This window comes from Moschus berezovskii, chromosome 8 (assembly GCF_049115385.1).
Source record: "Moschus berezovskii isolate FMDL1 chromosome 8, NW_MosBer_1.0, whole genome shotgun sequence".
NCBI classification, from domain to species: domain Eukaryota; kingdom Metazoa; phylum Chordata; class Mammalia; order Artiodactyla; family Moschidae; genus Moschus; species Moschus berezovskii.
In genome coordinates, this window is record NC_142467.1 from 105165833 (window position 1) to 105235395 (window position 69563).

Genomic DNA, 69563 nt, shown 5'->3' on the forward strand with positions numbered 1-69563 from the left:
TTCACTTAGTATAATCATCTTTAGGTCTACCCTTGGCATTATTTTATTCTTTCTCATGGCTGAGTAGTGTTCTAATATTCTAGTCAGAGACACTTTGGAGCAGAACAAGATTACCTCCTTTAAGCATCATCCATTCCATTTGTTTTTGTTTTTTTTTTTCAGTTTTTATCTTTTTTTTTTTAATTGGAGGCTAATTACTTTACATTGTTGTATTGGTTTTGCCATACATTGACATGAATCTGCCCCGGGCGTACATGTGTTCCCCATCCTGAACCCCCCTCTCACCTCCCTCCCCATCCCATCCCTCTGGTTCATCCCAGTGCACCAGCCCCGAGCATCCTGTATCATGCATCAAACCTGGACTGGCGATTTGTTTCACATAAGATAATATACATGTTTCAGTGCCATTCTCCCAGGTTTTTTTTTTTGTTTGTTTGTTTGTTTGTTTTAGAATGACTCCCTCATCATCATCTAATACAAGGTTTCTGTGGTGCTGGAGAACACTCTTGAGAGTCCCTTGGACTGCAAGGATATCAAACCAGTCAATCCTAAAGAAAATCAACCCTGAACATTCATTGGAAGGACTGATATGGAAGCTGAAGCTCCAATACTTTAGCCACCTGATACATAGAGCCAACTCATTGAAAAAGATTCTGATGCTGGGAAAGCTCGAAGGCAAGAGGAGAAGCAGATGACAGATGTTGGGATGGTTGAGTGACATCACTAACTCAATGGATGTGAGTTTGAGCAAACTCCTGAAGATAGTGAAGGCAGGGAAGCCTGGCGTGCTGCAGTCCATGAGGTTGCCAAGAATCGGACACAACTTGGCAACTGAACAATAGCAAAGGTTTCTACACTTGTCAAAACCAATGACACAGCTCTCTATCTGCATATTCACTTGCTCATAAAGTCACACGTGAACCCGAGATCACTTTTGAAGATGATGCACTGCACTGTCACCTTCTGCGATTTTTGGCTCTGACCGCAGCACACGACCGGCTTCCCTGGTGGCTCAGACAGTAAAGAATCCCCCTGCAATTTAGGAGACTAGGGTTCGATCCCTGGGTCGGTAAGATCCCCTAGAGAAGGGAATGGCTGCCCACTCCAATATTCTTGCCAGGGGAATTCCGTGGACAGAGAGGAGCCTGGCAGGAGACCGTGCATGGGATCACAGAGTCAGACACGACCAAGCAACTAACACACACACAAAAGCAATACATGATAGCGGATGCCCACAAAGACTAACCTACCTGAGTTTTTCTTTTTAATGGTAGATTTCAAGAAAAAAACGGAGAAGGAAATGGCAACCCACTCCAGTATTCTTGCCTGGAGAATCCCATGGACAGAGGAGCCTGGTGGGCTGCTGTCCATGGAGTTGCACAGAGTTGGACACGACTGAAGCGACTCAGCATGCATGCACACATAAAGAAAAAAAATATCAAAGAGGACTTGACTGGTGGTCCAGTGATTGAGAATCTGCCTGTCAATGCAGGGTATACAAGTTCAATCTCTGGTCCAGGAAGATCCCACATGCTGCAGAGCAACTAAGCCCATGTGCCACAACTACTGCGCCTGTGCTCTGAGGCCTGTGCTCCACAACAAGAGAAGCCACGGCAATGAGAAACTCGTGAGCTCAGTCATTCAATCACGTCCAACTCTTTGTGACCCTCTGACTGCGACCTGTGACCCTCTGACCCTCTTTGTGACCCTCTGGACTGTAGCCCGCCATTCTCCTCTGCCCATGAAATTTTCCAGGCAAGAACAGTGGAGAGGGTTGCCATTTCCTGCTCCAGAGAAGCCCATGCACCACAGCACAGAGTAGCTCCCCTTTTGTCAGGGAGAGAAAGCCTACACACAGGAGTAAAGAACCAGTGCAGCCAATAAATTAATAAATAAAATTTTTAAAAATCTTTTAAATATCAAAGAAATGATAGTACCTTTGGTAGACAGACATGGCCTTAGCAGCCACTTCTGAGGACCCCTCCCTTCAATCCCTCATAGTTCACTTTCAGACACTTCCCATCACATGCCAACAACTTCTGATACAGAGTGTTCTTGTCCTCGTGTAGGGCTGACCAGAAACACTAGGGTGTTAATGTCCAGACAGTAGCCATCAGTCACTGAGGGTCAAGCATTGGTGGGCGGGGCTTCCCTGGTGGCCCAGGGGTAAAGAATCTGCCTGGTAATGCAGGAGACCCAGGTTGAATCCCTGGTCCAGGAAGATCCCACATGCCGCAGAGCAACAAAGCCCTTAACGCCACAACTACTGAGCCTGTGCTCTGCAACAAGAGAAGCCACTGCGCCGAGACGCCCGTGTACCATGAGGAAGACCAGCCCCTGCTAGTTTCTCTAGCCAAAACTAGAGAAAGCCCCAGGCACAGCAATCAAGACCCAGCATAGCCAAAAATAAATTTTAAAAATTAAATAACTTAAAAAAAAGAAGTGTTGGCAAATACTCCCAGTCTCCTGACCCTTCCTCTGGATGACTCTCAGACGTCTTTAGAGCAGATGTCAGAAGTGGTTCAGAAGATCCTAAGTGGAACCAATCCCTGGGTGCCCACAGACTAGCCACTCGTGAATATGCCTCCTCTCCCTATCTTCTTTCCCCACCCCCTCACCAGGCTTCCAGAGACTGTTGCTGGCCAAAATCTTGGCCTTCTCTGCCCACGGAAGCCAAATAAAAGAATAGGGAGACAAGTGTTTGGGGGAAATAGAAAGGTGGCTTTAATCCTCAGCCGGCAGAGAGGGAAACACAGTAGGCTCATGCCTCAAGAATCGTGCCCTCCCCTATCCCTGAGGCCTCTAGGGGCTTATATAAGGCAAGGGCTTGCCGTAGGAGTCGGTGAAGAGGAAAAAAGGTGATAGGACCTTGATTGCTTCCTCTTGCGTTGTTTCAAACACTGTCATTAACTGGCATCAGTAACCCAGTAACTGAGTCTGGCAGTCCAGGGCCTCTGCACCTTCTTTCTGATATGTAACTATAAGGGGAAGGGTGTTGCAAGGGCAAACACCAGATAGGGGATGTACTTAGCACAGAGTCAAAGGAAAACAATGTGAATTGTAGCTCCTGTAGAGTTGGGGGATGGAGAAGCAAACTTGGTTACAGATATGCAGTTAGGAGCAGTTAAAGCAAAGTAAACTAGGAATGTTCAGGGCTGCTCACTGTCCTGTTAATCTTCTTGGTTCTCAGGAAAGGGAAAGAGAAAAACTCATTCCTCTCTTTTTCCTTTTCACTACAACAGAACCACCTCCCACACATCCTGACTTTGGGTCTCCTTTGGGAGAAACCCAGAGTAAGGCATGGACAAAAGGGTAGAGGTGACGTGGGAATGACAGAAGCTTGTAAACTCTGAAACAGCACTTGGAAAACACTTGGTGCCTGGTGCATAATATTCAACTGACACTATTAGTTGCTTTGTTGTTGTCCATTTTTAAAATTGTGGTAAAATACACCAAACGTAAGATTTGCCATCTTCATCTTTTGTAAGTGTGCCGTTAAGGAGCACTAAGCACCTTCACGTTATTGTGCAGCCATCACCACCAACCATCTCCAGAACTCTTCTCATCTTGCAAAACTGGGACTGTCTCCATCAAAAACTTGCTCCTCATTTCCACCCCTTAGTTCCTGGCACCCACCATTCTACTTTCTTCCGTCTCTGTGAATTTGACTATCTAGGAACCTCATGGGCTTCCAACATGGCGCAGTGGTAAAGAATCCACCTGCCAGTGCAGGAGGTGCAAGAGACTTGAGTTTGATCCCTTGGTAGGGAATATCACCTGGAGTAGAAAATGGCAACCCACTCCAGTATTCTTACCTAGAAAATTCTAGGACAGAGAAGCCTGGTGAGCTACAGTCCATGAGGTCACAAAGAGTCAGACACGACTGACTGAGCACACACACACACAGAGGGACCTTTTATAAGATGAATCGGGGATTTCCCTGGAGCTCCAATGGCTAAGACTGTTTCCACTGCAGGAACCCAGGTTGAATCCTTGGTCAGAGAACTAAGATCCCTCACGAATCATACCACACTTCTTTTTTTGACTGGCTTATTTCACCTTAGCATAATGCCCTCAAGTGTCATTCACATTGCAGCACGTGTCAGAATTCCCTTCCCTTTGTAAGGCTGAATGATATTCCATTGTGTGGATGAACCACATTTTGTTCATCCATTCATTCATCAGTGGTCACTAGGGTTGTTTCCATCACTTAGGTCTTGTGCATCACGCTGCCATGAAGGTGGGTGTACAATTCTATTGTTACTTTTTATCACTTACCCATTAACTCATTCATTCATCCAAAGTCCCAAGACTTCCAATATGCCCGTGTTCAAACTGAGAGTATTCTAAGTATTCCGTATAATTGGGGAGTAAAACAGACTAACCAAAAAAAAAACAGACTCCCTAAGACAAAAGAAGGCAGCTTTTCAGTGGTAAAGAATCCGCCTGCTGATGCAGGAGACACGGGTTCGATCCCCAATCTGGGAAGATCCCACATACCTCAGAGCAACGAAGTCAGTACGCTACAGCTATTGAGCCTGTGCCCTAGGGCCTGGGAACCACAACTGCTGAAACCTGCGTGCCTGAAGTCCGTGCTCCACAAGAGAAGCCACCAGCAGGAGACGCCTGAGCATCGCAACGAAGAATAGCGCCTGCTCGTGGCTCCTAGAGAAAAGCCGACACCAAGGCGAAGACCCAGCACGGCCAAAAATAAGTAAATAACTTTTCAAAAAGAAGGCAGATTTTCCAGATGCCCCAATGTCGGTCCTTCCTAAAAGGAGGGATTCTCAACAAGCAGGAGGATTTAGCCCACCATGGCTCAGACAGTAAAGAATCTGCCTCCAATGCAGGAGACAGGGGTTCGATCCCTGTGTCAGGAAGATCCCCTGAAGAAGGGAGTGGCTACCCACTCCAGTATTCTCGCCTGGGGAATCCCATGGACAGAGAGGAGCCTGGCAGGCTACAGTCCAAGGGGTCCCAAAGAGTTGGACACAACCGAAGCAATTTAGCACGCATGCAACAGGCACACACAAGGAACGTAGCCAATGCATGAAAACATTTTGTGTTGTTAGGCCTGGGGGTGAGGGGCTAATGGCGCCCAGTGGGTGGAGGCCAGGGATGCTACTCAACATCCCACAATGCACAGAACAGATGTATACTATAAAGAATTCCAGTCCAAAATGTCAATAGCACCAACGTTAAGAAACCAACCTTAAAGGATGACATGTTTTAACTCTTTACCACCCCATTCTGCATCAGGTCAGAAAGACAGCAGCAGAGGTACCTAGATAGGCTAAATCCGGGATCCCAGGTGAGACATCTTGGTGTCAGGTAACACCATAGAGACAGAGTAAATAGGTATCTAGAAATCTGAAGGGTCTGAGACTTTACTTATAAGCTCACAATTTTTTTGTTTTAGTTTTTGAGATTTGATAATTTATACAGTACCATATGGGCTTCCCTGGTGAAAGCGAAGTCGCTCAGTCATGTCCAACTCTTTGCAACCCCATGGACTGTAGCCTACCAGGCTCCTCTGTCCATGGGATTTTCCAGGCAAGAATACTGGAGTGGGTTGCCGTTTCCTTCTCCTGGTGACTCAGTGGTAAAGAACCCATCCGCCAATGTAGGAGACTCAAGTTCGATCCCTGGGTCAGGAAGATCCCCTGGAGGAGGAAATAGCAACCCACTCAAGTATTCTTCCCCAGGGAAATCCCATGGACAGAGGAACCTGCAGGCTACAGTCCATGAGATTGCAAAAGAGTTCGAGCTTCCAGACCCAGGGACCAAACCCGCTCCTCCTACATCTCCTGCATTGCAGGTGGATTCTTTCACTGCTGAGCCGCCAGGGAAGCCCCATATAACTGTATACCTCAATATATATGTATGTATAAAAATATATATGTATGTATCTTCCTAATCTTGATTATATGTGTCTTTTAAAATTGCTCACTTATTGAATCTTATTTTGAATTATATTGTAAATATTATGAATATATTTCCTTTAACTTTATTGATTATTTAATCTTTATTTTCCTTTTTTTTCCCCCAAAGAGCTTAAGCTTTTTTTTTTAAACCTGACAGTTTCATGGATGTTGACAGAAGACACAAGACTCCAGGGCCAGAGACCAAGGACTTTATTTCTCACAGCACAGCAGGAGGCATGAACTTCATGTTTTTGCTTTTTCCTCCAAGTCCCCAATAGGGACAGTCCAGGTGCACGTTGGGTTTTCACCACGGTTGAGTAACTCTGAGTTTAGAAACTTCTGTCTTTTCTGTGGACTATGAACAAACCTGTCCTACCTTTATGTCAGAAGGAAGCATTAACCTTATTATACTGACAGCAAACAAACCTGCTCTCTGCTCCAGAGCAAGAAATCCTATCTTCCAGGGATGTTTGCTCTACAAACATCCTTGAAAAGATAGCCAGAAGGAAAGCCATCCTCATCCTCGCTGTATAGAAATACGTGGGACTTTGCTGTGCAGAAGCTTTTAATTTTAATTAGGTTCCATTTATTTATTTTTGCTTTTATTTCCAATATTCTGAGAGGTGGGTCATGGAGAATCCTGCTGTGATTTATGTCGGAGAGTGTTTTGCCTGTGTTCTCCTCTAGGAGTTTTATAGTTTCTGGTCTTACATTTAGATCTTTAATCCATTCTGTGTTTATTTTTGTGTATGGTGTTTGGGAGTGTTCTAGTTTCATTCTTTTACAAGTGGTTGACCAGTTTTCCCAGAACCACTTGTTAAAAAGATTGTCTTTTTTCCATTGAATATTCTTGCCTCCTTTGTCAAAGATAAAGTGTCCATAGGTGTGTGGATTTATCTCTGGGCTTTCTATTTTGTTCCATTGATCTATATTTCTGTCTTTATGCCAGTACCATACTGTCCTGATGACTGTGGCTTTGTAGTAGAGCCTGAAGTCCGGCAGGTTGATTCCCCCAGTTCCATTCTTCTTTCTCAAGATTGCTTTGGCTATTCGAGGTTTTTTGTATTTCCATACAAATTGTGAGATTATTTGTTCTAGCTCTCTGAAAAATACCGTTGATAGCTTGATAGGGATTGCACTGAATCTATAGATTGCTTTGGGTAGTATACTGATTTTCACAATATTGACTCTTCCAATCCACGAACACGGTATATTTCCCCATCTATTAGTGTCCTCTTTGATTTCTTTCACCAGTGTTTTATAGTTTTATATATATAGGTCTTTTGTTTCTTTAGGTAGATTTATTCCTAAGTATTTTATTTTTTTGTTGCAACAGTGACTGGAATTGTTTCCTTAATTTCTTTATTTTCTCATTATTAGTGTATAGGAGGAGAAGGCAATGGCAAGCCACTCCAGTACTCTTGCCTAGAAAATCCCATGGATGGAGGAGCCTGGTGGGCTGCAGTCCATGGGGTCGCTAGGAGTCGGACACGACTGAGGGACTTCACTTTCACTTTTCACTTTCACACATTGGAGAAGGAAATGGCAACCCACTCCAGTGTTCTTGCCTGGAGAATCCCAGAGATGGCGGAGCCTGGTGGGCTTCCGTCTATGGAGTCACACAGAGTCGGACACGACTGAAGTGACTTAGCAGCAGCAGCAGTGTATAGGAATGCAAGGGATTTATGTGTGTTGATTTTATATCCTACAACGTTACTATATTCATTGATTAGCTCTAGTAATTTTCTGGTGGAGTCTTTAGGGTTTTCTGTGTAGAGGATCATGTCATCTGCAAACAGTGAGAGTTTTACTTCTTCTTTTCCAATTTGGATTCCTTTTATGTCTTTTTCTGCTCTGATTGCTGTGGCCAAAACTTCCAAAACTATGTTGAATAGTAGTGGTGAGAGTGGGCACCCTTGTCTTGTTCCCGCTGGTGCACTGGGATGACCCAGAGGGATGATATGGGGAGGGAGGTGGGAGGGGGGTTCAAGATGGGGAACACATGTACACCCAGTGTGGATTCATGTCAATGTATGGCAAAACCAATACAATATTGTAAAGTAATTAGCCTCCAATTAAAATTTAAAAAAAAATACCTGGGACTCACAGAGGATCCTCTCTCGATAGCGGTAGCTCTGACACCCAGTGGTCAGTGGTTGTCATCTGTGAAAGTAATTTGGGCTGGACGCCAAGCACATGAGGTGGCTCTTCAGTATAGGTGTTCAGCATGGAAACTCTGCAGTCAGACAAGCCTAAGTTCAAATCTTGATTCTGCCGCTTTTCAGCTGTATGACCTTGAGCAACTTTCCTGACCTCTCTGTGCTCCAGTTTCTCCTGCTGTAAAAACGGGACAAATAACAGCCCCTATCTTATAGGTTTGTTGTGAAAATTAATATGTGAGCTTATATATGGGAGGCACTTAGGGCAGGCAGATTGAGGGCCATGTCAGTGTTCGCTGTAATTATGAGTCATTATTATGACGATGCCTTAAAGCTTGTGGTCATGCCTGTTTTTCAGCATTTGTGGGCAAGCTCTGTAACCCACACAGTTCCCTTAGAGTCAGTCTCCAAGAATTTGGGAAGGACACAGAGCCCTTTGCTCCCTCCTCCCCACACTGGCTCCTCCCCCATTGATTCTTAATGAACAAGAGAGCAGGGCTGAAGCAGTAGTGGGTTGAGAGTCCAGGGAAATCAGACAGACTCAAATTCAGATCCTGACTTTGGGATGTGAAAGCTGAGCAGCTTCTCTGCTGAGGGGACTCCAAGTACACATAGCACAAGGTTCTCAGTGAAGGGTGAACAAGTCCTCCATCTCCACCCACCCCACCCCCATGCCGCACACGACTCACTCAGCACATTCTCTGGGTCATCTTTCAGTTCAGTCCAGTTCTTTAGCCAGTGTTATTTCAATCATTATCATTGTCATGTTATTATTTAACGAGCAAGACTCCATCGGATGCAATCTAAGAACATCTTTGCTCTTTTCCTTCAGTATTCCATAAATTCAGTCTAGCCCCTCAGTCTCTCTGTGTGTCTCAAATTCCAGCAGAGATCTTGGGAGGAGTAGGGGCAACCCCTTTACCGTCGTCCTTCACACCTCATCTCAATTGCCACCTCCTCAGGGAAGCCTTCGCTGATTTCCACCCAAAACTAATCACGGTATCAAAAAGACACATGTATCTCAATGCTCCTCGTAGCACTTCTTACAGTAGCCAGGACATGGAAACAACCTAAATGTCCAAAGACAGATAAGATGTGGTACATATATATACAATGGAACATCACTCATCATGAAAAGGAATGAAATCGGGTCATTTGTAGAAGATGAAGATGGACCTAGTGCCTGTCAAACAGACTGAAGTAAGTCAGAGAGAGAAAAATAAACATTGCATAGTAACAGATCATTGTGGAATCTAGAAAAATGGCACAGATGAATCTATTTCCAGGGCAGGAGCAGAGACACAGACATAGAGGACAGATAGGCGGACAGAGTGGGAGGAGAGAGTGGGGTGAATTGGGAGATTAGAACCGACATATATACACTACCATGTGTAAAACAGATAGTTAGTGGGAACCTGCTGTAACCATAGGAAGCTCAGTCTGGTGCCCTGTGATGACTTAGATTGGTGAGATGGCGGCGGGGGGCCAGGTTCGAGAGAGCGGGGATGTATGTACACATATAGCAGATTCACTTCATTGTACAGCAGAAGCTAGCAAAACATTGTAAAGCAGTCATCCTCCAGTTTTAAACAAAAAAGAAGGAAAAAAACTAATCAGGTTCCTACACCAAGGCCTTCCTTCTCCCAGCACTTATGCAGGGGCAGAGAAGCAAGGGAAGGGTCTTCCTGCAGGCGCTGAAGCTGGAGATGGCCCACACAAAGGCCAGATAGAAGGCTGGCATATCAGCAGCCCCAGGGGCTGCCTTCAACTGACAAGGACGGGAATTGGTGGATAAATGCCCCAGCTCCTTCCCCTGTCGGGTCCTCAAACTCCAAAAGGCATGCTCTCTGCTGCCTTCTAGAGGTCCCTTGTGGGACTGTGCCCCAGGCTCAAGAGTAGTAACTGGCTTCCCCATAAAGGAGACTTTATTAGCCTCCTTCCTTTCTGTCTGCTTTCCCACCCCTTGCCTGTGTGTCTTTGCATATTCTCCCAAATAAAGTAATTGCTCTTGAATTTTTGTCTCAGGATCTGCTTCTGGGGAATCCCAACCTAAAACAGCAGTTGAGTCATGTCCTTGTCTACAAAGCCTGCACAGTGCCTGCATGCAGTAGGTGCTCAATAAGTGACCCTGAGTCTCAGGGATGTGAGGTCGCCAGGTGGCAGCATAGAGCGCTGCCTCCACCCCGGTCCTCAGGACCCCCAGTTGGAGAGTGACGTTCAAGAAGGGAGCTCACTCCTTCTAAGCCGTAAATGTTAGGTTTCATCCACCTCATGCCCCAGGCCACACAGTCTGGAGAGCTGGGCCATGGCCCCCAGGGGCCAGGAACCCCAGGTGACCCTTCCAGCCCTGCCCAGGACTTCTGGGTGTCCCCGGGGCAGATACACAGGAAGCACGTAAGTCCAGTCCTAAGGCTGCAGGGCAGGGGGCAGGGCTGGGCTCTAACACCATTCCTGACCTCCTTGTTCCCTCCTTGGCATCGGATGCCACCTGCAGGAGCTCCCTGAACAAGTGGCTGTTCCAGGAACAAGGGTCTACCCTACAAGGCCATGGAGCGAGCCAGCGTCTCCTGGGGGAAGGATCCCTTTTAGGAGTCGGTGGTGTCAGGACTGAGCCTCACCACCTGCTGTGAGGCTGGGTCCCAGGATCTCCAGGGGGACATCAGGGGTGTAGAGAGCTGACCGCAGATGACCCGCCCTGAGACAGTCATAGGATGGGATTTGGGGGGTTTGGAGATACGGTGGGAGGGTAGGGTCTTAGGACTTCAGAGTCAGCGGGGTCCAGTGACTCGCAAGCTCGGGGACCCTACTTGGGTCACTCTGGGGCTCAGTTTCCTTTTCTTTAAAATGGGAATAAAAACAGTCCTCTACTTCTTAGGGTTCAGGAAGGCTGACATGTACACACTCCTGTATTTGAAATGGATAACCAGTCGGGACCAGCTGTGTGGCAAGGGGAACTCTGCCCAATATTATGTAACAACCTAAGTGGGGAAAGATTTTTTTTTTTAATTTAATTATTTATTTATGGTTGTGCTGGCTGTTTGTCGCTGAGGGCTTTCTCTTGTTGCAGCGAGCAGGGGCTACTCTCCAGTTTCAGGGCACAGGCTCCGTGTGGTGGCTTCTTCCATTGCACAGCACAGGCTCTAGGCATGTGGGCTCAGTAGCTGCAGCTTATGGGCTTAGTTGCCCCCACAGCATGTGGGATCTTCCCAGACCAAGGACTGAACCTGTGTCTCCTGCACTGGCAGGTGGATGCTTAACCACTGGACCATCAGGGAAGTCCAGAGGAAAGAATTTGCTAAAGAACCGACACATGTATATGTATAACTGAATCACTTTGTGGTACAGCTGAAACTAACACAACACTGCGAATCAACTCCAACATAAAATAAAAAGCCAAAAAAAAATTCTACAATTCTTAAAAATAATCAGTTCCCTAACTCTTAGGGTTCAGGGAGGTTTCAGTGAGACACTGAGTCCAGTGCTGAGCATGGTATCCCACTCGAGGTGTGCAATTAATGAACAGCATTCCATGATTTACCTAGTGTCCATTAATCATCACTGAATTCTTCAAGATGCAATTATGATGCTATGCTTTTATCACAAGAGGAAGCAGTCTGCACAGCCAGGACATAGGGCTGGGAGAGGCGGATGAGATAAGGGAGGCAGATGGAGAAGAGAGTTGGGGAGGGGTCTGGGTTGAGCATCTCATCTTCTGAACATGGGGAGAAACGTATCTTTGGAGCATGAGAAAGGTTCTAGAATATTCTGTATGCTACCATTTTGGCCTTTGTGCCAGTGGGGTTGAAGGGAGGATGCAGGGGAGATGGTCTCACCATGATCTCACCATGACAAAGAAAAGGAAGCTGGCTTAAGGGGCAGTGAAGGAATCAGGAGGTGGCAGAGAAGTGCTGGGGACTCTAGATCTTAGCCTGACCCCCACACTCCCCAGTAGTGCTGCCTACTGCCCAATGCCTTTATTTCACTCCCTCTGCAGAAACACAGAAGCCTCACTACCTCCACTCCATCCCATATAGAAGTCTTGATGCTGGGCTGTGGGTCCAGAGCTCTGTCTAGAGTACAGGAGGGCTTCCTGGAGGAGGGGGCCATCTGATCTGGGCTTTGCAGGATGAATAGAAGTTTCCTAGTTAGAGATGTGTGTGTGAATGTATGAGTGAGTGCATGACTGTACAGAGGGAATTGTTCATTCGAATTAATAAGGACATTCTGATCTTCCAGGGGTGCATTCAGAAGGCCACAGACAAGACTCAGGCACAGAACTGCACCAAAGCTGCTCACAGCCCAAAACAGATAATCAAATAATAACAGTAATAGGAATGCCCTGCTTGGGAAGCAGTGGAAGAGCTGAGTTGAGTGGGAGGACAGCTAGGGGTGGGAGTGGGCAGGAGTCTTGAGCGAGAAGCTGAGGAGGTAAGCCACTTCCTGTTCCTACCAGTGCTGGAGGGCCGTGGCCAGATTCTGAGCAGGGAAGGGAGAGGGCGAGAGTTAAGGAAGGTGTTCAGAGTCTGGTCTGGGCCTGCCTTGGCCTCCCAGAGATGCCTAGAGAAAGACAGCCTGGGTCCATCTAGCCCCGGTGAGCCACCACAGGGGCAGGTGAGATGACAGAGAGAGACAGAGATATAGAGGAAGAGACAGAGAGGGAGGGAGAGACGAAGAGATACAGAGAAAGTCCAAAGGGGGAGAGACCCAAAGAGATGGGGAGACAGGGAGAGGAAAGGGGAGAAAGACACAAAGAGACAGAGAGACGAGAGACACACAGGCAAGAGAGACGGAGAAATGCAGAGGGCCACAAGAGGCAGCCAGCCAGAGGGAGTCAGATGGTAAAGACGAGCAGGCGCGCTGGTCAGACAGAGGCAGGAGCTCTCCAGGGAGGCCCCCAGGGCTGGCAGAAGACGGGGTGCGGCCCTGACCCCCAGGACCTGGAGGGACCCGGAAGGAGGTGGGAGAAGGGAGGACAGGAGCCTCCCCGGCCCACCCCACTCCTACTCTCACCCACCCACCAGCCTTCTTCAGCCCACCCAACCACAGAGGGGGAAACCGAGGCCGGTCCGCAGGCCAGCCTCATCCTCCTGGGCCAGTGCTGTGCCCACTTGCCCACGCGGGACCTGTATCACCAGGTTAAAAATGGAAATGGGTCTGGCTTTTTTTTTTCCCCTTTGAGAAAATCCTAGGCCCAAATAAGGCCAGGGCTGCGGGGAGACCGGTGAGCTGGCCAAGTCCTCCTGAGCAAGCAAGCAAGTGGCGGCTGGCCCAGGCGGCCTGCATTTGGGCCTCCTCCAAGACTCGCCCCGCAGCAGGGCGGCGCACCCCGGGAGCCTATAAGGGCCTCTCCGCCGCCCTGGCTGCTCACTTGACGCCACAACTGCCTCAGCCCCCGCCACAGTCCCCTCTGTGCCCACGGCCCCCCACCAGCCAGCCATGGAGGCCATCAAGAAGAAGATGCAGATGCTGAAGCTGGACAAGGAGAATGCCATCGACCGGGCCGAGCAGGCGGAGTCGGATAAGAAAGCTGCCGAGGAGAAGTGCAAGCAGGTGATGTAGCTCCGCTGGGCCGCGCCGGGCTGCCCAGCACCCTCTCTGAGCTGGTGAGGTTCTGGGGCAGAGGGTGGGACTCTCAGGAAACCTCAGGACTTGAGAGACCCAGGCTGAGACAGGGGGTGATGCTCTGGCTGAGAGAGAGTAAGGGGACTATTGTCTTCCCTGGAGGGGTCCCAGGGCTGGGAGAGAGGGGACCAACTGCACCCACTTCCAGCAAGGCCCCTGGAAGCAACGTGAGTCAGAGAGTGGGAAAGCGTGCAAGAAAGGGAGGGGCATTTGTGCGGGTGGCTTGTGTGTGCGTGCACGAAGATGAGAGTCTGAGGAGGTGTTTTGGGGTGAGGGGATCACCGTGCGGAGTGTGGTAGAAGGGGTGGTTTAGGGCTGCTGGGTGTATGTGAAAGGTATTTGTGTGTGTCTGAGCATTGGTGTGTCTACATGTGTTGTGTGTGTTCTGGCTGTGTGGAGACCTGAAGGTGACTGAGAATATGCATGCCGAGGAAGGCCTGAGTGTGTAACTGTTGACAGTGGGTGTGAAAAAGTATGGATGTGATTGTGAGTCTGAGCATGTGTTGATGGTGGTATTGCCGTGGGTTTTACCAACAGGGGAAGAGACTAGCTGTGTGTTGTACAAATGCTGACATGATATGGATGAAATTATGTGTGTCAGGGTGAGCGTGTGTGTGTTGCGGTGACTGCATTTGGGTTGGCATGGGTGCGAGTGTTTGTCAGGGTATGTATGCACCTGTTGCATGGCTGTGTTTCTGCTGGGGTATCTGTGTGTGAGTGTGGGTGACAGGTTGGGAAGTATAGCCCAGGGTATGGGTGGGTGGTGGGGCAGCTGTGACTGGCTGATGAGGGTTTGGGGACTGGGGTGGGTAGAGATTTGAGGGTGAACTTGAGAACCTCAGTGTGTCTCTGAGGGTGCCCTTGCTGTGAGCCTGGCAGGGGAAGGTGAGGGTGCCTCTGGCAGGCAGAGGCCCTGGACTCAGAGCTTTGGGGACAAGATTCCCAGGGGGCCCGGACAACAGGGATCCATCAGAGAACCAATGGAAGGGGGCTGGGCTGGACAGTCCCAGGATCTTGGCTTGGGGCAGAGAACCAGAGTCAGCTGTCTGGGTCTGGGTGGTCAGAGCAGCCAATAAGAGGAGGGAAGAGGGTCTTGATCCCTCCCACAGTAGCCGGCCCCACCTGGGGTCAACTGCCAGGCCCTGGGGAGCTTCAGGGCCTCCAATAAGCCCCAGGAGACACCCAGGATGATGACACCAAGTGCCTAGCCCTGCCCATCCTGGGCGCCAGGCCATCTCAACAGGTAAAAGTGCAGACTCTGAGCTCAGATTGGCCGTGTTCACAGTTCAGGCATCAGGCATGCTTGCTGCATACTAAGTCACCTCAGTGGTATGTGACTCTTTGTGACCCTATGGACAGTAGCCGCCAGGCTCCTCTGTCCATGGGCTTCTCCAGGCAAGAATACTGAAATGGGTTGCCATGCCTTCCTCCAGGGGGTCTTCCCAACCCAGGGCTCGAACCCAGGTTTCCTGCATCACAGGCAGATTCCTTACTGCTGGGCCACCAGGGAAGCCACCTTCCCTTCTCTGTGCCTCTGTGGCTACATGTGTGAAATGAGGAAGTGACAGTGTTGCTTCCCTTACCACCGCGGGAGGACTAGAGGTGACTAGGCAGGTGGAGCCCTTGGCGTGGTACCCGGCACAGTGTGAGCGCTCCATAAACTCAGGATTCTTTCCTACCCCACCCTACTTCCCCTTTGGGCCTCCCCATCCCCCAGTGTCCCAGAGCTACCCTAAGTGTGCCGTAACATATCCGCACAGGACAGCCCCACCCTCAGTGCTCCCTGCCACAAACCCTCCTCCCTCCCTGGCAAACACAAACGCCCATCCTGTGCTGGCTCTGGGCTGCGGCCTCCATCCATCATTTAGCACTTAGGCTTTGAGGCAGGGCATGGCAACCCACTCCAATATTCTTGCTTGGAGAATCCCCATGGACGGAGGACCCTGGCGGGCTACATTCCATTGGGTTGCAAAGAGTTGGACCTGACTGAGCAACTAAGCGTTCAGCATGAGGGCTTTAGCCAGGGATTCAGATAAAAGCAACTTAATGGCTCTAATTCGTACTAAGGTGTGAGTGACTGATATAACATGTTCTACCAAAGCCGTTGTTGTTCAGTTGCTCAGTCTTGTATGACTCTTTTATGACCTCATGGACTATAGCCCGCCAGGCTCCTCTGTCCATGGGATTTCCCGGGCAAGAATACTGGAGTGGGTTGTCATTTTCTTCTCCAGGGGATCTTCCCAACCCAGGGATCAAACCCGAATCGCCTGAATTGCAGGAGTATTTTTTACCTCTGACCCACGAGGGAAGCCCCAGGGCAGCCACAAGTCCAAAAGGGGAGGTTCCTCAAAACATCCCACCCGCTGCACGGCCAAGGAGGCAGGGATAGGGTCTCTGATCTCCAACTGGATTTTCATTCTGTTCTTTTTTTTTTGCCCAAAGCTGTCTACTAGGGTGGCACATGCATGCGTGCTCAGTCATGTCCAACTCTTTGCTACCCCATGGACTTGTGCTCACATCCAGGCCAGATCATCTAACTCTGTAACTAGGGCACATTGCTGCCCCTCTCTCACTGAGCTCCCTCAGTGTTCTCATCTGAGGAATGGGGGCAAATGATGCCTTCTGATAAAGGGTACGTAAGATTCCAGAGGTGCAAAGCAGAAGCCTGAGCTGCATAGAGCAGATAGCCCATTCTGCCTGGGAACAAAGGCAGGAGATCATGAAAGGCTAAGCTTATTCAGAGTGCATTATGCTTCAGAAGGCCAGAGAGCATGGGTCTTGGGCCAGCCTGACCCTCAGGGATCCTGCAGCAAAGCCCCCATTCCAAGCCCTCTCTGCACAGTATGGGAATGGGCCAGGCCTCCCTGGCCTGCTTCCTGCCCACGCCCCTCGCAGGGCAGTGACATCCGCCCCAACTGGCCTTTGACTCCACATCCTGCCTCAGCCCAGCCCAAAAGCCCCATCTGCAGGGACTATGGTCTGCTGTCCGCGACCTTCCTGGCCATTTTACAGGCAGAGAAACTGAGGCTCCAAGAAGGAAGTGACTTGAGGGAGACCTTGGAGAGCCAGTGTGAGCCTCAGCCTCCCCAGTGAGACACCACACATCCTAGGTGCTTTGTGTGTGTGCAGTTCAGAGGGACAGGAACCCGACCTGTGTCAGCTTTACTTATTTTTTCAGACCTGGCTCCAACCACTGAGGGACTTGCAGTTGTGTCATTGATTCATTCTGCAAACCTCCCCCGGGATTCCGTGGTGAACATTGAGCCCAGTTCTGTGCTGGGCGATACTGGAGCCCAGGGTGACCTAAGCCCCAGGCCTGTTTCACAAAGGGCCCCTGTCCCAGGGGGTGCTGTGCTTAGTCACTCAGTTGAATCCAACTCTTTGCAACCGTTTGAACTGTAGCCGCCAGGTTTCTCTGTCCAGGGGATTCTCCAGGCAAGAATACTGGAGAATTTCCTCCTCCAGGGGATTTTCCAACCCAGGGATTGAACCCACATCTCCTGGGTCTCCTGGACTGCAGGTGGATTCTTTCCCAGCTGAGCCATCGGGGAAATGCCTAAGGGAGACAGAGCCAAACACAGAGGCGTACCCCTGTCCCAGGGGTCAGGGTGGGGCCAGAGGGTGGGACAGGGACTAGGGCCCCCCCTTCCCCCCCCCCAGCAACAGCGCAGACCACCCAGGGGAGGGACCTGGGTGGGGAGGCCAATAGGAGGGCTTGCTGGGCCATGGGCACAGCCTAGCCTAGCGGTCAAGCAAACCACATGGACAGAGGAGCCTGGTGGGCTACAGTTCATGGGGTCACAAAGAGTGGGACACGACTGAGCAACTAACACTTCCGTTTTTTTCACTCTTTTGGGCAATAGGGAGCCATGGCAGGTTCTCGCCAGAGGTCGGGTCAACATAGACTTAAGCAGCTTCTCTGGCTGCCAATGTTGGGAAGGAAGGTTGAGGGTAAGGGGGATGGTCCAGGCCAGAGTATAAGACCCCACCGGGAAGGCTGCAAAATTGAACCCGAGTTTCTAGAAAACGTGTCAGGACTTGTTGCCCAAAAGCTGTGATAGATTCTGCAAGAGTACTGGGGGACCCCCAAAAAAGATAAACACAGCTGGTCCCAGGACAAGGGAAGGATGTGAAAGCCACATTAATGGTATGAGTGGTGCATTTAGTGAGTGGGGCAGAACATTGTTCTTCCTGTTTCACAGAGCAGGAATTCTTGTGAGTGTGGGGGGCGCCCCGGCACCGCGAGGACCGGGCCCCCCAGGCTGATGCGTCCCCCGATCTGTCCCCAGGTGGAGGAGGAACTGACCCACCTCCAGAAGAAGCTTAAGGGGACTGAGGATGAGCTGGACAAATACTCCGAGAACCTGAAAGACGCGCAGGAGAAGCTGGAGCTGACAGAGAAGAAAGCCTCGGATGTACGTGTCCAGTAACGGGGGCGCCCGCGGCCGGGCCGGGCCGGGCCGGGCAGGAGCCCGGGGGCCGGGCGGGCGGGAAGCGCTCGAGGAAGAGGAGGAGGAAGAGGAGAAGGCGGTGCCTCCCGGCGCTTTCTCCAAATAAGTCCCGAAAAGGGGCACTTTCCAGCAGCTGCGGCCAGCGGTGCCGACGTCAGGCCCTCCCCCAGCGGTGCTGACGTCGGCTGCCCGGCCGGGTGACCTCATCGCCCCGACGGCGGCCGGGCCGGGGGCGGGGAGAGACGGGGGCGGCCCCGGCGCAGGCAAAGGCTCGGGGGCCGGGGCGCGGCTGCTGCAGCTCTTGCCGGAGCCGAGCCGAACCGAGCGCCCGCCGCTGCCCGCGCCTCCGCGCCATGGCTGGCCTCAACTCCCTGGAGGCGGTGAAACGCAAGATCCAGGCCCTGCAGCAGCAAGCGGATGAGGCGGAGGACCGCGCGCAGGGCCTGCAGCGCGAGCTGGACGGCGAGCGCGAGCGGCGCGAGAAAGTGAGAGCCCGCGCCCTGGCCCCGCGCGCCCGGGCTCCCGCACCCCCGGCCCCGCCGCCACCCCCCTTCCTTCCCTTTTCCCGGTGCCACCCGCTTCTCGCGCTCCCCGCCCGCCAGCCGCTGTCGCCCCGTCCTGATCCCACTTTCGCACCCTCGGGCCCCAGCGCTCCGGATCGCGGACCGGCTGCAGAGACCCCATCCTCCACCGCCATTCTCCTTCCCTGGCCTGGGACGGGGGAGGGGGCGCCGCATCCGGGTCGGGCGGGGCTGGTGGAGCGGGAACTGGCGGGGATGTAAGGGCGGGGTGCGCGATCCCGGAGTGGGGAGTGGAGGTAGGGGGCAGCCTGCTGCCTTGCGAGTCGCCGCCGCCGGCGCCCGGGTCCGGGCGGGGGAGGGCGGGCAGCTGCGGCTCCACCTAGGAGCGGGAAGTGAGAGTGAAAACGTTGAGCTGCCATTGTCTGGGGTTGGACCGGCCGATACTGGGGGTGGGGGTGGGGTGGGGGCGCCGCACTTTCTCGCCACCTCCAGGGCTTCCCGGTTCCTGCCCAACTTTCCCAGCTGCTCCCAGGGGCGCGGCGGCGACGTGTCTGCTCCAGGCGGGGGGCGGAAGTTCAGTTCCCGAGCCGCCCGCCTTTCCCTCCCCAGCTGGTCCGCTGCGGGAACGGGGGCCGCGGGACCCTGCCTGGCTCGCGAAGCCCCTTGGAAAGTTAGCTCGGGGCTCTCGACGCACGGTCGTTTTGTGTGCGGCCGCTGCAAAATGCGAGGCCTGGGGATGAATGGGGGCGGAGGGGCTCACCGCCCTCGCTCCGTCCCTTGATGACCCCTTGGGACGGGACAGGTGGTGGCCACCTCTGGGACTGGTGAGTGATCTGTGTTCCAATCCCATCCCATCCCACTGGGTACTTGACTCCTAGGAGGAGCGTGTCTCCAAAGTCGGGGTGACAGTAATGCCGCCCCCCACCCCCGCCGTAGGATTGCTGGGAGAGACTGTGGAGGAAAACCTCTCTGCCTGGCAGATAGTAGGTCCTCTATTCATGCGCTTTTCTCCCCACATTCTACCCGTAGAGGGGCTCACACCTAGTGGGGGCACGGGGAGTCAGACAAGGCTGATTACCATGGGGGTGGCAGGGGTTTGTGTTCTTTTAACTGGGAGCATGACAGAAAGAACCAGCCAGTGGGAAAGGCTTCAATATGGAGGCTGAGCAGTCTTACAGAATAAGTAAGAGTTTGCTGGGACAAGAGTCTGCAAAGACTCAGAAAGAAAGTTGGGGGAAGAGTGTGGAGGCCCAGGGTCTCGGAAAGCTGGAGTGTTGAGACTCAGGGTGGGGACCCCACAAGTGGAAAAGATGCCCAGGCAGAGGGCACTGCTATGTGGATCGACAGATCTGGGTAAGAACCGCCCCCCACCCCACAAAGACTTTGTGCTGGCTGGAGTCAAAGCCTTTAATCCTGCAAGGGCCGCCTTGGCGTGGAGAGCCCTCAGAAACCTGTGTGTAAGCCTCCCAACAGTAGCTGGTTTGGCGTCTTTCACACACGTAACCGGCATAACCCTCCCTCTGATCTCATCCCAAGCCATCTCACTGGAGGACAATTACTCCTGCTTAAAAATGGCCCTCAACTTCGAGCCAAGACTCTGGAGTGGGACCATCCAGTTGGGAGGAAAGATGTTTTTGGAAAAGTTTCGAACTTCTTGAAAAGTTCACTTTTCAAAGCGTGCTTCTCTTGGTCAGGAAAAGGGGAGAAAGCCTCAAGAAGGTTCCTGGGCAGAAGGAATGAAGCCCAGGGGGGAGGGGAGACCTTTTTCAGTCTCTTGTAGAGAAAGCCAAGAGCCGGCGTGTGGCAGACTTCTGGGTCTGCCTCCCGACAGCTGGTTTAGATTTTTGTGTGATTAACCGACATCTTCCTGTTGCTTTGCCACATGTATCTAGCAAGCCTCTTTTACCTTATAAGGAAAAGCCTTTGTAGAGTGTAGAAGCTTTGATTGCAGGAAGGGGTGGAGCCCAAAATGACTAGCAGTGACTAGCAGTTTTTCAAGAATTCATATATATGTATATCTATACATAGAAGAATGTATCTCAGAACTATTTCCGTTCGAGATAGTTGAAAATGTGCCAAAAGCATGGTTGTCAGGATTCAGAATCCTCCATAAAAGGAGGGGCTCTTTTAAAAGAAACAAAACCTACTCGTGAATCAGGCACCACCGCGTGATCTGAAAAATCAGTGCCTTGACTACTGATGGGTGTGAGGTTTCTTTCTGGGGTGACAACTTTTGGAATTAGATGCTGGTGTTGGTTACACAATTTTGTGAGTGTACTAAAAAAACGTTGAGGGGAGGAGCCCATTCCTGCCCCAGTTTCTGAAGGAGTGAAGATTCATCTAATTTTAAGAAGAATAAAAAGCACCCACTCTTTGGAAGGAGTGGGTGACATTTCTTAAAATAGCTCATCAGTGGTTTAAATAGATTCTCCAAACTGGTATTCCGGAGGAAGCTGTGATCAGAAACACCTGTGGGAATTTCCTCTCCCTCTGCAGTTAGGATAGTGGAGCTGAGAAGAGTTTCCTGAGTCTGTGTTTTTCAGCAACTCTGGCCTCATTCTGTTACTCCACTAATTTTTTACAGCCCTCCCCCGTTCGGAGATTCCTTATTTGCCTTGGTCTGAAGAAGCCAGGGTGACTTTATACTTTTCCCGTCGGTTGGGCCCCGTTTCAACCAGTTCTCAATATTCCTAAGTGTGAGGCCTCAAAGCCCCCACAGGACTCAAGCGTGTAGATTTGGCAAGGGAAGAACCCTGGGCCAGCTGTTCCCTGCCAGCTCTGGGACACTGAAAAAGACTGTTTCACCGCTCCTGCATCTCTCAGTTTTTCCAACTGTAAAATGGGTGAGATCCACAAGGATTAAATGGGGGAGAAATCATGGCAGCAAGAGCTGCCCTTTGCAGGACTTCCCACATGCCAGCTGCAATGCCACACCCTTGCATTACAGTCCCCAGAAAGGTATGAAGGAAACAGGCCCTGGGATAGCCTCAAAGCACGCAGGGAGGCTGCCTGCTCAGTGCCACATGGCTGAACACTGGCGGAGCAAGGATTCTGACCAGTACGTTTTGATCCTTGAATTCTTGCTCTTATGCATGCCAACGTATTTATTACCTTCCTTGTAGGTGAAAAGCCAGTAAAACCGTTCCGCCATCTCTCCGTGCCTGTAACCAAATTTTCTTTGCTTTCTTATATCATTGTGTCCCAACATCTCTCAGCCAGCCTTGATTAAGGGTGGAGTTCCAACCGGGCTGCCCCCACTCAACACCCACACCCCCCGCTGCCCCAACTGTACGGTCAACGTATAAGTGAGGCGTCCAGAGTCTTGCATTTGTCTTAACATTTAGGTGGCTAGGAGCAGACCTTGTATGACAGGGTGAGCCGGTTGATTGGTGGCCTTGCTCTCTAGAAGCCCCATGGAGAGGCCAGCACCATCCTCTTGGAAGATCCAGCTTACTTCTCTCTCTGTGCTGTATTGACTTGAGCTGTTGTGCTCACTCGTGTTCAATTCTTTGCAACCCCGTGGACTGGAGCCCGCCAGGCTCCTCTGTCCGTGGGGATTCTCCAGGCAAGAATACTGGAGCGGGTTGCCATTTCCTCCTCCACGGGATCTCCCTGACCCAGGATTGAACCCACATCTCTTGCGTCTTCTGCATTGGCAGATGGATTCTTTACCACTAGTGCCACACCAGGGAAGCCCGTAATGACTTGACAACCTGTCCTATTGTGGGGAGTGTTCACTGACATTTGGCAGAAAAGATCATATGGAAAATTCACATTGTCCAGAAGAAACAGTCGGAATTCCTTACCGCCTGGATTCCTGGGTGGGCTTTGGCAGGGGAAGCATGTTAGCTGGAGAAAAGGGCGCTGTGTGAGTGGAAGGCTGGCTGACCTATTTCCTTCTTAACCTGGTTCCACCTCTGACCTCCCCAGGCCGAAGGAGATGTGGCAGCTCTCAATCGACGTATCCAGCTTGTTGAGGAGGAGTTGGACAGGGCTCAGGAACGACTGGCCACAGCCCTGCAGAAGCTGGAGGAGGCAGAAAAGGCTGCAGATGAGAGTGAGAGGTAAGAACGCACTGAACCCAGTGGCGTGAGCGTTTCCTTCTGGGAGATTGGGGTCGTGCCATCCTGCCAACCTCCCGGAGCTGGGGTGAGAGTCAGTGAGATCCCAGGGACACACGTGTGTCACGTACATACAAATGGGCAACAAGACCTTGTAAACCGTCCTGCTGTGTGTGGAGGCGTCTGACGCTGCGGTCACGAAGGACGACTACCACCAGACAGGAAGGCAGCAAATGGGCAGATGGGAGACTGTAGCTGTGACTGTCGTTGGCAGTCAGTTTGCAGAGCGCTGTGTCTCCTGTTCTCTCTGAAAGTCACTGTGCATCTGGTTATCAGCATTCTCAAGACCCGGTTCCCAGGGTGATATGAGAAAGCGGGGGATGAAACCTGGGAATGGGCTGTCTGCATGAATGATTATTAGCAGTGCTTCACGCCTTAGGTCACTGGACACCTGTGTGTCAGGGACGTGCACAAACCACTCCGATTAATGTATTTGCAACTGATAGCACTTCTTGCCTCCAGGGCATCCTCCTGCTGCCTCCAGCAGGGTGCTGTGTCCTCTCAAGCAGCTCGCCTTGGTGCGGGCTCTGGAGAACTACGGGCAGATTGAGTAATTCCAGACTATCTCTGTGTGACGGTCAGTGGATTCCTGTGTGGTGGTGGTGCGGGCTGGGCTGGTGGTCCTCACGTATCTGCCACAGCATCACACCAGAAATCTCACTGGACTCATCCACCATAGTTTTCAAGTTTCCCAGGTGGCGCTAGAACTTGCCTCCCAATGCAACAGATGCAGATTCAATCCCTGGGTCAGGAAGATCCCCTGGAAGAGAGCATGGCAACCCACTCCAGGATTCTTGCCTGGAGAATCCCATGGACAGAGGAGCCTGGCGGGCTACAGTCCATGGGATTGCAAAGAGTTGGCCATGACCCAAGCAACTTGGCACACACGCACCCTAGTTCTCTGGTAGAAACTCTTCTCCCAAGGATCCATTCCTGATGGTTCTGTCGCACTCTTACACGGGAGGGGCTAAACCAACTGGAGAATCTGGGAGGCTGACTTTTTGAGTTGCCTAAGTGGGAAGTTTCTTTGCCGTACAGTGGATTAGCCCTTATGGAGGGCACAGATCGCAGTGGGGGCTCTGCTTCAGCCACTTCATGGAGTGAGAGGGCAGTAGTTCAGGGCAGCCACGTGGAAGGATGAAAGATCCAGTCACAAGTTGCTCACGGCTGTGCCAGGGGCCTCAGCTAGGTGCTTCCCTTGTTCACTGTCAGACCGGCCTGGCCAGGATCTCACTCACTTCTCGCGCCTCCCCAAGTCAAAAGGCCCCTCGCTTGTTGGTCTCATGTTACCAGTAGCCTTTGACAGCACCCTTGTTAGAGACTACTGTTTAGGTGGAAACAATTCTATACTCGGGAGCTGAAGAATCTAGATTTAAGTCCTTCCACTGCCATTTACTATGGGGCCTTGAGCTAGTCCCTTTGATCTCTCCTTGACTGCAGAGGATTTTCCAAGCTTGTTGATCTCGGGGCCTGGTACAGGCATGCATGCTCAGTTGTGGCCAACTCTGTGTGACCCCATGGACTGTGTAACCCGCCAGGCTTCTCTTTCCCTAGAATTTTTCAGGCAAGAATACTGGTGCAGGTTGCCGTTTCCTACACTAGGGGATCTTCCCAACCCAGGGATCAAACCCAAATCTCTTGCACCTCCTGCATTGACAGGCAGATTCTTTACCGCTGTGCCACCTGGAAAGCCCAGTACAGGCCTGGAGAGTGTTTTGATCGTTAGCTGAGAACGGCAGTGACAGTCCGAATGGAAGTGTTTACTGGAAGTATAATAATGGTCCTCTGCTGTGGGCAGGCCCGATACACACTGATACGTCATCCTGGGTTGGCCTCTACTCTGGAGATATCTGAGTTCACCACGTCCACTCCACACGGTGCAGGCCACAGTGAGCTCCGTTTCATGGTCAGAAGTCGTAGGGCACTTCCAGCTCTTCCCAGGACACCGTCCTTCCCCTTGTGGACGTATCCACTTCAGTTCAGGCCTTCCTCACCCGTCACTTTGTGGGCGTCTGCCTCTTCCCTGGTCTTCCCACTGAAGTCCCAGCCATCATTCTGTTTTCCATTTACACTTGTCTTTGAAACCTTCCTGTGGTTCCCTGTTCCCTCAGTGAAAAACCCTTAGCCTGTCATTCAAGCGGCCTGTGGTGCAACCACCCTGACTTCCCTGCCATATTCTTTCATTCCTCTGGGGCTTCTCTGTTTTTGAACTTTTTAATTTGTATTGGGGTATAGCCAATTAACAATGTTGTGATAGTTTCAGGTGGATAGCAAAGGGACTCAGCCCTACATATATATGAATCCATTTTCCCCCCAAACCCCCCTCCTTTCCAGGCTACCACATGACCTGGAGCAGAGTTCCCTGTGCTATACAAAAGGTCCTTGTTAGTAATCCACTTAAAATCTAACAGTGTGTGCATGTCCATCGCAGACTCCCAAACTATCCCTTCCCCCCAGCACCATAAGTTTGTTTTATGAATCTGTGAGTCTCTTTCTGTTTTGTAAGTGCATTTGTATCACTTCTTTTGAGATTCCATATATAAAGAGTGTCACACAATATTTCTCCTTTTCTGTCTGACTTGGGCTTCCCTTGTGACTCAGCTGGTGAAGAATCCACCTGCAACGTGAGACCTGGGTTCGATCCCTGGATTGGGAAGACCCCCTGGAGAAGGGAAAGGCTACCCGCTCTAGTATTCTGGCCTGGAGAATTCCATGGACTGTATGTATAGTCCATGGGGTTGCAAAGAGTCAGATACGACTGAGCGACTTTCACGTCTGTCTGACTTACTTCACTGAATATGCCAACCGCTAGGTCCATCCATCTTGCTGCCAACGGCATTATTTCATTCTTTTTAAAGGCTGAGTAATATTCCATTGTGTGTATGTACCACATGTTCTTTATCCATTCTCTGGGGCTTTCTTGTATAGCTCTCTCTGTCACTAAAGAATACCTTTCCTCTCCTTGTTCACCTGTGGACTCTTTTCTGGGAAGCCCCTTGTGACATACAAACACACCCTCCCTACCCGACTCCCCACCCCAGTGCAGCAGAATTCATCATTCCCACGGCCAGGCCAGCCCAGACCTTCGATCGGATCCTGTTAACTGTTGGCGTACAAGTCCCCCTTGTTACTAGTTAGTGAGAGACCATAGGAGTGTGGACTCTGGAGCCACATCACTGGGGTTTGAATCCCAGCTCTGCCTCTTTCTGGCTGTGTGACCTCGAGCAAGTTATTTAGCTCCTCTATGCCTCAGTTTCTTCGTCTGTGAAATGGGGATACTGTACCTATTTCTTGGAACGGGGGTTGTGACATTTAAAAATGGTGCCTGGCATTCAGCAAAGATGCACGTGAGTGTGAGCAGCTCTAGTCTCCTTTTTGGAGTGTGGTTCTTGGTAGGTGTCGGTGAAGTGTTTAGATGAGCAGGTGCCTGGAGGTGTGCAAAGAGGTAGTGATGTGTGTTTGGAGGCAATGACAAGTTCTGCTCCTCGCAGAGGGATGAAGGTGATAGAAAACCGCGCCATGAAAGATGAGGAGAAGATGGAGATTCAGGAGATGCAGCTTAAAGAGGCCAAGCACATCGCTGAGGAGGCCGACCGCAAATACGAGGAGGTGAGTGGTGGGGAGTGGGGCTGGTGGATGGCAGGAGCAGGAAGCAGGGAGGAAATGGACCTGTGATAGGGAAAGCCCTGGGGCCGCCTAAAGGAAACTCTTGGTCAGCTCAGCTGTCCTTCTGCATCCACATCTGTTTTTCTCCGAAGACAGCCACTTGGCTAGGAAACCGTATCTTCCACGATGCCAGAAGGCCTGGGAAATTCTGTGACATTCAGACAAGTGGGGACTTAGGCTTAAAGGGGAAACCAAGTGATCAGATCCCTTTTTTTGTCCTCCAGCTGGGCGTTAGGCTAAAATAGGGAATTGCGGTCCCCCGCCGTGGGTCTTCAGACCACGAAAGTGCAGTTGCTCCTTCTGCCTGCCCCCATGGCCCCGTCTCTTCCTTCCCTTTCCTGGGGCCCACAGGAGAGAGTTTAGGTTTGGAAATTAGAGTTGGAGCAGCAGCAGAAAGCCCCAAGGTTGCTGGACGTGACCTTGCTGTTTGCACCGGGCGGGGGTGGGGTATCCTATTAAATGCGGCTCTTAGGGGTATCTTAATTGGTCCTTCCTGTTTCTGCAGGTAGCTCGTAAGTTGGTCATCCTGGAGGGTGAGCTAGAGAGGGCAGAGGAGCGTGCCGAGGTGTCCGAACTGTGAGTGGCAGAGCGGGGTTGGGTGGTGCCCAGCTCAGCTCTGGACATGGTGGATGGGGGTTGGTAGGGAAGCTGGGAGGGAATAAGTTATGTTGGGAATGGATACCGACCAGGACCTCTGGTCAAGTGGATGGGTGTCTGGGACTCATCCGTCAGTCCCTCCTCTTTGCCTCCCTGGCTGACAAACAGTGACAGGCGACTATTTGTTCTCACCGCCCTGGGAAGTCCCGCCCACGTGTTGACTCTTGCTACAAAGGTATTGGGAAATACAAGTGTCAGGCAGTAGCCGAGAAGCCCCGAAGTCCCGTTTTCCCAGAGAGGAATCCTCAGGGAACACTGCCTTCTTAAGGGAACACCGAGGGCAGGCCTCCATGTCTGTGTCTAAATGCCTTGTTCTTGATGTCACTTTTTGGCTAGGACACATTCTTCGTGGCGAGGAAAGGTGAGAAGCTTGACCAGAGTCCCCACAAGCTCCCCCCCCGGCCCCCGTGCCACCACAAAACCCCAAAAGCCTCTCCCCTCAGACTCGGGTGAGGAATCAAGCTCCCCAGAGCATTCCTTCAGTGCTGAGAGAGATCTGGTTTCCAAAATCCATTCCAGGCCTGCTTCCTGGCGTGTCCGGTGTAAACTCGGATTGCCATCTCCCAGCCTCCTGCACTGCATCTCATTCTTAAACACCTTCCGGAGTCAGCCTCATCAATCGTGGATTTCACAAGTCCCTGTTGCCTCAGACTTGGCGGAAGCCCAAGTCCCAGGAGCTTTACAAACCTCCCAAATACTCCTTGGCCTGCCGCGCCTCTGCCTGGCACGATGGGGTTTTGACAAGTACACAGCACTGTGTCTCAGAGAAAGCCATTAACATTTTTCCCCACATTCCTTCTGGGGGCCTCTGGCAGTGCGGATTCCTCCTTTTGAAAACTTCTTTTAGGAGACTGCGGTTTGTACAAAAAAGATAAGACACCAAAAATCCTCTCTTGTCTTTGGGCAGAAAATGTGGTGACCTGGAAGAAGAACTCAAGAATGTCACTAACAACCTGAAGTCACTAGAGGCTGCATCTGAAAAGGTTGGTGGTTTGCTTGAACTGGAGGGTGATTTGCTGGGCTTTTTTCTTCCCCCAAGGAACGAAGGAGCATGCCAGTGTATCAGCGATCTGACCTGTGTTTGCCAACAGCAGCTTTGGTACCCAGCAGCCAGGGTTTCTTTCTCCTATAGAAAAGGGTGTCCAATGGCTAGATTTCCCTCTTTCATAGGGTCTTAATGCCAGCTTTTATCTCAGCCTCCTACAAAGGTGGACTTATTTATCTATTTATTTTGGCCATACAAAGCAGCATGTGGGATCTTAGTTTCCCAGCCACTCTCAACCAAATCCCCGGTTCCTCCAGAAATACTTTCTAGAAGGTTGAGCAGCAATCACAGGTGGAATTGGGCTTTTTGTTGTTGTTGCTGAAACAGTACCCAAAGCAGTCATTACAGGAGAAAGCATTAGTCATTACATTAGCAAGGATGTACAGACCCTTCCGTGACCTTCCTTCCTCCCCTCCCAGCCCCTGCTGTCGAGTTCCCCTTTCTCAGCTCTTCCTCACTCTCCCTCCTCCTGCTCCCCTCCAGTTGCACTGAACTTCAGTTTCACAGGCATTCCATGTTCGTCATTTCCAGTGCTTTCTTTGAACCTTCTGTCCAGTCAGCCTGGGGTGGCTGCCCCCTTTTCTCTCTGCTTTTCAACCCCCTGTTCACCCCTCCCGGATTACTCATCTAGGTTAGGTATTTCTCAGCTGCATAGCTCCACCTACTTCTTGCCCTATCATGAGGGTTGATCACATTTATTATAATTAATTGTATGCCTTCCTCGCTAGATTGGTCTCGTTTAAAGCTGTCTCATTAGCCCCAGCGTGGTGCCTGGTGGGTATTTCATGCTGGGATAGTTGGTGAATAAATGTGGGTATGCCAGAGACTGGTCATTGGGAGAGATGCTGTGGTGATCTTCTGCTCTTGAAGAGCTTGTAGTCCAGTTGAGTAGAAGGGTTGACAAAGTAATTAGGGTGTGGTGGGGCTTCCGCAGAGGGACTTTGGAAAGCTGGGAAAGGTGTTGCAAAGGGGTGACCTTAGAAAAGACCATAGAGGCTTCCCCGGTGGCTCAGTGGTAAAGAATCCGCCTGCCGGTGCGGGAGACAAGAGTTTGACCCCTGATCTGGGAAGATCGTACATGCAGCTACGTTAATGCAGCACAGCTACTGAGCCTGCACTCTAGAGTCAGGAGCTGCAACTCCTGAAGCCTGAGCTCCCCAGAGCCTGTGCTCTGCACCACAAGAAGTCACCACAGTAAGAAGCCTGTGCAGTGTACCTAGAGAGTAGCCCTCCTCGCTCACTACAACTAGAGAAAGCCCTCACAGCACGGAAGACCCAGCACAGCCAAAAATAAATAAATAAAATTATTGGGCGGGGGGGGAGGGGACGACTATAGAGCAGGACGCCAGCCAGGAGCTCATACTCCAGAATCAGGTCCCAGTTGTGGCTTGGTCAGGTAGTAGCCACGTAACCCTTGACAAATTAGCTAGCTTCCGTGACTCTTTCCTAATCTGTAAACTGGGATTGGTGCTAACAACACAGCTGGCAGTTGATAGAGGTCAGCTAATACTCACCTGAGTTAAGCCTTGAAAGACAAACATACCTTCTGACAGACAGCAAAGAGGAATGGGACATTGCATGCCTGAGGGCCCAGACACAGTCAAGGACTGGGAGACCAGAGAATACTCAGAAGAGGGTTAGCAAGTGGCGGGAAGCTGGTGGAAGTGGGGTTGGAAACCCAGACTAGGCCAGCTGCTGTGGAGGGCCTTGAGAGGCATGTTTCCATTCATTCATCTGCCGCCATCTTCCTCACACATGTGTCTTGAGTTGTCAGCTCAGGTCTTGAGATCAGCCCCATCCCAGAGGGATCCCCTCCCAGACTCTGAGTTTCCCACACATTTCATCTGCCTGGAAAGGTGCCTGTCTCTACTTTGCTTCTTAGGCAGGTTCATAGCTTCAGGCACACGCTTTTCTCCAAGGATCAGGGAATGTGCATTCTCTTGTGCTTTCCTCCCGCTCCCTCCTTTTTAAAAAGTAGTGTTTTGATCTCTCCCGCAGTATTCTGAAAAGGAGGACAAATATGAAGAAGAAATTAAACTTCTGTCCGACAAACTGAAAGAGGTGAGTGTGATTTCTACCCAGCTGGTTCAGGATTCTCCTGGGGTTGGTCTTGAACCAGTCCTGGTGACTCCTTTCTTCTGCCCTAGGCTGAGACCCGTGCCGAATTTGCAGAGAGAACAGTTGCGAAACTGGAAAAGACAATTGATGACCTGGAAGGTATGAAATCACCATCTAATTGTGTTTGCTCTGCCTCCCCCTGACACAACACATCCACAGTCGGGGGAAATCTGGGAAGGCTGGTTTGGGCTTCATCCACGTCAGGGGAGCAGAGTGATGTCACATCTAGAAGTCTGAAGCCCTGGGATGGGACAGTGCAAAATCAGATTCAAACCAAGGTTGCCATTTCTCCAGAACTAAAATATTTCTGCGTAATTAACTCCATATTGTAAGTACAGAGATCCAAATATGGCTGATTTTTTAGCTCTTTAGAGTTTCCTTCAATTTGCTCATTTCTGAGACGCCTCACATTTTTTAAATGCCTTGCATTTTTTATGGAAACTCTCTCAGAGAGCGCAAAGCTTATCACAATATGAGAAAATGGAAATTTAGAGACCGTAGAGACCTGAATAAAGACTCCAGTCTGTGAGTCTGGTGCCCACATATCCCAGACTTGCTTGAAGTGTTTCGACTTTAAAAAAAATTCTGTCCTGTGCTCTTCGTGGAGTAACCCGGAAATTCCAGAATCCTGGAATTTCAGATCTCTCAAACTGCCTGTCCCACCCAGAAAGGGTACAGAACTGGTTCTTCAGACGGTGTGTCCCAGTGTTTGGTTTGGGAAGTGAGGTTTCCATATAAGGCAAAATGCCCCATCCCAAAGTGTGGCCTTTGGACCAGATGACATCACTAAAAGTCAGGTAACCTGGGATGGGAGATGGGTGGGGAGAGGCTGTCACCACTTCTAGTCACCACTCTTTCCAGTCTCATTGTGGCTGACCCCTGCAGAACTTCCACTTAGAAGTCACTGCATAGATCTCATGTTTTCTCGTTTGTTTTACGTGAGGCACAACCTTGTCCTAGTTCGTGCTTTATTTTCTCACTGTTTTTTCCTTCCTCTCAATGTGTGGCACTCCATTCCAACCCTCGTGTTCTATCCCCTGTGCCTCTTCTGAACTTCTCCTTGGGGACCTCTGCCCTCCAGACGAGCTGTACGCGCAGACGCTCACATACAAAGCTATCAGTGAGCAGCTGAACCGTGCTTTCAGCTACACGACCTCTCTGAGAGGCGGCTGGGGTGCACCCTCTGTCCCGGCGGTACTGAAGTCTGCCTTCTCACTGTGGTGCCTCCACTCCTGTGGGCTTCTCGAAGCTCCAGTTTCCTGCCTCCGGGTCTGATCTTTCAAGCCTTCTGCTGCCGTGTCTGTGACTGTGTGACTGAAATAGAGACAGGCTGTCCTCATCTTCATGCCCTCTCATTTTCATCTTCTCCACTTGCCGCCTTTGAGCCATAGCCTGAGGCCCTTGACCGTGATTGCAACCAAAAGTGAGTGGTTCAAATGAAGAGCTGGTTTCAAAAAAGAAAACTATGCTCATATGATTCTTTTCTGACAACATAAAAACAAAAGCCAACTTGGCCTGAGCTCTCAAATGTATTAGCTAACTGTACCCGCATGCCACTAGCAGTTTTTCCTTATAGAAATTGTTTTGAATGGAGACTCATCCAACCTCTTGAGCAGCTTAACAGTCAGCAGAACATGCAAACCCCAGCAGGCTTATTTCTAAAAAGAAGCTACCTTGGGATGGAACTTCATCTGCGGATTCAAACAGTGGCAATGACATTTTGGTCTGCTTAGTCCTTTTCTCGTTTTCTCTGTGTTATACTTGGAGAATGGTGTCTGGGGTTCCCTATGTATTCTTTGTTCATGAAGCACCTGTTCAGCTCCCAGTCCTGGGAGGCAGCTCGCCAGAGAAGCTCACCTCTATTCTGTACCCTTAGAAAACAACTCTGCCAGGAATTAAAGGGCATCCCATAGCAGGGCAAGGGAATGGAAGCTTCTAGAATGCTGAACAAAGGAATTGAGGTGATTCTTGAGTTCCAAAGCAACTTTCCTTGAGCAACACGTATCTCCCCTCATAGTTAACTATAACCAGGAACTTTGGTTTAGTGAGGGCTCATGAAGTTTGTGTGTGGGTGTTAAAAACCTCTAGTGACCAAAAGCTCATCCGTTTCCCCAAGAGAATCCACAAATTTCAAATAATCTATCCAGTCCTCCCCTGTACCCCACCACCACCACCACCTCAAATTGTCCCAGAAACACTGACATTTTGAAGTCCAAGCCATCTTCTAGATTGCCCCTTGAACCTGAAAGTGGCATGAAAACCTCTGAGTAGATCATTTATTTTTGGTCACCATAACTTATTCCTCATCCAGTAATTTTTTTTACTCAGGTGGGAACCTTTGTCACAATTCTTTATGTTCATTCCTGCAAAATACAACTTTACTAAACTACCCACACCCTTCCACCCCCAACTTTCCTCTGTTCCTAACTGCCTTCCCCCCTGAACTTCTGCATAAACCACTCCCCTGACATATTGCCAGGAGTGTGACCCTGGAAAGATTAAATGGTGTAGGGGTGGGTGTTTTTTGTTTGCTCTTTCCAGGTATTTGTTCCTGGGATTTTTCCAGACATGTGTAGCCTCCACCCTTTGAAATAACTGCAGCCCTGCCTATCCAGTCATTCTGCCTAACTCAGCACCTAGGTGGAACTTCAGAGATTAGGGCTATGGTGGATCTTCTACTGCCTGTTGACAGAGTGGTGGGGTGGGTGGAGGGCGGGGTGTGCTGTCACACTGGTCAAGGGCAATTGACACTTTAAGGGACTCTTACTTTCTCTGAGACCTAATAACAAAGTAGGTGCCAGGGAATCCAAGTGGCAAGGTGAAGTGAGGTCGGGATTTGGAGTTGGGCTACCTTGCTTTGCACCCCAGCTGTGCCATTCGAGCTGTCCAGCCCTTTTCTGCAAAGGTAAAGGGATAGCTGAGTCCCCGAGGACTGAATAAGGTAGCTGAGAAGAAACGGGTCCGCATGCAGTGGGCACTGCTCACTGTTCTCTCACAGAATCCTCCCGGGTCACAAGTCACTAGCTTTTTCTTAAAGTATCACATCATATGAAAGCTTCAGCGGTTGTACTTGAAAGGTGGCCATCATTTGCTATCGTTTTCTTTCTGAATATTTCCAAGCTGATCATATCACATTTTATGAGGTATTTTGCTTTCCTCTGGTATTTTAATGAGTCTTGGCCTAGTCCCTTATCAGCCATTACTCCTTGCAAACCAGTTTTCTCTCGGTTCTGTCATGCATAGCTCTAGGTGGCATCTTAGAGTTTTGTTGATTTGTTTGGTTTGGGGAGGGGGGTTGTTTGTTTTTTTATTTGTTTCATCAGCGCAGCCATTTAACAATGTATCGGAAGTCTGGCTTAAATTTCAGTCATTTTGTATTTACCTGGAGTTTGACTGCTGTGGACACATAGATGGACATGTAGAAACAGTAACACAATTATGCCTGGAATTTAAATAGCTATTCTCAGAAGCTGCAAAGGAAAGATGGGTTACAGGATTTTATTTCCCTTCCATAAGCTCAAGGACTAACCAGCACTAGAAAGAAAATGTATTAACTCATCCATATCTCAGACTAAAAGCTTATGTTTGTGTAGCATTTTATAAGTTCTGAAGCATTTCTCATTTGTTTCTCTTAATAACCCTCTGCCACACAATGTACCCCCATTTGATAGATGGGGAAACTGAGACCTAGAAAGTTTAAATGACTTTAGGTTAAGTGGCATTTACTTCACGGGGCTTAAATCCAGGTGTTCTGACTCTAGGATTGCCAGATTTAGCATATTAAAATACAGGACACCCAGTTAAATTTTAATTTCAGATCGGCAATGAATAAATTTTGAGCATAAGTGTATTTCAAGCAACATTTGCAATACACTTCCATTAAAAATTTTATTTACATGAAATTCAAATTTAACTTAGCACCCTGTATTTCGTTTTCCAACCCTATCCACCTCCCAGATTTGGTATATAGTATCTAGAACTTCATGGTGTTCTGCTATAATTAAAATGCAGAGTACTTCCTCTTCTCTTTCACTCTGGCAATCTGGAGTTTAGAAACTTTTCCCCCCTTTTAATAAAGATGCTTATTAATTTGTTTTTCCCTCATTCTTAATTTTCACCAGAAAAACTTGCCCAGGCCAAAGAAGAGAACGTGGGCTTACATCAGACACTGGATCAGACACTAAACGAACTAAACTGTATATAACCAAAACAGAAGAGTCTTGTTCCTACAGAAAACTCCAGAGCGCCGTGTCTTTCTCTTCTCTTGTAAGAAGTTTCTTTTGTTATTGCCTCTTCGCTTTGCTGGAAATGTCAAGCAAATTATGAATACATGACCAAATATTTTGTATCAGAGAAGCTTTGAGCACCAGTTAATCTGTTCCTTCCTTTTTTTCAAAATGACACCAGTTTTTTCAGCTCTATTTTTATCCTTAAATTGCATATATTCCTAAGGTAGGCAGGGTATTTCATATTGAGCATACATACTCTCTTTTAAGACTGAGGGCATTTGGTTCCTGGGAGAATAGACAACCCCACACTTTGAAAACACAGATTCTGATGTCTAGTTACGGGTCAGTTTAAAACGTTGGAGAATGTCCACTGTTGGTCACGTGGTAGGAGGCCAGGGATCGTCACATTAAAATGGGTGGGGATTTTCCATCCAGACCAAAAAAGAGGGGGGTGGGGTTACTGTGGGAAGTCATAAACCATGGAGAGGTTAACCTGATCATCCCGGCTCTTTTCCGCACTCCACCATGCAGAACAGACATCCTCTGAGCAGTAAGCATGAGAATGCTTAGAAAAGAGTCATAATAATTGCCCAAATGTGTTTTGGATAGATCCTTGATGTGCTCTTCTATATGTTTCTTTCACTCTAAAGTTCTCTAAGGAGCTGAAGTCTTAATCCAATAATGACCCATGCGTATCTGCTCTGATATGAGGCCATATCAGAGGAATGAATGTTGGAGAATTCAGTCCTATTCAGAGAAGCAGTCTTTTTCAAAACCATCAGTAATTGAGCGAGACTGTTTTTCTGTGAACGAATATTAGGCAGAATGGCCCTCTCAGACAGTAAAGTAAAAACTAAAAAATTGGCGTAACTTCATTTCTATACTCGAGGGAATGGCAAATTGGAGATTTAACTAGAATTTTAATTCCTTTTTTAGAACCAAATTAATAAAAGATCAAGAAACTCCTGATTAAACTGGATATGGAGTATTTTGTACACAGGGCTGCACAAAATCTGTTATATTTTGTTATATTTCTGCTTTCTCAGTTAACATCTCAGAGCTGAAACATTCCACATTCCCCAGCAGTGTGGGGGCCAACTCAAGTTTACAATTCTGACTAAAAAAAATCACCCTGCTTCTAGCTTATCTGAATCCTCTGCCCCTCACTCCTATTTATTAAGCGCCACACTACCCAGGAGACACACTAGCAAATTGTGCAATTGAATAAAACCCACACTTTTCATTTTGATTCTTGCAACTGTATCATATGTAATAGTATCACTTTTTCTACATTTTGGTCAAATAAATTTTTACATAAACTCCAATTTGTGTGAATTTCAGAATGTGTGGGGACATAACACAGCATTTTGTTTCAACAAATGTGAATGGAGAAATGCCAGCAATTCAACAAATGTTATTTACTTGCTAACTACCTGATATAAGGATCATGATCTCTATATGACAGGGGAGAGCTCTTTGCTTTAGGAACTCAAACCTCCGGTCCTCTGTCATCTCCAATCCTGCCTGCGCCAGACTAAAAGAATGAGAAAGGTTTTAATAGGTAAGATAGGAGCAGGAAAGATGGTCCCTGTCGCTTGAGTCAGGAAAGCACAAGGCCGGCCTGAGTAAGGTTTTCTCTATGTTAACACATATAAAGGAAGGGAGTAGGAAAGCTGGAAGGCAGGCAGGGTCCATGTTGATGAGAGCCTGAACTTAATTTGGTCAGGAGTGGAGAGCCACTGATAAGTAATCAATAAATTGAAGAAATTACATAGGACCATCCACTTAGTATTCATTGTCAGAGGACTAGAGTGAGGGTAGACTAGAGGCAGGAAGATCAGCTAGGACAGTATTTCAGTTTATCCAGGATATAGTTCTTGCCATAATGGAATGAGAAGGAAGAAGTGATCTAAAGGAAAATAATCTTAAGACTTAACTTACTGGATGGCAGGAACTTAAGAACCTAAAGAAGACTCTTGAGAGTCCCTTGGACTGCAAGGAGATCCAACCAGTCCATCCTAAAGATCAGTCTTGGGTGTTCATTGGAAGACTGATACTGAAGCTGAAATTCCAATACTTTGGCCACCTGATGCGAAGAGCTGACTCATTTTGAAAAGACCCTGATGCTGGGAAAGATCGAGGGTAGGAGGAGAAGGGGACGACAGAGGATGAGATGGTTGGATGGCATCACCGACTCAATGGACATGGGTTTGGGTGGACTCCAGGAGCTGGTGATGGACAGGGAGGCCTGGCGTGCTGCGGTTCATGGGGTCGCAAAGAGTTGGACACGACTGAGCGACTGAACTGAAAGAAGAAAAGGTCAGTTTCACTACCTGAATTGTTTTGATATTTGCTCCAAGATCTGATCTTGAGGAAGGAGATTAGGGAATCAAAAGGAGAAATGAAAGCCTTTAAGACATTAAGGCAAACAATTTTTTTGTCACCTAGTACAATTAAAACCATTTCCTTCATTTTAATTCAACAGTTACACTGACACTATGAGCTTGTTAAGCTGGCAGATCAAGTATAATGCAGTCCTCTAAGTGCCCTACCATTGCTAGACTGAAGTTCCTCATCTCCCCCTCCCCCCTTGGGCTATAATCTAATCTCAGTATACTGTTTTAGTCATACTGGTGCCTCAGCTCTTAATACAAGTAATGTTTGTTAAACTGACCTGGCTCAGCTCTTGGGGAGTACCCAATCCCATGAACTGTGAGTGGGACAGAAGGTGAGGTTAGGACCAGATTGTGAGGACTTTATCCTGCCAGTAGACCATGGATGGATATAGGATAAATGTTTTAGACTAAGCACACTGAAGGGCAGAATCTGGATTAGAGAATGATCAGGGAGACTAGTGGAGAGATGTCAGGCAACAGAGATAGAAGGACAAAATTTAAGAGCCATTCAGAACCTCTAAAAACCAGGCTGTGAAGGATGAAAAAGTATCAAAGCAACTTAGGTCTCACTCAGAAGATAACTCAAGCCAGTATGAATAGAAGATGGCAAGTTCAGTTGTGGATACGATGAGTTTGAGGTATCTTTAACCGATACAAAGGCAGATACCCAGAAAGTAGCTGGGACATGGAGGGATGGCTCAGCTAAAGGCTAGAAATCACCCAGCATGGAGATAATAGGAGCCAAGGAAGTGAATAAGATCACCCCCAGAAACAAGAACAGACAACCATGAGGAACAGCAGTATCTAAGAGACGAGCAAAAACCCCTCCAAAGGCTGTAATGGAATCTGAGAAGCAGCACTCAGAGATGAGGTGGTGTCGGTAATAAACGGGAAAATAAAATGGGAGCAGTGCCAAGAAAAGGAGGACCACCGGAGAATGTGGTCAAGAGTAGCAAACAACACAGGCAGAAACCTGCGAAGTGACCAGTGGCGCTGGCTGAAGCTCTTCCTAACCATAGCAAGATTAGCAGAAAAATGTGCTGCAGTGGGAGGAAGGAGAGGTATGGGCCATCTTTTATAAGTTCCTTGGGCAAGTCTCCTGACATGACACCCCAAAGTGACACCTAGCGGTGGCCATGCAAGTCATATGCTGCTGCTGCTGCTAAGTCACTTCAGTCGTGTCCGACTCTGTGTGACCCCATAGACGGAAGCCCACCAGGCTCCCCCATCCCTGGGATTCTCCAGGCAAGAACACTGGAGTGGGTTGCCATTTCCTTCTCCAATGTGTGAAAGTAAAAAGTGAAAGTGAAGTCGCTCAGTCGTGTCCGACCCTTAGCGACCCCATGGACTGCAGCCTACCAGGCTCCTCCATCCATGGGATTTTCTAGGCAAGAGTACTGGAGTGGCTTGCCATTGCAAGTCGTATAGCTCATCTCAATTGCAGGATAACATCGTGATCAAGACCTCAGTCTCCAGACTTCCCATACCCGGTCAGGGATCTAAGGTCCACACGTGCAACCTGTACGTGTGCGCGTTAGTCGCTTAAGTCATGTCCGACTCTGTGCAAGCCCATGGACTGTAGCCCTCCAGACGTCTCTGTCCACGGGGATTCTCCAGGCAGGAATACTGGAGTGGGTTGGCAATTCCTCCTCCAGGGCATCTTACCCACTCAGGGATCGAACTCAGGTCTCCCGCATTGCAGGCAGATTCTTTACCGATTGAGCAACAGGGTGCAGACAAAAAAAGACCTCAACCTCTGAAGCTGGTCCCTTTGAGTTCAAAAATCCAGCCTACCTTGTTAAGAGCCTGGGAAAGTCACTTAACCTATTTGGCCTCGGTTTCCTCGTCATAAAACGGGGGGAGGACAATACCTATCTCAGTGGGTTGCTGCTGCTGCTGCTGCTAAGTCACTTCAGTCGTGTCCGACTCTGTGCGACCCCATAGACGGTAGCCCACCAGGCTCCGCCGTCTCTGGGATTCTCCAGGCAAAAACACTGGAGTGGGTTGCCATTTCCTCCTCCACTCAGTGGGTTGGGGTGGGGCTAAAACACTATATAAATGCTGACAACACTGGCAGGCACAGAACCAACGCCCGTTAAGTATTCCCTATAATTCACACTGTGCTAACTCCTTCAGAGGTTTCCGAAGCCCCCAGGTGCGCCTCAAAGGGCTGACTGGTTTGCCTCGGGCGAGGCTCCGGGTAAGACTTGGATAACTTCTAAACAGGTTTGTGGGCCCGTCCTGAGGAGTCCTGCGGGCCTCAGGGAGCAGCTTGGTGAATGAGGTCTGGATATCTCTAGGTAGGTCCCCTGGCCAGCGCCGAGGTCCCGCAGCAGGTCTCGAGGGGACCTCGCTTCGACTATCACGGCGCCCCTGCTTTCTTTTGCTCTTCGCTCCCCTGGAACGACGCGGAAGCCTCCACACTGCACCACCACCACAGCCACGCTGCCTCCCAGCACTTGTCCGAGGGCCCACTGAGGCTGCGCGGGTCTTGGAGCGCGGGAGCCAGAGACCCCACGCTCGTGCGCCCTCTGCTGGCGCCAACGGTCTTCCCTGCGCGCGTGCGCACAAGCTCCAGATCAGCCCCTGGTTTGAGGGCGCGCGGAGCCGTTGACCGAGCTCCGGGCTTATCCCATTGTGGGGCGGGGCCGCTCCAGAGTCGAGGGAAGAAGGCGGGGACAGGGGATGCCACGCCTCCTCCCTGTCCCTATTTGAAGCCCCGTGACTCCTCACCGCTGGCCAATCGCAGTCCTCCTTGTCCTGAGCGCCGGCCAATGAGCGGCGCGTTTGGGTCGCTTCCGGCTCTGCGCCCAGTTCGCCCCTTCCCCACGTCTTCCCGAGGCTGGCGGGGTGCGGGGGCTGGCGTCGGCCGCGGTGACGCGCGTCGGGCCAGGAGCCAATCGGGGGCGGGATCGGCGCTGATGGACGGAGCTAGCGGCCAGTGGCGAGGCGCTAGCAGCACTTCCCGTCGGGGAGAGAGTGTAATATGGCGAAGACCTACGATTACCTGTTCAAGCTGCTGCTGATCGGGGACTCGGGGGTGGGGAAGACCTGTGTCCTGTTCCGCTTCTCCGAGGACGCCTTCAACTCCACTTTCATCTCCACCATAGGTAGCGGGGCTGGGGAGCGGCTGGGGGCGCGAGAGGCCCGGGCCGGGCGCGCCCCTGAGGAGCTGGGTCCGAGGGAGCGGCCGGGCGGGATGGACCAGGGATCTCAGAGGATCTGAGGGAAGTAGAGGGGAAAGGAGCAGTCGCCTGCATCGTCGTTTGGGGGTTCCCCGGCCATGGGAGGGAGTGGGGATCAGGTGCCCATTTTGCAGATGGGAAAATTGAGGCCTCAGCCCTCAGTCTGCTCAGGGAGTATATATCCTGGATGAGGTCTTGGCCCCCGCAGTCTTGTTCTGTCTTCGCAGCAGCCCATGAAGCAGTTTTTGGTTTCCTTGTCTTACTAATTGGAAGCAGGCATGGAGAGTTTGTCCATGGGGAAAGGACAGCAACAAGTGACATCTGATCTTATTATGCTTTTACTGTTTGCCAGGCGTTTTATGGTGCATTATCACAGTTCCCAATGCTCTGTATTAGGTGCTGTTACTAGTTCATTTCACAGATGAGGAATTTGAGGCTCACAGAGGACACTAGACTTGTCTATGGTCACACCGTCTACAGGTGGCAAGGATGGTATTTGTTCCCAGATATGTATGAAAATCCCATGGACGGAGGAGCCTGGTAGGCTGCAGTCTGTAGGGTCGCAAAGAGTCGGACACGACTGAGTGACTTCAGTTTCACGTTATGTCTGAACCCAGAACTCAAAGCTCAACCATCCTGGAGAGATGTGAGCATTCACCCCCAGGACAAGCACAGCTGATCCATCTCAAATTCGTGACTCCAACCTAGACATCTCCTTTTCTTTCCTCTGGAATATTTGGGGGTTGCACCCCTCTCCCTGACCTCTTTCCCCCGTGGATGAATTTCTTCTAGAAGGAATGGTGAAAGGGAGTCCAGAGACTTTCCCTGCCTGTGCCCAGCCTTCCATCCCACTGGAGAGTGACAGAAATGGCGATTGATAGCTGTCTACTCTGGGACCTGTCATATCGAGGCGGATGCCAGATAAAAGCTTCAGTGAGAAACCAAAATCAGCCGCGGCCACTGACAGCCCTGACTTCCCTATCGCTCAGCCCAGGACTGGTTGTCACTTTGCAGAACAGCCCTTGCCTGCGAGTCCAACCCACATTGTGGTGGAACAGAGTTGTTGCTTCTCAGTTCTGACATCCATGAAAGTGGAGCTGACTCCTCCCCACCCCACAAAAATGACCGCTGTCCACAAGAAAGGGTTTGACCTGAAAGTAACATCCGTCAAGCCGATGGCCTGTAAACTATGCAGCCTTGCTGTGGAGTGGGGAACTGGGAGAAAGATCACTAAGCCCAGGAGTTGGGGGAAAAAACCTAGGAAATGGGCTTTGCTTTACCCGTGTGTGCCTTATCTCCCTAATCCCCATAGTGAGCTGCCAGTTCCATCTTTGCCTTCTTCCAGAGCTGCACTTTGCAAGACATTTAGCTGCCAAATGGAAAGAGAATTGGACTAGCAGTCATTATTCTGATGTTCAGGTGCTGTTTGCCCTTGAACAATCTCTTCACCTCTCCGAGCCCTGTTTATTCAGTTTAGGAGTGGTGTTCTCTGTTTTGGCCAGCGCCTGGATGGTGGAGGATCAGAACTGTACAATGAATAGGGGGCTTTCACCACTGTCAGTGGCCATCTAGAGGAAGCACAAAGTCGCCTATCATGACAGCATCCTTCCCCGGACACAGGTCCTTCTGATTCCTCCCCTTCCCTAACACCAAGGTCAAACTTTGGGGTTTTACCTTTGCATCCCCACCAATCAGGAAGTGATGAATTATCACTCCTGGTAGACTGTGGCTTGCTGTCAGTCCAGACCTCTGTTTCCCAGAGTCAGGACCTTCCTAGAGAGAATTTGGGGGTTGAGTTTTTTGTTTGGTTCTTAATTCTTGACGGGAAAACCCAGTCTAGTCTCTGAGGAGGCCAGCCTCCACTTACAGGTGAGGATGTAACTTGGGCAAGGTCATCTAAGGCGGTGGACATGGCACTTAAAACCCAGGATCCCCCTCCTCCCTGCCAACCCCGGGATCCTCATTACATGTGTAGCCTTCCTGCTGGCCTCTGTTTTCCAGGAAAATTTAATTCCCTGTGACCTTGAAGTTATGGCCTCATAACTCTTAGGCCTTGTAAAGTTTACACTTCCTAATTAAACTTGGTGTGTTAGTAAAACCCAAGAGGCAGATAGAACAGAGTGGCGCTTAGGGTTCTGTCGATTGGACAGTGCTTCTTGATTTCATACATTCCCATGTATGTGGGCTCTCCCGGTGGCTCAGAAAGTAAAGAATCTGCCTTCAATGCAGGAGACCTGGGTTCGATCCCTGGATGGGGAAGGTTCTCTGGAGAAGGGAATGGCAACCCACTCCAGTATTCTTGGCTGGAGAATCCCGTGAACACAGGAACCTGGAGGGCTGCAGTCCATAGGGTTGCAAAGAATTGGACACGACTGAGCGACTAACACACACACACATATATAACAGGAGCAGGGAGTGTTTTAGGAAGACTTTAAGAGTGCTTTAAGAAGCCACTTGCATGTGGCTTAGTCCTGAAATACAGCCTAATGCATAGAGGCAATTGGCACTGAGCGTACCTCTGTATTTTCTTTATAGATTGGGGATTAAGTGGCTGTTCATTTTCTGCCCGGGTTACATTTTGCCAAAGCCTGCTCTCATAAGCTCCATCGATCATTTGTGGTGCGAACTTGGCCCCGTGGCTCCTGGAGTTAGCTCTCCCCAGCCTGACTCAACCCTGTCTTCTCCTTAGGGCCCCATTCATTCATTCCTTCAGGGAGGTGGATGATGTACGTGAAAGTGCTTGCTAAACCACACAGCACCACGTAGATCTGTTGCTCTTCATTTTTTTTTTTTCACGCAGCCATCTTTTCCCCAGTGCCTGCTGCACATCAGGCATCTGGCTCAGTGTAGAAGCTGGAGGGGTGACTTGGGTGGATCAGGAGAAAGCGGACCTGTTAACTAACTAGGCCTGCAAAGTTTGTGTGCAGGACTAGGTGATCAGCTTCTGGCAAATACGTACTCAACCCCTGCTGCACTTGGTCACTGGAGATGCAATCATAAATAAAAGAGCACCTGCCCTCCTGGAGCTTATGTTCTAAAGGCCAGTACTCAGATGCAGGCTTACATTCCCTCTCGTCCACAGGATAGCTCCTAAGGGAGGCCAGGATGGAATTAGCATCCCCCTACGGGGTTCTAGGCTTCCCAGGTGGCTCAGTGGTTAAAGAATGCACCTGCCAATGCAGGAGATGCAACAGACCCAGGTTCAGTCCCTGGGTCAGGAAGATCCCCTAGAGAAGGAAATAGTAACCCACTCCTGTATTCTTGCCTAGAGAATTCCTAATAGGAATTCTAGCGGGCTACAGTCCGTGGGGTCAAAAAGAGTCTGACCCCAACTGAACAGCTGAGCACACATGCATGAACCTAGGTTCTAAGGGGTCAATCCAGGCCTCAGTCTCAAAGTTTCACAGGCGGAGATTAAAAATATATACATATTTATTTATTTATTTGGGTGTACCTGGGCTTAATTGCGGCATGTGAACTCTTAGTTGCTGTGTGTGGGATGTAGTTCCCTGACGAGGGATCGAACCTGGGGCCCCTGCATTGGGAGCGCTGTCTCAGCCACAGGACACCAGGGAAATCCCCACAGGTAGAGATTTAGAACAAACTCCTAGGGGCGAAGACTGGACTTAGCTGTTACCCCTCCACACAGGCCATTCAGATGGTCGCGTTTTGCTCCTAGCTCCATGGAGTGGATAAACAGTGTCAGGGATAATACATGAAGGAGATAGAGCAGGTTGGAAGAGAGAGGATGCTTAGGAAGTTTCCCCGAGGTGGCTGGAACAGGCCTGCGTGAAGGGAGAGGGGAGCCCGGTGGCCATGGAATGAAAGAACATTCCAGGAGGGGAAGGAGCAAACCTAAAAGCACTGAGGCTGAAACATGCCCGGGCGGTATGGCCAGAGAGGAGGCTGAGAGCCATGGGTGCTGAGTGGGCCAGGTTAGAGCACTTGGGCAACTGTTCTCACTTTATTCTGGGGCCAGGGAGTCAGTGGGAAGCCACTGAAAGGTGTTGGGGGAAATTTTTAAACAGTCTTGTTATGGGAAGTTCCCTGGTGGCCTGGTGGTTAGGATCCTAGGCTTTCATTGCTGTGGCTTATTTCAATCCCTGGTTGGGAAACTGAGATCCTGCACGTCATATGGCATGGCCAAAAAAAATTTTTATTGACATATAATTCAACTCACCCATTTAAAATGTATAAGTCGGTGTCTTCGGACCGATGTACAGAGTTGTACAGCCATCATCACGGTCAGTGTGAGAACATTTTCATATGACAGAAAGACCCCACGCCCCCTGGTCAATCTTATTCCCCCACCTGGGCAAGCAGTAACCTCCTTTCTGTGGCTCCGGCTTTGCCTGTTCTGGATGCTTCCTGTGACCGGAATGATACACCGTGTGGCCTTTCACGGCTGGCTCCTCTCACTCCGTGTCGCATTGCCAAAGCCCATCCATGCAGCAGTGTGTGTCAGCACCCCTTTCCTTTTTGTGACTGAGTAATGCTCCACTTTAGGGACAGACTGCGTTCTGTTTATCCACTCGTGCTGGGGAACACACTGGAAGGTTTGGAGCCGAGGTTAGCTCAGTGACATGATTGAGTGTGTCTTTTGGAAGCTAGGGAGGGGATTGAGGGGACAGTGGTGGGAGAGCCTGGAGGGCAGTTAAGAAGGCTGAGAGGTCGCCCTGATGCTGGGGAAAGGGGCCTAGGGCCAGAGGGTGGGAGAGAAGGAGGGCAGGGTCAGGAAGGCTTCTTGGGAGGGGACCTTTCTGCAGGTTTTGCCAGGCTAACAGGCAGGCAGGGTGGGGACCACTCACAGAGAAGGAACTACACATGTAAATGCTAGCACTCCATCTCCATCAGGTACATCTCGGGCCCAGCGCCCATGTGCTTGGAGGGCCAGGTACGGGTGGCGGGAAGTGGGAGGCTCTGGCACCCACTCCATGAGGCCACAGGCCAGGGAAGGGAAGAGAGCAAGGCTTTGGCACTTGAACTGCCTGGGTTTGCCCGCCAGCCCTGCACCTCGCCAGCTTCCTTCTGTGCAGCTCCATTCTGTCCTCTGAGCAGCCTCAGCCTCCCCTTCTGTGAGAGGAGAAAGTTCACCAGGCGCCTCCAGATTTGTTTGAGGGGTTTAGAGATCCTGCGTGCCCAGGCGCCAGCAGGTGCCCCCGAGACCGTGGCAGCTGTTACTGCACAGGTTGGCAGCACCTGCCGTAGATGCAGCTTGGGAAAGAGGCTGACGGTGATGTGCCTTTTTTCTTTTCTTTCAGGAATTGACTTTAAAATTAGGACCATAGAGCTCGATGGCAAGAGAATTAAGCTACAGATATGGTAAGCATTGTGGCCTTCATCAGCCCCTCCGCCAGCAAGTGCTTTGAGGTAGAAGCCCCTGATGCCCGCCCCCCCACACCACCCGACCATGGCCCTCACCTCTTTGTGCCTAGCCCAAACACTTTGGGGTTTCTTCAGAAGCCCCAGGTGAAGGGACTTCCCTGGTTGTCCAGTGGTTAAGACTCTGCACTTTCACTGCAGGGGGCATGGGTTCAATCCCTGGTCAGAGGACTAAGATCCCACATGCCCAGAAACGTGAATGTTAGTCACTCAGTCATGTCTGACTCTTTGCAACCCCATGGACTACAGCCCCTGAGGCTTCTCTGTCCATGGAGTTCTCCAGGCAAGAATACTGGAGTGGGTTGCCATTCCCTTCTCCAGAGGATCTTCCCGACCCAGGGTTGAACCCAGGTATCCTGCATAGCAGGCAGATTCTTTACCATCTGAACCACTAGGGAGGCCCCTTTTCCCCAGCTATATGGCCAGAAAAAGAAAGGAGGAGCCGACAGAAGCCCCAGGAACGGTGCTCTGCTGGTTGATCGGGCTTAGAGTCAGTGTCCACCCCCTCTGAGTACGTAGCCACCAGTCCCAGTTCACATATGGGCGCACACTGTGCCTCAGAGCAGCCTGCTCCCTTTGAGCTCACAGAGAACCCTCATAGCGGCTGTGAAGGCCACCAGAATAGCAGGATACCTATACCCGGCCTCTCCATGAGCCCACCAGCTTGGTGAAGGAGGCCTGACATCACTTCCTCTTTTCTCTCCTGGGTACACCCAGGCCTCATTTCCTAACACGCGGACCTGAAACCCCAGAACCGAAAATGAGCTGAGGCCAGGCCCGACGGTGAGATCTGTTTCTGTTTGGCTCACCTGGGATTGACTTCCTGTGCTCCATAAAATCAGAATTTGTGAGTCCCCATCACGGATTGTGGTCTGTAGGCCACCGCCCTAGGAAGGCTGGGCTCAGGTGGTCAGATGTAGGAGGGCCTCACCCTGCAGCCCCATCACTCACAGGGGAAACAGAAACCCTAAACCATACAGAAAGAGGTCACATGTGGGAGGGCAACTCAGTCCTTCCAGTCCAGGCACGTGCCTGTGTGTGGGATGGGGACCGTGAGATGGTCTGCAGAGCCCCCTCCCTGCAGCTCATCTCCCCAGCTCAAGTCTCAGATGCTGAGCACTGCCCCACCTGCCTGGCAGGTCCCCTCAACTTCAGGGGTCTCCACCTCTGAGCCTGACTTCAGAATTGAAATCTGGTTGTGGCTCGGGAGGCAGCCAGTCTCTGGCCACCTCGTAAGTTACAGGCCATTCAAGTTCCTCTATTTTACAACACCTTGGCTCCCTGGCAGCCTCAGTGCCCAAGTTCAAAGGGACACTGCACCAGCAAGCAGGAGTTTTGCTTTCTTTTCCTCCCCTCCTCCTGCTTCTGCTCTTAGCAATCACGGTGGGGTTAATGACTCTTAAAACTCTTCTAGAACAGTCGTAAAATAATTGATCATAACTGCTAACGTCACCTGCTGTTGGCGGCCAAAAGTCAACATGGCCCCAAATCAGGTGTGTCTGTCTGGTCCGGACATGCCGAGCCCTGAGCAGAGGGTGGTGCAGGGTCACAGGAAGAGCCCTGGGCCCAGAGACTAAAGCTATGGTCTTGCCCTGGCTCTGCCACCAGCCAGTTGTCACCTTCAAACAGAATACTGAATACCTCCGTGCCAGGAGCTGGGCTGGGCAGGGGCATATCTGACCCAGGTGTCACCACCATACCCACAAGGAAGGCCTTTCCCCCGGGGTCTCCACCAAGATGGTGAGCAGGGAGCGGCTTCCTGAACTTCTCGGGGCTCCCCTAACTCAGCCCACTAGCGAGGGCTGTGTTCCCCTGCCACCTGCCAGCCCCTTCCACACACCTGGCCCCAGATTTTCACAGATAATACCATCCAACCTTGGCTCTTCTGTGGCTCGAAACCCTGGGGGAAATCCCCAGGAAGACAGGGTGTGGAAGAGGAGTCATTCTGCCATATCCCCGGCCAGGAGATGTCAGACAGCTGCCCTGGCCACGGTTTCTCTCTCGTAACGGGGGCAGTGCCCCACCACAGAGCGGTGGCTCGGGAGGAGGCGGCCTGTGAGAAAGCTGGCTGTCCGCCTGGGCACACGCCGCTCTTCTCGCTGTGACGGCTGTTCTTGTTCTGCATCTCCGCTGATGCGCCTTCTCCTCCTCCTCCTCGTCAGGGACACTGCTGGTCAGGAACGGTTTCGGACGATCACAACGGCCTACTACAGGGGTGCAATGGTACGTATTGGTTTGCGTGGGGTTTGGGGTTTTTTTTTCAAGTCAAATGAACATCTCATCCTTAGATACTGAAAACAAGAAGTTTCTGAGGAGCCCATGGTCTGGCTCCTCGGGGGTCCTTGGTCCCAGGTTAGTTGTAGGTAAAGGCTGTGTGCCCCACCTCCACCTCCTTGTCCATGCATCCCCTTCCAGCTCCAGAGACAATGCAGGGTTTAAGGAAACCTAATTCCCCAGGAATGAAGGAAGGCACAGGAAGCCGGTTCTTCCAGGTGAGGTCAGGTAAATCGGAGCTGGCATGCCCCAGCGCTGAGGAGCGCTCACGTGGCCCGCATCAGTCTCTGTGGAATTTGCTACCAAAAGCTTGAAGATCTTCCAGGAGCCAACTCGCTCGGGGTTGTTGTCTGTTATATATGCTTCCTGGGCCTGAGGTGGGGTGAAGCGACTCGGGGGGCTCACTCTTCATCCGTCGAATATTTTCACCAAGCACCTTCTCCAGGACAGGCCCAAATCAGATGCAGAGGGCACCCTGGCCTGGACCAGGATCCTGTCCTCACGATCCCCAAGCAGGTCCCACACCTGTGAGGAGTGTATACAAAGCAGGGTGCCCAGGGCTGCAGGGAGTGGGAAGAAGGTCCCCAAGACCTACTCAGCCACCTGGGTCGCTCTCTGAGCACATTCTCCTTGTTTGGAAACTGGTGCAGAAAACAGGAATGTCCCAGGCAGCTGTGAGCATAGATGGTCAGTTCCCCATTTCCAGCTCCAGCTTTGCCCCATCCTTTCCACTGTGCACCCCATCAGTCAGCTGCTTAGACCTGTTTCCTCCACTAGGCCGCAAGCTCCAGGAGGGCTGGGCTGCCTCTGGGTCCCCGGCACATGCCCGATGCCTGGGACCAAACTGAGTATGCTGGGAGCTTGGGAAATGCCGGCGGACAGCAGCAATGAATAGAAGCATTAAGTATTTAGAGCATCCCACACAGCATCTGAACATAATAGAAACTCAATCATGTGGGTTGCAACCTTAGTGCTCCTCATTAAAATTGATTTACTAATTTTCCCCTTACCTTGCTATGCTCTGGTACAGCAGAGGTCTTGGGGCACTTGGGTCCTGGTGGAGCTTTTGCTGTTTGGCCTCAGGCAGACCCTGTCCCTCTCTGGGCTGAAATAATACCTCCACCCCCACCCACCAGCCACTCGCCTCATTCACCAAGCCCTTCTCTGCAGCTGGCAGGGGGCCTAGGTCTTGACCATAAACCCCTGAATGTATGTGCCAAGATCATCCCCATTTTACAGATGAGGAGCCTGAGGCTTGGCACCATTTCAGGCCCTGCTTAAATTCACACAGAAAATAAATGTGTGGGCCAATAGTGAGTGACTGGCTCTTCCCAGCCCTCACGTCCTCAGCGAGCTCCTGATGAGGCAGGACTGAGCCGTCTGTGAGACCCTGTCCAGCCCCAAGATGACCGTGCCCTCCCAGACCTGCACCAGCTCATACGGGAGCTGCCAGCTGTGTGTGGCCATTTGAATCTAAATCTGTTAAAGTTGGCAACCCAGGCCCTCAGTCCCACCTGCCACGCTTCAGGTGCCCCAGAGCCGCGTACAGCCAGTGGTGACCGTAAAGCATAGGGCAGGGAACATTGCCACCACTGCAGCCCCATCATCACCTTTTCTTTGTCCTTGTGGCACCAGACCCTTGGGTCCAAAGTTTGGGGAGCATTGGACATCCGGTATCCAGTTGTAAGCTTGCAGACAGATCTGGGGAGCTGTGCCCTAACAGGCCAGGAAGATGCTCACTTGGAGCGTTGAGGGGAGCTTCAGGGAGGACCAGAGATAGAGTGATCCTGTGTTTTGGGTTTCCCTGGTGACTTAGCGGTAAAGAATCCGCCTACCGATGTAGGAGACGTAGGTTCGAGCCCTGGAGAAGGAAATGGCAACCCACTTCTTACACAGAAGACTTTTATCTTCTGTGGGAATGTAAGCAGGTCTTCTTGCCTGGGAAATCCCATGGACAAAGGAGCCTGGCGGGTTACAGACCATGGGGTCGCAAAGAGTCGCGCATGACTGAGCAACAACAGATGTTTTCCAGGGACTCCTGTGCCTTCATTGCCCCCTCTCAAGCCCCCTCAGGTAAAAATCTGGGACCTTGGAATCTTGCATCCATGGCACCAACCTAGCAGTGGTGGCAGCAGAATCCTAGTCTATCAGAGGGGCCAGTCCCTGAATAAAGGGGCAGAAAGGCCTCCCAGGCCTGTGGCGTTTCTTGCCCTGTCGGTAGAGGCCCCAGTGATGCTCGATTCAGAGTGTCCACCCGCCAGAGTTTTCTTCTCACACTCACCTTGGGTGGAGCGTGGCGCATATCACAGCCTCTAAAAGCTCCTCCAAGTCTTCCTATCCGCAATCTCTGTTTAGTCTGCACAAGAGACCACTGAATGAGGATTCCCAGATGGCATTTTTGAGGAGTCGTGGCTGTGGCGGGCTGCACCGCCACTTTATGTAGCCTCAGAGTCACAACGGGGATTGGGAATTGCAGCGGCTTGCTTGCCCTCTCTGTGGTTTTGTCAGAGCCTCACCCTGTGGTTATCTGCCCAGCACACATGGCCCGTGTTCTTACTCTGCAAATTCAGGCAGCCTTAGAGACATCTTGGCCAGCACCAGAGCTTGTGAACGGAGGGGTTAGGCTCCTGGAGCAGGTGCTTGTTGTTTAGTTATTAAGTCGTGTCTGACTCTGCAACGCCATGGGCTGTAGCCCACCAGGCTCCTCTGTCCATGGGATTCTCCAGGCAGGAATACTGGAGTGGGTTGCCATTTCCTTCTCCAGGGGATATTCCCAGCCCAGGGATCAAACCCACGTCCCGTGCGTTGCGTCACAGGCAGATTCTTTACCACTGGCCCCCCAGGGAAGCAGGTAAGGTGAGGGAATGAAGTGAGCCCGGCCTTGACAGGACAGCTGGGGCCGTGTGCCTCAGAACTCAGGGGCAGAGCCACAGAGTGGCTGGAGATCCTGTTGCAGGCTGGCTCACCACATGCCCTGTGGGGATGTCCAGGGCAGCAGGGGGCCTGTCGCATTGTGACCCTGAGCACTGCTTGATCCCGTGGAGGGTCCAGGGAGGTTCCTGTCATCAGCTCTGTCAGAGCTGGGTTGGAATCATAAAGGTCACTTCTCTCTGCACTTCAGTTTCTTCTTTTATCAAGTTGGGTTTTTGTCTTTCTTGGCGATGGCAGATTGTAGGCTCAAGCAGAGGCGGGTTCACTTTGCAGCTGTTTCAGAACCCATGGACCATCTCCCAGTTGCTCACACGTTGGTTACAGAACCACAGAGGCCTGAGCGTTGCCTGCCTCAGGGCTTGAAGCCAGCCCAGTAATGGTGGGGTTGCTGGAAGGCACATGGGCATCAGGGTTTGTCCCCCTAGGCTTAGACCCCACTTGTGTCCTTTACTTTCTCGTGTGTCTGGAGAGAGGGACCTAGCCCCCCTCCCGCCCCCACTTGCAGCCTCAGGGTCCCCATTCTCACAGTGGGGAAAGTGGGGCCACCTGACCCAGGGTCTCAGGGAGACGCTGTTACAGTGCCCAGCTCATGGTAGGCACCAGATGAGGGGTGATGCTGGGATGAGCAGAGGAGGCGGCCCTGGCTGAGTCTAGAAGAAGACTTGGCAGGGTGCGGGGTGAGTGGGTGTGGAAGAGGCCGAGCATCGCCACGGGTGGCAAGAGGGGCAGCACGGTGGGCATCAGGACCGCGGAGCAGTCTGTAGAGCAGGGGCTGCAGGAGGCGAGGCTGGAGGTCGGCCACTGGGCCCTTGCTGGCTGCCAAGGCATGCGGGCTTGTATTTTTCCTGCCTGCAGGGCTACTCTGTAAGCATGAGGGTAGTAGTGTCTGGACTTCTGGAGGAAGGGTCACATCAGTGGCCAAGAACAAGGCTGGAGCCTGGGCCACTAGGGAGAGGCTGGTGCCGGAGCCCCGCAAAAGGAAGGGTCCAGGAGGGTGTCCTTTCAGGGTCCCTGCTGCCCGCCTTGCTGGGGCCTTCCCCCGAGAGAGCGCGCAGCTTGTCCAGAGCCTATGTGTCTGTCTTCCCCCTGCTCAGGGCATCATGCTGGTTTACGACATCACCAACGAGAAGTCCTTTGATAACATCCGGAACTGGATTCGGAACATTGAAGAGGTAAGTCTCCGGGAGCGCCCTGATTACCCATGAGATCCCTGAGCACAGAGGCACCTTGAAGTAACTCGCTAGGAACAAAGGGACGAGAATCCACACAGTCAACCCTGGAAACCACCCAAGCGTGGCTTCGTCACAGAGCAGCCCCAAGAGCCCGTTCCCCCAGCTGGGCTGTCTGGTTTGGGCGACCTCGAGAGCAAGGAAAAAAGGAGACCAGTCCCGGAGAGCACTCAGTGCTTTCTAGAGAAGGAAGGGTCTCAAAATGGCGTGATCTTTGTACTTGGAGGGTGTGGTGAGGGCGTGTCAGGCCGGACTTTGAGCTGCCACTAGGCGGCCTGTGAGCTGGGAGGAAGAAGCCGTGCTAAGGCCCACCGTGCTGGCCCTGCAGCAGCCCATGGGAGGAGACCTTGACCCCCAAGGGAAGAGAACCCCAGACCCCCCTTCCCGCCCCACCGGTCCCAGAACCAGTGTGGTCATCTTCCTGCTCTCCAAAGAGCTTGCCCTCACCCCCGAAAGCCTCCCCCGATGACAGACTTGTGGCTTTTGATGACTCACCGGTTGAGGCTTCCAGTCTGAGAACTTCACGCACCTGTGAAGCCAGGGCTGAAGGTCCCAGCACAGTCAGCACGTGTGAATAGGTGCTCTGGGCTGAGGACCCCACATGTGCTGGCAGGAGGGGGCCTCACACCAGTCTCTGGAAGCTCTCCGTTCCGGCCAGTAGGCAAGAGAGCCCTCCAGTTAGTAGGACGTTTGGGAGCAGTGGAGAGCGTTTTTCTGAGGCCAGATCTAAGCTACAGCAAGAAGAACCTTTTCTTTTTTCTAAAATGTATTATTTATTTAATAACATTAAACCCATTCTGTGCTTGAATGAAAAAGCACACACCCTTTTTGAAAAAGAACTATTATTTTTGAGAACAGAAAAGTTCTGTTTTCTTTAGTCACCTTTGATCCACATTTTAAAGATAAGAAACATTATCATTTCATTTATAACACCAAAATGGAGGCCCAGGATCAGAGTGGTGAAAAGCTGCACTGTCCGTGGGTGGCAGAGCTGAGATTCAGACCCTCTGCTTTTCTGATGTCTCTGATTTAGAACGAGTGACCATGAAATCAGCCCACTCTTTTTTTCCCTCCTTGAGAAACTGGATAGGCTCAATCATGGGTCTGGATGACTGTCCATTTCCTGTGCTTTAGGGACCTTTTGAAATCCTCCTGTAATAGTTTGCACACTGGTGTGTCTCTAAGGGCCTCTCGTAGCCTAATCCTCCAGGAAGTGAGGCCCACTCCGGGGTGTAGAGGAGAGATGGGGGAAGGAACCGTTTTCAGGCGTGAAGTGAAAGTCACGCAGTCGTGTCTTGACTTTGCAACCCCATGGACTGTAGCCTGCCAGTCTCCTCTGTCCATGGAGTTCTCCAGGCCAGAATTCTGGAGTGACTTCTCCAGGGGATCTTCCCAACCCAGGAATTGAACCCAGGTCTCACACTTTGCAGGTGGATTCTTTACGGTCTGAGCCACCAGGGAAGCCTAAGAACACTGGAGTGGGTAGCCTATCCCTTCTCCAGTGGATCTTTCCAACCCAGGAATTGAACCGGGGTCTCCTGCTTTGCAGACAGATTCTTTACCAGCTGAGCTACCAGGGAAGCCCTTTCAGGCATGAGGGCAGAGTTAAGGAAACGCCCTTCAGGCAGAGCACCCAGGGCTGCTGACTGCCAAGGGCTAGGACCACCCCGGGCACAGCCTGTGTCTGGAGCCCAAAGCAAGGGAGCTGGAGCCAGGAAGACAGTCCTAGGACAGCGGCTGATGCCTCCAGCAGGGAAGCCAGGGAAGGAGAGAGGCGAGCAGGGGTCAGGACCCAAACCTCACTTGCCTCCCATAGGCCAGACACCGCCTTGAGTCCAAGGACAAGCACAATAACCTGGTTGATGCAGCCCATAGAGAAGGCATCCTTGGCCACCAGAAAGCATGCACTTGGTCGGGGTGGCAGGCAGAACCCTGCGCTCAGCACTGGCACTGGCCTAAGACACAGGACAGGCCTCTTGGCCTCTCTGAGCTTTAGCTTGCCCTGTGTTCAGGGTGTGTCTAGCCGTCCTGATCACACCGCTCTGATCTTGGAGCATGGGTTGGCAGTGGGTCTACAGTCCAGTCTGCCTCACCTGTCCTCTCCCCCACCTGCCCCTCCTCCCCAGCACGCCTCTGCAGACGTCGAAAAGATGATACTTGGGAACAAGTGCGACGTGAATGACAAGAGACAAGTTTCCAAGGAACGGGGAGAAAAGGTGGGTGTGGTGACCAGCTTGGGCTTGGCACTGCCAGGTACTGTGGGGCAGAGGGACCTCAGGGTCTAGAGTTCCCTTCACAGAGGCCAGCCCTGCCCTGCCCTGGATGGGCCCGAGGGCAGGCTTTAGAAGGGGAGAATCCCTCACCATCTTTATGAACAAAGATGACCCACCCTCCCGGGATGCTAGGCTTAGCTAAGGCACACAGTGGAGTCGGATGTCAGTGGGCGTGTGCCTTGGGAAGGGAAGGTGGGATGCACATGCCTAGCCAGGCTTCAGCCTAAAGACTGAAAGCAGCGAGGGCTTCCTGGGGTGCTCTGCTGCTCCCACACAGCATCGCGTGGGTCCCCGTGAGGCCAGAGCAGGCAGAGAACAGAGCCATGGTTTGAGCCAGGCCCTCTCGACCCTCCTGCCAGGGATGTTCGCCACCTACTCTGCAGGGGGCTGGAGGGCGTAGGCCCCACTCTGTCTGTCTCAGCCCCCCTCACTGTTACCTGCATAGGGGCACCCAGCGGCTGATGTTCACATGTGTGTCTCCCTCCCTTCCAGCTGGCCCTGGACTATGGAATCAAGTTCATGGAGACAAGCGCAAAGGCCAACATCAACGTGGAGAACGTGAGTCCCAGGCTCGCAGCACCAGCCCCTTTGGGCCGAGGGTCAGATAGCACACTCCAAGGAGGCTCTGTCTCAGGGACTGGCCAAAGGCTCCCGTGGCCTCTAGACTGATGACCGAGAGGTTCTCCTTGAGCAACACCACATGCCAGGCCCCTTGCAAGGTCCAGGCAGTCTGGGGGAATCACCCCTTGTTCTGACACCAGCAGGGGCCAGTCCCAGCTGGGTACCTGGGACACAATCTCACTGGCTCTCAGGCCATGCTGGGGAGCAGGTGCGGTTTTGTGGGTGGGGGGACCGAGGCACAGAGAGTCCTCCAGCAGCTGGCACCCAGGCCCGCCTCCTGGTTCGCGCTTTCATTCACAGCGCCCACCCATGCAGAGCAGGGGGCCCTGCCTGAGACTTGGCCCAGGCAGGCCTTCCTCTCTGTTCCACCAGCCCTGTAGCTCCCCTGCCTTCTGCTGCATTACGCCACTTCTGAGATCTTTCCAGAACGGATCTTCCACACCACTCCCAACCTCAACCACCGATAAGAGGCACAGAAAGCTGTCCCTAGCTGGCCCAGCCAGTGTGTGTCGCCGGTGACTCAGGCCTCACCCGCCTCTCTCTGGCCCTGGCCCCCTGGGCCATGCCCTCCTCCAAGCCTTTACCGTGGTCCCACCCCCCTTCCCTTTCCCGTCAGGGACGAGCCCATGCGGCCCATCCCCCAGGCCCTTAGGCCCACCACTTTGGGCATCCCCTGCACCCCAAGACCCCCTCCACAGCAGAACTTGACCACATCAATGAGTCTTCGGTGAGACTCTGCCTCTCCCCGGACCAAGAGGCCTTCAACAGCACGTGCTAAGGCTGATTCGTTCCTGTATGAGGCCCAGGGCAGGGCTGGTGCCAGAGTGGGGGTTGGAAGTGTTGCCCAGATGAGGGGAGGGAGGAAATTAATGGTCAGGAGACTGGAACCAGCAGCAGCCTGGGGTCAGGTCAGCTCGAGCCTTCACCCATCCTGGGAAGATGAACCTTTGACATTACCTACCAGGCCTTTCGGGGCAGCAACCCAAAATGAAGTTTGTTTGGCCAAGGAGCCACTTGTCTTTCTGCCCAGCCTCTGACTGTCAGAAGCAAGGCAGAGCAGGCAGACAGAGCACAGGGTTCAAGGCCTGAGAGCTCCAGGAGTCAGTGAGTCGCTGGCTGCCTTGGGGCAAGTCACTTGGCCCCCTCCAAGCCTCAGTTTCCTTTCTGACCAGTCAAGAGTGATCCCACCTCCCAGCGTCATTGGCTCAGGGGAAGTGGTGGCCTGGGTGAGCGGGGGTGTCCCTGCAGGGACAGGAGATGGATGGGGATGGACGGGTGAGCCCCAGCCTGGGTCTCTGTCCTAACACTGTTACCCACCCTGGCTCCGCCACCGAGCCACACGCATTGCATGGCAGGGGCCAGGAACCAGCCAGCCCCCATCTGCCTCCCACTCACAGGGCGCTAACTGTGTGCTATTCCACAGGCCTTCTACACTCTCGCCAGAGACATCAAAGCAAAAATGGATAAAAAATTGGTGAGTGGGTATCCCTGCTGGAGCTGGCCAGCATCACTGCCATGGTGTGATGCATCCCTGGGCAGGGCCCTGCTTCTGAGGGCTGCACCTAGTAGGGCATCACTAGGAAGGGGGGCCAAGTTAGCAGGTGGGGGGGGACATCCACCCTGAGCTTGCTCATCAGCTTCATCTTTTTTTTTTTTTTTAAGAATGACATAGTTGTTTTTAATTTATTTATTTTGTTATCTATTTGACTGCACTGGGTCTTTGTTGCCGAGTTGGGGGCTACTCTAAATTATGGCGCGCTGGCTTCTCATTACAGTCGGTGGCTTCACTTGTGGATCACGGGCTCTAGGCTCGAGGGCTTCAGTAGTTGCAATGAGCGGGCTCGGTAGCGGTGCACGGGCTTAGTTGCTCCACAGCATGTGCGATCTTCCCAGGTGGGAGATCGAAGCCGTGTCCCCTGCATTGGGCAGGCGGATTCGTGTCACTGTGCCACAAGGGAAGCCCGTCATGGGCTTCATCTTTCCTCTGGCCCAGAGCTACTCAGTAGCACACACTGCTCACTACGCCCACCAGCTGGCTGGGGACACACAGCCCTTTCCTTCCCTCTCAGGAGCCAAGCGTGCAGGAAGATGGAGGGCCTCCTGCAGAAAAACCCTCCAGGCAGGCCTAGAACCACAGTCTACCCAGTCGCAAGGTCCCCAGGCAAGGCTTGTGTCTTGACAGCTGCTGGTTTTCCATCCTGACAAGTCTGGCAGGTTGATAGCCTTTTTCCTTCCATCCTCAGTCTGCAAGTTGTGGCAACCTTTAGTGCACCCCAGGGCTCTGCGGCTTCTAAGAGGTCTTGCCTGAGTCCCGCCCCATACACCCTTTCGTTCATTCCCGGCTTCTTGGTTTCCCACACGAGCAGCTTCTTGGTCCCAGTCATCAGCACTAGTACTTTCTTGGTGGAGTCTGAATGCGGAACTTGGTTTGGGGCACGTTCAGCACCTACATGCTGTCGTGAGTCTTGCTCCAGGGCCTCTGTTCCAGGAACCATTCTTTTCTGCCAAGTGATGCTTCCTGTTGTCTGATACAGGCACTCTCTTTATGACCCATTCTACACATGGTCATTGATTCTAAGATGCTGTGAATTGAATTGCAGGGCACATGATCGATTGAGTAGCAGCTCTTTAGCCAAAATAAGAAACAGTCTGTGTAAGCCAACATACTTTCAGAAAAATTTTCTTACATTGTAATTTTCTTAGAATTCTTTTCTCTTCAATATAACTGTAAAATTTTGATTCTTAACCATCGTTCTGACTCACTTGGGCCCACTGGGAGTTACATGGGGCATCATGACAACACTTTATGCTTTTATTTTTTTATTTTATTGTACAGTTATTTTTTATTTCGGCTGTGCTGGATCTTTGTTGTGGCACACGGGTTTTCTCTAGTTTCAGCGCGTAGGCTTCTCTTACGAAGCATGAGCTCTGGAGGACACAAGCTCTGTAGTCCCAGCACACAGGCTTAGTTGTCCCATGGTGAATGGGATCTTAGTTCCCTTCCCAGGGATCAAACCCACGTTCCCTGCATTGGAAGGTGGATTCTTAACCGCTGGCCCACCAGGAACGTCCCTGCCTATGCTTTTCATACAGGCCTGTTGGTTGCCTCCTTCCAAGACGTAGATTATGAGATGCTGATGCTCAGCGATAATCTATGTAATTTCTTTTTTTTTTTTTTTAACTAAGTTGCAAATCACCAACAGTTAAACTCTGTCCAGTTCTTACTACCTTTGTTTATGTTCAGAGTGGCAGTCCCAGATCATTTCCTGTTGGTCTTTTTCTTTTTTTTTTTTAATGTAATTGACATGGGACATTGTATAAGTTGGGCATTGTTGTAACATTCAGTAGTTACTATCAAATAAATTCAGATTTTACCTGAGAGCTAAAAGATGAGAAGAAATTAGTCAAAGAAACAACACCTGCACCCTTCCAAACATGTTGGAAAAAATGGGATTTCAGATGTCAGGGCTGGCAGGGGCCAGATCAGAGGCTTCAAATGCAGGGGAGCAGAACTGATGGCTTTTCAGAAGGGCTCGAGTCCAGGGCGTGCCTCACCTGCAGCAGGCCGGAGGGCAAACCGTGGGGAGAGGTGGGAGCCGGGCAGGGAGGCCAGTGAGTGTGATTGCCAGCGGGACCCGGAGCCCAGCACCTCCACATCCCAAAAGGCAGAGCCCCTCGCTGCCCTCAGCTGCCTCGCTTATAGGTGCTTGGGACGGGTGGGCGGACAGACGGGAAGGAGGGGTGACTGGGAAAAGGGAATGGGGGAGAAGAGCGTGAGACGGGTGATCAGTGGTCGGAAGGATGTTGGAAAGGGGTGGATGGGTGGATGAGTGAGTGATTGGAGCAATGCACGGTTGGAAGGAGTGGTGGGTGGGTAGTAGATGAAACACAGATCTATGGGTGTTTGAAGTTTGAGTTGTCAGTTGGAGGGGACAGCCGGAAGGATGATGGATGATAAAAGGGGATGGTTGGGATGGTTGGTTGGAAGGAGATGGTTGGAAAGAAGGAAGGGGGTATATGGATGATGGATGGGAGGGAGTGGGTGGTTGGATGGAAGGGGATGGGTGGATGGTTGGATGGAAGGAAGGAAGGAGACAGGTGGACGGTTTGTTGGAAGGCGACAGATGGATACATTGGCTGGTTGATTGAGGGATGTAGAGCTCATGTTGCTTGGCTGTAACCCCAGAAAACCCCTTGTGATTTCAGGAAGGCAACAGCCCCCAGGGGAGCAACCAGGGAGTCAAAATCACCCCGGACCAGCAGAAGAGGAGCAGCTTCTTCCGATGTGTTCTTCTGTGAGGAGTGCCGCCTTACTCTGAGCCTCGCTCGGCCCAGCTGACTGTGCCTGTCCTGAGTGAGCTCCTCACTCAGCCGGGGCCCTCCCCCTCCAGCACCCCCTGCCGCGCCGCGGCCACTGGGCCCACGGCCACCAGAACACAATCGAGAAATCGTTTATTTTAGCAACTGATCTTTTTCAACTCTGGAGATGGAATGAGTGAAAAGAACCTGCTGTCCTTCCTGCGACGTCCGCTGAATGGGTCCACATAGCGTGTAATGAGAGAGGTGGAGTCGCGGCGTGGCCATCAGTAGCAGCCCACGCGGCAGGCCACCACCTCTGGGCCTCGACAGCCAGAGCCCCACTGGGAAGCCCATCCACCATCCATGTCCCCCTGTGGCAGAAGCGAGGCCCCCCAGAGGCCAGCTGTCGCTCCCAGAGAGCTTGGCTCCGCATGCAGAGCGCGACGACCCACATCAGGCCGGGAAGCACCTGCCCTGCGCATCCGACGCCCACTGTCACCTCTACTCTCAGTTTCTGGACAAGTGACAGAAACCATTATCCCCACCCCTGCCCCGTTCCCCCATCCCATCTCATTTTAACTGTCAAACCAAAGGGAAGCACAAATTAAGGAAATCCTGAGGAAAGAAGCGTGGCGTGGCCTTTCCTGTTTACAGCCAGGTTCAGCTGGGCCTCGGGCTCGGCCGGTAGGTCTCCCCAGCAGTCCCCACCTGAGCACCGAGGGGTCACCGTGCGTGCCTCGGGGGCCCACTCAAACACCGTCTCCACTTGGCCCGCCCTCCGTCGGGGCGCCCGCTCCACTTCCTCCTCCCATCATCTCCAAACGGGACGTTCTTTCTAGAGATTTTTATTTTTCCAGATCCGTAGTGTCAGGAAGTGATTCCGTCTTTGATTTACAATGGCAGGCCCAGGTGATCTATCGGGAACACATGCACACCCTTCCCACACCGAGAGCTCGGGGTGGCCTGCAGGGCCGGGCTGCAGAGCAGTCTGGGTGGGTTTTCAGCTGCCGTCATCACCTACTGCTGTTTCAACAGCTCTTAAGTTCCCGGAGAGACGGCCATCGGGACCAGGTCGCCAGGTCAGAGGGGTGTCACCAGGGAACTTTTCTCTTTCTTTTTTGAATTAAAACCAACATACCAGCAATAGTCGGCTCTCCCCTGGAAATCTCTTTAACCTGTTCTGTTTACGTCGATAAATGCACTTACAGAAAAGAAACAAATTAAAGCTCATTTCAAAGCTAACAGATCTTTATGTCCGCATTTCCCGTGTAGGTACACGGATGTGGCCAGTGTTGGGTACATAGGATGCCTGCTATTTAAAACGCAGTCCAGGTCAGCAGGGGCCTCGGGTCTGGACAGGATCAAAGTGGAGGCAGCAGGTTAACCCAAGCTGGAGGAGAAGGTAGCCCCAAGCTCTGAGGAGGTGACACAGTTACAAGGCTGACTTGGGAAAATAAGCTTTCCAACACCCCCAAACACAGCATAGGAAAACAGAACTCTCCCTGCCAGCATCGTGCCCTCTACCGAAACCACTGCGTCCGCAGTCACCCTGCCATGCCACCAAGCTCCTCTTGGTCCCTGCTGACACCTGTTTTGCCAAGTTCAGCAGTCCACTGTGAGCCCCCTTCCTCACCTATTGGGAGATCCTGCTTCAGACCTGCCACTCAACCAGTGGCTGAGCTTCAGTTCCCTCATCTGTAAAATGGACAGTATCACGGTCTCCACCTTGCAGGATGGCTCTGAAAAGCCCATAGAGGGCACATCCCTGGCCAGGTGCTACGGCCTCTGTTGTCATCATTCATTTCCATTAGCATTGTTACTTGTCTCCCAAGAGAAAAGCTCGCCTCTGGTTTTACATCTTGTCTAACGGGGAACAGGTCATCCAAGTTAAGAGCTTCGTGCTGTAAAGTATTTGCTCCATAATGCCCCAGGTTTCCACCGGTCGCTCCCAGCCAGGTCAGGTGGGGTCCTTAAGTTCCTCAGTCCCACCTTCTATCAGCCTCTTGCTCAGAGAGTCATTACTTTTCCTTGTTTCTAAAGATGAGGTGGCAGGTGGAGAATCAGCTTCTCAGCTACCATCTCCCCCCGTACTGAGACACATGATATCTTGGCTCTTTTTAATAACAGCTTTTGTTGTTCAGTCACTCAATTGTGTCCGACTCTGCGACCCCACGGACGGCAGCACGCCAGGCTTCCCTGTCCTTCACCATCTCCCGGAGCTTGCTCAGACTCAGGTCCATTGAGTTGGTGATGCCACCCCACCATCTCATCCTCTGTCGTCCCCGTCTGCCTTCAGTCTTTCCCAGCATCGGTGTCTTTCCCAGTAACTGCTCTAGTGAGATGTAACTCATATACCACACCATTCACCCACCACAGCGTGCAATTCGGTAGTTTTGACGAGTCACAGCGTCAGTTTTAGAACATTTTTATCACCTACTACCCGTCAGCAGTCCCTCCCCATTCCTCAGCCCCCAGCAACCACTAATCTGCTTTCTGTCTCTGTGGATTTGCCTGCCTTGAACATTTCATATAAATAGAATCGTACACTGCGTGACCTGCATCTGGCTTCTTTCACTCGGCATAAAGTTTTGGGGATCAGTCATGCACTTCATGCCTTTTTACAGCTGAGTAATATTCCACTGTGTGACCGGACCAGTCTTTTCTATGTTCACCCGCTGATGGATGTTTGGGTTGCCTCCACCTTTTGGATACTTTGCCTGTCTGCTTTGCAAGCCTGCCAAGTTTGTTCCTCTCCCAGGACATTTCCCCTGCTGTTTTCTGCCATCCTCTCCTAAATGTGGACTTGCGAGGCATCAGTCTCCTGATGAACCATAGTGAGCTCCAGCAGGACAAGAAGAGAACCTGTTTTGTCTTCTTCAGCAGCGTCTAGCGTGGTGCCCACAGGTGGGCTCACCAGTGTTTGTGGAATGAACGACGAATGAATGGATAGAGTGGAGGCACTGGAGCACGAACGTAAGAACTGTGAAGTCACATGAAGGCCAGAGGTGGCAGAGCCTCGTTGGCAGGGCTTCCCCAGCCCCGAGTCCACAGCCCAGCGTGTCCCAGGGCTGAAACTCCCTCGTGGCCACCGCTACCAGAGAGCCAGCCCACACAGGGTCCACTGAATGTCACACCAGCTGAGGCCTCCAGCGAGGATCCCAGATCCTAGAGAAAGGGTCTGACTTATGGGGGTGGATAGGAGTCTTAGAGCCCCCCAGCTCTACTGTCTCCCTGCTGGTGGTCCCCTTCTGGAATGTTCCTCCGAGGGCCATGTGTCTATTCACATGTTCAGAGATGTCACCAAGAGGTGGGGGTGATTCTGTTGTGACAGCCCCAGGAGAGGACTTAGTCTGTGAAAGAACACATCCCCCATGCAGTCAGCATCATCAGGGTAGTGCCCTTTGTGGTGGGACCTCAGGGAGGTGGCCTGGAGATGGACTGGAAAACCTGTTTCTAGAGACTGAGCTCCATGTAAATGAGCCCCGATGGTCAGACTCTCTGTGATAAAGGTCTGTTGGTTGATTCTGATCACCTCCACTACAGCATTGCTCCTCTCCTCAAGGCTGGGAGCCCATCCTCCAGGCCGGGGAAGGCGTAGAGGATCAGAGAAGTGAAGTGAGTTGCCCAAGGCAGCCCAGCTTCTGAAGTCTGGAGGCCAAGCTCGCCTCTCCCTCAGCCGGGAACAAAGGCATCAGCTCAAATCGCAGTGAAGAGTCCCCGTTTTCCTCTTAATTGAATGCCATGATGCATGCTGCAAGGTTGTCGCGCCTTATCCCGTGGCTAAGGAGGGCTGTCCCTGTGCCCACTTCACCGATGAAGAAACAGGGGGTCTAAATGGCTCACGCAAATCCACACAGTGAGCGAGTGAGTGAGACACCGAGCTCCGTGCGCCTCCTGTCTGAGCGTGACTGACTCCAGGACCGGCACCCCCGCCCCCGTCACAGCCCCTGGTGCGAGGGGCCAGCGGGGTTGGGGGCAATCCGACTGGAGCCTTCAACTGGGGGGCAGCTATCTACATCCAGACCAGCTGTACCAGGGCGATAGGTCCACAGGGAGGCCCCAGCTCAGCCGCAGGGATCTGGGCCGTTTCTGTCTGAGAAGGTCAGAGGAAGTGGTTTTGCCGGGGAGGGGTGAGGTAGCCAGCACACATGTGGGGCTAGCTGATCCGTTAGGCCGGGTTCCCACCCTCAGGGCCCATAGTGTGTGTAGGATGCCCCTCAAAATGTCTCAGTTCTGTTGTTTTTTAATCAGAAGAAAAAAATGGGTACACTAATAATGAATATATGAAATGAATCCAGCCCGGGCTGCATTAGTCTTGCTGTCAGTGCCGTCACACAGTAGAACGTTAAGTGGGTGCCATTTGTTTGTTTGCTTACAGAGGAGGTCGTGGTGTCGCCCTGCTTACACAGTGAGGCCTGTGCCTGTTCAGGCTCAGCCCTGCTGCCTCAGGCCCTTTGCTTGTGCTGTTCTCACCCCGCCCCTGCCCAGAGCATTCTTTCCACACAACAACCCCCCAGTCAAGTTGACTCCAACCTGCCCCTCCCTAGCCCTTCCTCAGATCTGTTTGGCCTCCTCTGGGGGTTCTTGCAACACCAGTTCCCCCTTCCTAGTAGGCTGTGCACTTTAAAACGACGACATGAATCATTTCTCACTCCTCTTTGTTGCTTGCCAGGTTACCAATACTGGAGGGCAGGGCCTGTGCCTGTCTTGGGGTCACCTCTGTGTCCGCTGAGGATCTAGCACACAATAGGTGTTCAGTAAAGACCTGTCAAGGTCTGGGCTTCCCTGGTGGCACAGTGTATAGGAATCTGCCTGCCAGTGCAGGGGACACAGGTTCAGTCCCTGGTCTGGGAAGATCCCACATGCTGAGAACCCACAAGGCCCAAGAGCTACAACTACGGAGCCCATGCACTGCAGCTGTGGAAGCCTGTGCGCCCCGGAGCCCATGCTCTGCAACAAGAGACACCGAAATGAAGAGCAGCCCCATCTCACCGCAACTAGAGAGAACCCACGTGCAGCAACGGAGACCCAGCCAAAAAATACATAAAAAAGGAAAAAGACTTGTCAAGGTCTGGATGGAGGAAGGGTGACCGTCCACCTGCACATTGTGCAGCGGCTTGGTTGGACCGCAGACTGAGGCCGAGGGTGGGGGTGGGGGCCAGTTGGTGTCCTAGTCCCCGCCCAGGGCTCACCTACTTAAGGAAACAGGAACCACTTGGGGCAGAGTGCCCCGCCCTGCTGACGTGCAGACCCTAAACCGAAACCCAAGGCTCCTGTAGTTGCCGAGGCACAGCCAGAGTGAGGGCCTTGGGCCTCGCAGGGGTCTCCCAGGTACATGCCTGTTTCTGTGCCCACCCCGTGCTGGATGAGACTGGAACCCCAAGAGCCTCAGCCTCATCTCCACCCTTGAGGAGATAGCACATGGGAACCAGGCTGGACCAGAAGGAGAGCCAGGGCTGGCGGGGTCCAGAGAAGCAGGAAGAGCCTTCTGGGGGCACTGGTAGGTGACCATTGGAAATAGAGCTGGAATTTGGAAAAGAGCATCCCTGACAGGGGCACAGCCAGGGCAGAGACATGGAGAGGAGAGAGAGAGAGCCTGGTCAGCGTGGGGCAGACCAAGGATGTGGGCAGCGAGGAGGCGGGGAAGCTCCAAGACCGCGGTCAGGAGCTTGAAGCTTAGTGTTTCACTCACCACCCTGCACCCTCCCCTGTGCCACCCCCTCAGTGCCAGGTGATGCTGGGCACCCAGAAAAATCCAAAAGAATCTAGCCCTGGACCCGACCCCCAAGAGCCCCTGATATGGGAGAGACAGAACCAGACACACATGTTCCACGAGGCAAGGCTAAGCCAGGCACAGGAATGGTGGGAAAGATGGAAGGCAGATGGATGCAGGGCTTTGTCCTGGAGAAGAGGCAAGAAAGCTGCCTGGAGGGGTGATATTCTTGCTGGGTCTTGAAGGATAAGTAAGAGTTCTCCCAGGTAGCAAAAAAAACAAGCCTGTGAATATTCCTCATTCTAGATCACTACCGGATTCATGAATATTCATTATATGCATACAGTGCTGACCTCTGTGCTAACTGTACCTTCTCAGGCAATTACCATCATTAGTCCCAAATGGCAGATGACAGTTCAGGCACAGGGAGGTTGAGTGTCATGCTCAAGATCACACAGCAGCCAAGTGGGAGAGCTGTGGCCTGAACCCAGTTTGTCTGGCTCTGATTGGGCGCAGTTGATTTATCACCCCGCTTTATTAAACATTTCTTAATAGACGAGTTGACTCACTGGAAAAGAGTCTGATGCTAGGAGAGATTGGGGGTGGGAGGAGACAGGGACGACAGAGAATGAGATGGCTGGATGGCATCACCGACTCGATGGACATGAGTTTGAGTGAACTCCAGGAGTTGGTGATGGACAGGGAGGCCTGTCTTGCTGTGATTCACGGGGTCACAAAGAGTCGGACACGACTGAGCGACTGAACTGAATAGATTTCTTTAATTTCACTCACTACAGAGTTTCTTTAGGTTCTTCCCCAGAGGGTGTGCTTGGCATTTGTCTTCCGGCAAGAGAAAGTCAATATTGACTGGTTTGATAAACACACCCTCCCTGTAGAAACAGCTTGGTAACAAAGACCTTCTGAGATATTGAAAAATCAGACCAGTGGAGGACAGGGGAGGGTTGAGCTCCAGCGCAGGCACAGAATTAAGGATAAGAGTGAAGGGTCGTGTGTGGACAACCAAACAGGACACAATCCTTTGGCTAGTTTTTCATTGACTCAGTACCATTTTGCGAATTGCTGCTGTTTTTTTCTCTGCTTCCAGCTCTGTGTCATTGCCTCATGAAGTCCACTGGTACCTGAGCTTAAAACTGTTGAGAATGTGTGTGAATTAATCATGCACTTGTCAAGTTATAGATGTGCCATCTCTCGCCACCACCCTTGGTGACACAGTGGCAGAAACAACGGTTTGGGGCCACGTCTCTGCGGTGTTTAATGAAACCATGGCGACGCTTACGACACCCACTGTGTACCTGCTATTTTCATTCATTCACTTACTATTTTGCCATCTCCACATCCCTCCTGGGAAAGTGATAGTTACTTAACTTAACCTTTACATAAATTTGGACTTCCCTGGTGGCTCAGATGGTAAAGAATCTGCCTGCAATGCAGGAGACCTGGGTTCAATCCCTGAGTCGGGAAGATCCCCTGGAGAATGGACTGGCTACTCACTGCGGTATTCTTACCTTGAATCCTGAATTCCATCCAATTCCATTCAGTTCCATAGACAGAGGAGCTACCGTCCATGGAGTCACAGAGTCAGACATGACTGACTGACACAAGCTCGGTTCTTAAATGGTGGTTTTCAGTTGCTCAGTCGTGTCCGACTCTTTGCAACCCCATGGACTGTAGCCCACCAGGCTCCTCTGTCCATGGGATTTTTCTAGGCAAGAATACTGGTGTGGGTTGCCATTTCCTTCTCCAGAGGATCTTCCCTATCCAGGGATTGAACCGGGGTCTCCCTGCATTGCAGGTGGATTCTTTACCAACTGAGCCACCAGGGAAGCTCTAAACCTAAGTACATATATATATAAAAGGGGCTTTCTAATACTTGTAGTAATGTCACACATAGTAAGAATAAAAGGAAAAGGAAGAATCCTTGGGAGGGGTTTTGGGGGATGAGTCAGTGAATGAATGTTCTTTAAGTGCCAACACAGAGGAGGTGCTCAAGAAACAAGTCAGTTTCAATCCTGTTGCTCTGTCCAACCTGGAGGACTTCTCACAGGAGGAGGCACCAGGAACTGCATGAATGAAGCAAAGGTGGGAAGTGGACCATGCTTGACTTGCTTTCCTCCTTCCCATCACCAGGTCACCCCTCACCCCTGGAAGCCATGACTGAGGCCAGAAGGCTGCCCCCACCACTGCCTCCACGACTGGACTGGTTCGTGCAGACGCAGGTGGACCAGCTGACCTGTGCAGGGGTCCCTGAGTGGTTCCACGGAGCCATCTCAAGAGAGTAAGGACACAGACGCACCTTCCACCCTGCCCTTCACCCTCTTTCCTGGGCTACCCCCACCCTGGGCAGGTTTTGACTTTAGGATCCTGGGCTCAGCTATGCTAAGTGAGTTAAGAGGGTGAAATTCTGCCTCCTCCGTGGACTCACTGAGCAACATTGGGCAAGTTACTGGGCCTCAGCTCTCTCTAGACACGTGACCACCAGAGCGGCCCTGCCTGGGACCTTACAGGCCCCTTCCCCTCACCTCGCTCAGGCAGGGATGCAACCTCACTGAGTCAGTGATGGTGAAATGCAGCTTCAGAATCTTTCTTAACACAGTGCCCCCCAAACAACTGCTCTCGGTCCATCAGGGTTTAGCCAGAATACACTTTCTACATCCGACTGAGCTCCTAGGACACGAACAAATCCACCTAGTCACCCCCAGGGGCTGGCTGTAAATAAACAGTGAAAAGAACATTTAACGCCACATTCTAAATGTAGGAAGTTGAGGAAACCTTGTGAAAGCCACAGAAAGGAGGAATTGGGCATGGTTTCTAAGTTCTGGGGTGCACAGCAGAAGTATAATGTAAGCCATACACTGTAATTTTATGTCATTTTAGTAGCTTTATTAAAAGAGTTGAAAAGAAAGAGGTGGAATTAATTTTAATCTTATTTTTTATTTAAACCAGTATATTCAACATCTAATTGGCCCTAAGTCCTTAAAATCTGGCAGGTATTATATGCTTTTAGTATATCTCGATTCCATATTTCAAGTGCTCAGCAGCCACATGTGGCCAGTGGCCTCTGTGGTAGATGTTAGTCGCTCAGTCGTGTCCGACTTTTTGTGACCCCATGGGCTGTAGCCCATCAGGCTCCTCTGTCCATGGAATTCTCCAGGCAAGAATACTAGAGTGGGTTTCCATTGCCTTTTCCACTGTAGTAGATAGCTCAGGTCCAAAATCCCCCTTCTGTCTCCTAGAAGGCTACCTCTCACTAGGTGTGAACCAAGATAATAGTAATAATAATAGTGAGCACCTTATGTGTTTCTACCAGCTGGCAGCTCCCACACTCACACCATGTGCATTTCATCTGTCCTCCCACGGGCCCTGGGAGTTAGGGTTTACTTTCCCCTTAAGGAAGCTGAAGGTCAGAAAGGGACTGACCCTCCCCAGGGGTCACACAGCTAATGAAAAACAAAGCTGGATTTAAAATCAAACGCATCTGGGGACTTCCCTGGTGGTCCCATGGCTAAGACTCTGCGCTCCCAATGCAGGAGGCCCAGGTTCAATCTCTGGTCAGGGAATTAGATTCCACAAGCCTCAACTAAAGGGTTCGCAGGTCACAACAAAGATGGAAGATCCCATGTGCTGCAACTGAGACCAACACAGCCAAATAAATAAATAAAAATATATTTTTTTAAATTTTTAATCAAAAACATTTGAGAATAGCTCCTGCTTTATTACCTTTGACACCTTGAGCTACCCAAAGCTTCCAGTTGTTGGGAAGGCAAGCAGGGGCTGAGAGAGATGGTCAAGGTCATCAGAGACTTCCTACCACCTCTGGGAGAACAGCCTTGTCTCTGAATATCCCAAGGTCTGAAACAACCAAGAAAAGAAGTGCTTTTAAGCTGTTTGTTCACTTAGAAAATGGAAAACCATATGTGAAATAGATGACCAGTGCAAGTTTGATGCATGAAGCAGGGCACCCAAAGCTGGTGCTCTGTGACAACCTAGAGGGAAAGGGTGGGGAAGGAGGTAGGAGCAGTATTCAGGATGGGGGACACATGTATATCTATGGCCGATTCATGCTGACATATGGCAAAAACATCACAATATTGTGAAGTAATTATTCTCCAGTGGACAGAGAATCCAATGGACAGAGGAGCCTGGTGGGCTACAGTCCATGGGGTCGCAAAGACTCAGACACAACTGAGCAACTGAAACACCACAATTATCCTCCAATTAAAATAAATAAAATTGTGAAAAAAAAGAAAAGCACAGACCTCTGTGGCTCAGGAGGTGCCACTACTGGGATGACTGGTGTACCAAATGTCTGGCCAGTATGTTTATCCGTCTCTTCCCTGCATTTGCTTTCCAGGGATGCTGAGAACTTGCTGGAGTCACAGCCCCTGGGATCCTTCCTCATCAGGGTCAGTCACAGTCACGTGGGCTACACACTCTCTTACAAGTAAGGCCTGGGCTAGGGGTGGGGCAGGGGGACTCTGGGGCCTACTTGGAGGGGCATGGATGCTTCATACCACAGCTTCTCAGTGAGCAATCACTATGAGCGTCTGGTAGAATCTAACTGAAGAGTGGGTGGCTGCAGGTATGGCTGTAACCAGCAGACTTGGGCTTGATGGTAACTGAGACTGTGTGATAACAGGGATTGCGTGAGACCCAAGAGTAGCTATTGCCTTTCCTCTAACTCCCTCTCCCCAGCCATTTACATGGCAACTCCCTGGACTTCCCTGGT

General features: G+C 51.4%; 3 protein-coding genes across 6 annotated transcripts in view; all 3 read left to right on the forward strand.

Annotated features, from left to right (window-relative positions):
• Positions 1 to 13462: 13462 nt before the first annotated feature.
• On the forward strand, positions 13463 to 35838 carry TPM4 (tropomyosin 4). 3 transcript variants are annotated; one of them, XM_055429093.2, is made up of 9 exons: positions 13463 to 13633; positions 17995 to 18120; positions 22608 to 22741; positions 26290 to 26407; positions 26970 to 27040; positions 28029 to 28104; positions 30165 to 30227; positions 30314 to 30383; positions 34406 to 35838. In XM_055429093.2, the coding sequence occupies exons 1-9, from the start codon at positions 13520 to 13522 to the stop codon at positions 34486 to 34488; spliced, it is 855 nt and encodes a 284-aa protein (XP_055285068.1). In that variant the 5' UTR covers positions 13463 to 13519; the 3' UTR covers positions 34489 to 35838. The 3 variants fall into 3 exon arrangements, with proteins under 3 accessions (XP_055285068.1, XP_055285071.1, XP_055285070.1); XM_055429096.2 differs by lacking the exon at positions 17995 to 18120 and having other exon boundaries at positions 13466 to 13633; XM_055429095.2 differs by lacking the exons at positions 13463 to 13633; positions 17995 to 18120 and adding an exon at positions 18390 to 18641.
• A 3906-nt stretch (positions 35839 to 39744) lies between these two features.
• RAB8A (RAB8A, member RAS oncogene family) lies at positions 39745 to 60345 on the forward strand. The gene is made up of 8 exons (XM_055430458.2): positions 39745 to 40019; positions 45356 to 45416; positions 47639 to 47699; positions 51776 to 51853; positions 54037 to 54126; positions 54676 to 54741; positions 56228 to 56278; positions 59011 to 60345. The coding sequence occupies exons 1-8, from the start codon at positions 39896 to 39898 to the stop codon at positions 59101 to 59103; spliced, it is 624 nt and encodes a 207-aa protein (XP_055286433.1). The 5' UTR covers positions 39745 to 39895; the 3' UTR covers positions 59104 to 60345.
• Positions 60346 to 64330: 3985 nt separating this feature from the next.
• The window catches only part of HSH2D (hematopoietic SH2 domain containing), a 9186-nt gene continuing 3953 nt past the window's right edge, over positions 64331 to 69563 (forward strand). Inside the window, exons 1-3 of one of the 2 annotated variants that reach the window (XM_055429678.2) lie at positions 64331 to 64603; positions 66965 to 67112; positions 69189 to 69278. In XM_055429678.2, coding sequence (XP_055285653.2) covers positions 64525 to 64603; positions 66965 to 67112; positions 69189 to 69278 — 317 coding nt within the window. In that variant the 5' untranslated portion in view covers positions 64331 to 64524. The remainder of the gene's footprint in view (positions 64604 to 66964; positions 67113 to 69188; positions 69279 to 69563) is intronic. The other variant, XM_055429677.2, reaches the window with a different exon arrangement.

What these genes read in the sequence shown, in the direction of transcription:
- TPM4 (XM_055429093.2), top strand. Translation starts at nt 13,520, where the DNA reads ATGGAGGCCATCAAGAAGAAGATGCAGATGCTGAAGCTGGACAAGGAG. An exon ending in CAGAGAAGAAAGCCTCGGAT is followed by an intron (nt 18,121 to 22,607) that starts GTACGTGTCCAG and finishes TGACCTCCCCAG; the next exon opens with GCCGAAGGAGATGTGGCAGC. An exon ending in TGTCCGACAAACTGAAAGAG is followed by an intron (nt 30,228 to 30,313) that starts GTGAGTGTGATT and finishes CTTCTGCCCTAG; the next exon opens with GCTGAGACCCGTGCCGAATT.
- RAB8A (XM_055430458.2), top strand. Translation starts at nt 39,896, where the DNA reads ATGGCGAAGACCTACGATTACCTGTTCAAGCTGCTGCTGATCGGGGAC. An exon ending in AGAATTAAGCTACAGATATG is followed by an intron (nt 45,417 to 47,638) that starts GTAAGCATTGTG and finishes CCTCCTCGTCAG; the next exon opens with GGACACTGCTGGTCAGGAAC. An exon ending in GGATTCGGAACATTGAAGAG is followed by an intron (nt 51,854 to 54,036) that starts GTAAGTCTCCGG and finishes CCTCCTCCCCAG; the next exon opens with CACGCCTCTGCAGACGTCGA.